Below are 66,238 nucleotides of genomic sequence, written 5' to 3' on the forward strand. Positions count from 1 at the left end.
TGAAGCTTGGCGTACACAACACCTTCAGGGAAATCAAGACTACGCTATTAGATGCCCAGAAAGAACGCCTCCTCAAAACCAGAACGGGCAGAGAAATTCTCAGAAGATCTGGACAGGAGGTTCATGCAGCCTTCATTAATAGGGAGCTGGGTGGGCTTCAAGGTTGCCCCGTCACGGTCCTTCCTGTAGTTTCCTTCCCCCATGCCGGTATGCCGGCCTGCCGCATAGGAAGTTGCCGTTTGACATATCTGGAGTATGTCGGGTGCTTCCTTTAAAAAATTCGTGTGGGAGCGTTTGGTTTGGTTCTTTTTATCGCCAGATAATCTGCTTCCGACGGTGTTTATATTTGTATAATATGCGCAGTTCGATGGGAGTTTTAAATTGCTCACTTCATTTCGGACAGCGCGAGCACGGAGAATCTCTTCGAGCTGGGAATAAATATTTCTAGGGACCATAACAACATGCTGGAGGAGATCACGGAGAACCAGCGGGTCGGCCAGATAGAGCGGCTCAAGGGTTCGAGAACGGGGAGGGCCATTCTCGCCCGGCTCGGAATGGAGACGGCGTCCGACCCTCGGAGCCTCGGAGCAGGAAGAGCGCGACGTCCCAGCGGCAGTCCGAAACGCCGTCCGAGTGTACCCCTTACCCAAGAACACGGATCCGACCCACAAGGCGGACAGGGCGAAGGCTGGGTCGGAACATCACCTGAACGTTCCGGCCACCAGATTCGTCGACGCCGCCGAGTACGGCGACCGCCGGTGCTTCGCGGCGGTGGCGTTAGACAAGAAGATGGGAGTCACGGTGAACGCAGCAAGCATCGTCACGAGAGACGCGCAGCGGGCGGAAGGGCTGGCCATCGCCCTGGCCATCACGGACGCAGAGAGGACAGACGGTGCTTGTGCGACTAAAAGAGTGAGGCGCGCAATTTCGCCAAGGGTTGGCTGTGCTGTGAAGCAGTGCGGGTTAGAGCACTGCACGGGCCGCAATTCCTAGGACCCGGCTCGATGGAGACTCGGCTCGGGGACAAATTTTAAATGTAGAGCATTTCAGTAACTAACGATGTCACCCGCGTTGACGTCCGTCGTAGTCCGCACCGTCGTTGTCCGCACCCCTTCCCCTACACTATATAAAAAAAATACTATCCGGCGCCTGGTTTCGATCCCTCGACCCTGCGGGTGGAATGCAATGTACATGGTGCTCTACCCACTGCGCTACAAAGTTGACACGGAATGGGAGGCTACGAACGCGCCTTATATCCTTGACTCATTCAAACTACGTCAAGAAGCTGCTGATACAACGCATTCACTACCACCAACTCCCCAAACACTAAACGTTAACGCAATACACCCACCGCCTATGCGACGCATTTACTCGAGTCCCCCTCGCGGGGAGATGGGACCGCCAAAAAACAACGCGTTGTGGACTGCGCCGTAAGGTGCCGGCACGTGCGAGAACCGCTCGCGCTGTTCGTTCCAGGCAGGCGGCGCGAGCACTGCGAAGGCGGGAAATTTGAACCTGCTTTGGACAAACCTCCGTTCAATTCATCAAGAGAGAAGTGAGACAGGGAGGCGAAGAGCGTGATGGGTAGTAGCAGTAAGCGGATAACGGTGCCACAGGCCGTTATGGCGAATCACTGCTCTGCATTTACGACAGCTTTCACGTTGAGTGGAACGGCTTTAATTTTTTTTAAATGTGAGCCCGAGCCTGCCCGGCCCGAGCCCGACGAATTTTTAAATTCTGAGCCCGAGCCCGGCAGAATTCAAAAAATAAGCCTGAGCACGCCAGGCTGTTGTTTAATATTATCCCTAGTCCGACAGGCTGTAAGCATGAACTCGAAGAAATTTTCTGTTACCTTAAAAAGTGCAAGCACAAAGCGAATACAACTACGTCAGATTTAATTTTCCTTTAAACTTGTACAGAACTTTGTAAAACCTAAATATCCTCACTTATAAGCTGTACTTTCGGTAGTCGTGGAGCTTTGATTGCCAGTCTTTGAAATCATGGCAGACCAGGGGTACCTTAAATTATACCTAGCAATTGGATAGTTTTTTTTTATTGCAAATCTTCATCAGATATTGCGCCTTTCGTTGTTGCATTCCTTGCTGAAATTTGAGCAGACGATGCGCCCGATTTCAGAACTTCATTTTTGTCTTTCCCTCTGTTATGTGTTGGCAGCATTATTTTATCTGCACTTCGGTTCTTTCTTACCTTTAATCATGGCTTTAAAATAATTCTTACCCGAAAAATTATGGCCCCTGCTTCGAAAATGGAACCTGTAAACTCTGCACACAGTGAAAGGTCACGTTTGGTCTGTTTGTTTTAGTTTAAAAAGCAAAAGGAAAACACAATCATGTTCTGCTCTGTGGCACAGAGTGCTGTCGTTTTCTGGCCCGCTCTCTCCCAGTATGCTGGTGGGGCCCAGAAGTTGATTGACGTGAAGGCTTTCGGAGCGCAATATCTTTGTTTTTTTTTCACATCTTTTAATCGCGCCGTAGTGAATTTGCTCTTCACTTTTTCTTTGTTTTTCACATAACCTGAGAGTTTGAAGAAAACTTTTTTTTTGTCAACAATTTAGAATTTGCGACATAGGATTGCCGGGCCTTAGGGTCTGTCCGGGCCGGTCGGAACAAATTTTGGTTCAAGCCCGAGATCGGCCCGGGCCCGAGAAGCTGCGTGCTAGCCGCCCCGAGCCCGGCCCGCGGTCAGGGCCGAGCTCGGGCTTTTCAGCCTGCCCGTGGCCGCGCAGTGCACTAGTGCGGGTGCTCGAGCGTGCGAACATCGGCGGACGCAAGGTGACAATCAAGTGTTTACTCGCCCACGCGGGGAACGAGGTATCGGAACTCGCCACCAACCACAACGAGACGGCGAGCGCAGTCGCGCGAAGATTAGCTGGCCGCGCGGCAGCAGTGGACCCGTCTGCAGAGTGGTGGACCGAGACGAAGGACAGGTACGCTACCTTTCAAGGTATCACCAAAAAATTAGCAGTTGCTTAGCTCGGCTGTGCCAGGATATACGTAGCTAAGGTTCAGCTGGTTATTCTTAGGTTTCCTGGTTGTCTAGGATTAGCTGATTGTCATGCTTACAGCTGCTAAAACGATTTCCAGTCTAATCTAGTTTAATACAATCCAATACAGTCCAGTCCAGTCATTGCTCCTCGCGCATGCGCAGCACGGCTCTCCAGGAGCCACGCGAAACGGCTATCAAGCGGCTCCGGCGCACCGTCAGACTTGGCTACTGCGCAACGGAGGCGCCCAGCTAAGCACGCCCCGGGGTCAGTGCGTCTGCCGCGGCTATGACGTCACTCCTCTGGAATGCGTAGAGCGGCGAATGTGCATACAATTCTCTACACACCCGTACTCCAATTGGATTGGATTTAATCCAATCCAATCCAAATCCAACCCAATCCAGTCCAATGCCCCTCGCGCTTGCGCAGCACGTCCCATCCGGGTCCATGCAAAACTGCTCAACCTCGGCCTGTAATAGCTTACTCTACGATATTACAGAAACAACAGGAGGGTGCTGCCACTGCCGTACTCCTAGCTATAACCAGGCAGGAAGCGTCCACGTTCAGACAGCTGCAGACGAATTCAGTGATGACCCCAGTCGTCATGGAACACGTACAGCCAGAACTCTATACAGACGACACGTGTGTGTTGTGTGACAATGCTAGGGCCACGACCGCCCACTTGCTGTGGGACTGTGAAGTGCGACCGAACGAGGCGGCAACCAGGGCCGATCTACCGCCGTGTATCCGAAAAGCAGTGCGCAGAATGACACCTAACTATCAGCCGTCCAGCAGGTCCTGGCGGCCCTGGAAAAGCAGCACCGGACCTAAAGTTGCAGGGCGACGCCTTCCCTTACGGGGCAGCGGCGCCCAACCCCGTAGCGAGTAGCCAGGGGTGGTCCGAGTAGGGGTGACGTCGGGAACGACGATTGGCTACTTCCGGGCGCAGTGAACACACTGTGTTTGTTGCAGGCATTCAATAAAGTCTTTATGTCATTCCATTTGCTCAGGATTATCCGACACTATATTTTATTTAAGAAAAATCAAATGTAACGTTAATGTAGCGACAAGCTTCAGTGTTGGAAATGTAACGGTAACGCGTTCGTTTCGCAACGAACTTGCAACGGGAACTCGTTTCAAACTTTGTAAGAAACGAGGAACGAGCTTTCGTTCCTGTTTGAGAGGGCGGTGTACGACCTTCCTGTCTCGGAGGTAACGGTACGACACTGCCGCCCGGCCCTTCCTTTTTATCGGGCGCCGACTGCCAGGTGCGGCATCCTCTGCTCCTTTGGGATATCCCGGTTCGCCCACGTAGTGTTCCGTACGGCCGACGTGCTCGTTTTATTTTCGTATTTTGCACTCTAGTTTTTTTTTTACTGTGAATTCCAGGCCGGACGTAACTCAAAGCATTCGGTTGAAGTTATGTCGAACGTGACTTTTACTGGAAATTTTGGGTTCCGTCGGACGTAACTGTAGACACTGGCTAAAATTCCGTAGGAAAAAAAACTTTTGTTTTCAATTTCGGGATCCCTCGGAGGTAACTCTAGACACTGCGTAGAAAAAAATACTGAAAGAAGAAATGGAGCTTGCTGGTCAGCTGTTGTGGCCTCGCATGACACGAATGAGGCGACGCGCATAAATTATGTACAAACACACAGAAGAAAACGACCAAGTACGCATGTACACAGTTGTCATCATGTTTTGCTGCCTTACCGTTAAGCGGATTGCTCAGAATATTTAAGGCATACTTCAAATCTGCATACTGTGCCCACATTTTGTTATCGAGGCTAATGATGCATTCAAAAACTCCTTCCTCCAATCACTGTTGTCTCCTGGTAGCATATCATTGCCTCTTGTGATGGCAGGGCTGATATTCATCGTGAACAAGTTGCCGAGAAACGCATTCTTTGAGTTTGAAACGCTTTAATTAGATCAGTTGGATATTAATAACACAAATATGAAAAATACTATACACTACAGCGCTCCCTAAAAACTAGAGCAGCACTTTTCTTGCTTTCGATAAAGAAAACTATTCTATATTGTCATGAAAGTTTGTTTTTACAGTTTCTTCTTTTTTCCACACTCAGCAGAGCAACATAAAAAAGTCTGTCGTGGGTCCTTGTGGCCCACAAATAGGAAAGTATTAATTTTAGCTTGCTGAAGGATTTTTCACAGCCAGCGATATGGAAACGGAAATGGCTAACTTTATCTTAATCGCGACGCGAAACCTGGAAAATACGTTGTCATCCCGGCCATACTGTGTGATAAATTTCAGAAGTTCTTCAGGTTTTGATAATCTCCGGTCAACGCGCCGTGAAAACAGAATCTAAAGTCTCTTCACAGAGGTCCTGCGCGCTACCGTCGGGACGATAAAACTCGCCAAATGTGTAACAATTTGTTTTAGTTCGTTCTTGTCGTCACTGTAGCAGAACTTGTTTATGTCCAGGAGAAAGCCAAACCTGGCATCGGTGTCCTGCAGGCGAGTAAATCTCTCGTCGATTTCAGGATGAAGACGGTCGAGTGTGGATTTGATGACCCTCTGTATTTTTTGCTTAGCCGCTCACGCTTCTCCTTTCGAATTTTCACCAGCTATCTGTTTTTTTTTCTTTTTTTCGTCTCGCGAACGCTTTTCAACATTGACATCCCACGGCTCACAGAGACCAAGCGCTTCATAGAGTGACTTACTCGCCAGCGTTTCCCTTTCGTCATAAAACTGTTCTCTAAAAGCGTTCATGTCTAAAGCAGCCTCGTAAAAGTTCATTTTTGAGTCTTGCGGCCTTTAAACACGATTTATTCGAACCAGTATCTTGTTCCAAAAGCCCAGCAAAATAAAAAAAAAATCATCCGCTGGTGCAATAGCTAGTGTGCGATCACTTCCCGTTTCACCCGTTTCTTTGTCGTTATTTGCCATAACTTGGAAAACTTCAAATATGTCTTCAAGGTACCTGGTGACTGGCTTTACCACTTTGACCCTCCGTGCACTCCGCCTCCGACTCGTACTTGACAACAATCTCTACAATTCCCCGCACGTTGTACACTTCCCCTTGTAAGAATACCTGCAAAGGGCTAATCCAAATATAAGAGCGCAAATGTTAACCCCCCCCCCCCCCCTCTCGCCGCTGCTGGTATACAAACGAGAACACATGCGAACAGCACGCACGCAGGCAAACTGGACATCATCTCTTGCTGCATCCCGAACTCCTTCATCCGGGCGAACCTAAGTATTCAAACACGTGCACGGCACTCCCGACAAGGAGCACAGTTTAGCTGCTTGAACGGCGGCATTGTAACACAAGGATAGCTGTGCGGAAGGCGAGAACGAAGAGGGGGGGACACTTCCGGGGCACTTTGGCGGGGGATGCGGGGGGGCGGCGGCACCTCGTGTGTGTCCCCTCTCTTCGTCCTCGCCTTCCGCACAGCTATCCTTGTGTTACAATGCCGTACCAATAAACTTTAACTAGAACTATCTGCAACAGTGACTTCTGCAGCTGCGTCGCCCTGCTACTGAAAGATAGCCCCGCTGCCACTTTTCCCCCTAGGGAACAAGTTGGGCAGACTCGGTCGGCGCGCGACCGGGGCATTTGTACTCCCCTGCCCCCTCCCCCCTTAGCTACGCCGCTGCTTAAATGTATACCGATACGTGATTTATGAGACAAAGGTATACTGTTTTCTTCTCTAGAACCGTTCGCTTTTCCCGATTTTCAAGTAACCGTTTTGACACAGAAGAAGACCGGTTTCACGCACGCGCCGTGCGTCCAGGGCTTTTCGCTCGGCCAACCGGTGACGAATTCCTGGATTTAACAACGTTTTTCAAATCCCCATTGACAACCCCACTGAAAACGATGCGTTTTCGACCTGATCTTTATATAACGAAGGCATGGCAACGGTTACTACTTGTTGTAACGAATTTATACGCTGACGAGCCATTGTTTTTTGCACTTTTTCTGAAGAATTGGCTGGAGATATGCACTAATTTAGAGAACATTGCCCGCACTGCAAACTACCGTACGTTTCCAATGTGAGTGTGGTGTCGGTTAGGTGCTAGGCCCAGCAGTCGGTGTGTATAGTCGCGCGTCTCCACTGCTTTCTGAGGTGTAGGTTCGTTGGTGATGAGTTCTGCTACTAGAAAGCGAAAAGCTTTGTCTTTTCAAGACAAGCTAGCAATTTCAGGTGCCGTCTCCGCCGGCAAGTAGGATCAACGTTGTCGTCCGGTACAGTAGCCCAGCTAGCACCTTCTCAAATAGTTTGAGTGGACCAATTAAATAACATCAAGTTCGCGAAAAGGCGCCCTTTCAGCATACGTTTGCTCCTTGAAACTGGTTAAGGCAGCGAAGAATGTCAAAAGGCAAAATTGATACTTAAGTTACGCTAGCGAATACAGGGGTAAATGACCTTGATTCTTTGGACTGCCGTGTACTGAACTTCGTGGGAAAGCAGACGCCGCAAATAGCGTATTTTTTCACTGTGAAATAAATTCCTGAAGGGAGAGTTCATGATCCCTGATGTCAAGTATTTTGATTTAGCTTCTGCTTCATTTACGCGTGCCCTAAATCGAAACTTGCATATGATGAAGACCTGCATGTAAGGAAAAATTAAGTTTTATCATCTTCGCTACATCCAGGTTTAACTTTACGGGTAACTCTGTATTTCTACGTGGTGCGCGCTTTTACATGGCGCATAAACCTAGACTTGCATCAAAATTGACGAATTGATTACGTCTGCCGCAAAGGAAAGTTTTCAAAGTTTCAATTTCGTCTAATAAATATTTTTATGAAGTTTCATCAAAGGTAATGCAGTTGTCAAACATTATAGCTTTTGCAGTAAATTGCCAAGACCGCAGCCGCAGTCATCAAAATATTTAGGCAGCCATTGTGCCCGCCAGCGCAGCGCTATGTGGAGGAATTGGAGCGACAGCGGAGTGCAGTTTATATACGTATACGTTAAAAGTTGAAATCCACTTTAGAAATACAGCTATGCGGCTACAAAGAAAGGCTGTACAGCTTGGTTGATACTTCGCAAGGGAATAAAAATACCTCGCAAGGGTTCCGGCGCTTGCTCGACTTCACCTTGGATCCTGCGCCCGTCGACATCATGCAGTCTATTTCCCGACTAAACTTATAACCAGGAGGCTAGCCGTTTGTAGCGCGAGCGTGAGCGTAGGGTATCATCATTTGTGAGAACTTACGCGCTCGTATAGGCTCGAGGGCGGAGCACGGATGTATGGTTAGCAACCGCCACCAACATGTTACGGGGAGGAAGACTTGAAACGAAGATGTATTTACAAGGCGTATTCACACCCGCTGTGTTGGCTCAGTGGCTAAGGTGTTGTGCTGCTGGGCATGAGGATGCTGGTTCGATTCCCGGCCTCTGCGGCCGCTTTTCTGATGGAGGCGAAAAGCAAAAACGCCCGTCCGTACGAGATTTTGGCGCACGTTAAAGATCTCTAGGTGGTCAAAATTAATCCGGAGCCCTCCACTACTGCGCAACTCCATCGCCTGCGTTGCATCGGCGCGTTAATCCCTACAATCCATCAACCAACAAGGCGTATATACAGAACAGAAGGCCCCGCACAGACCAAGAACGCCAGAGCTTCGTCTACTTCCTTTTCAATACATGTACACCTCAGAGCCGACCTGAGCGTGCCCAGCGTCTTGTTTTGGCTACATTTTAGCACATGTCCGAGCAGGCTATGCACTGGCGTTCGTGTATCCTTCCTCTGTGGCTGACGCACCATAACAATACTGTTGTACTTTATATGGCTAATACGGAACAAAATAACGCAAAACTGCGGTGTCGCAATTTCGCGTTGCATGCGCAGGGCATCTCTGGCTTTCACTGTACGTGTGAGTTCGTTGCAAATTTACCAGATCATCCAATGGGTGTTAATTCGATCGCCGCATTGATAAGAAGTAGGTCTCACATTTTTGTTTTTTGCTTCAATAGCGCAGAATTTGCGGTGCAAACGTGACAGGGATGTAAAACTTACACATAAAACTATCAATTCCTATTTATTTATTACTGTTTTTAAAAATAAATTTAACTTTATGATGCTTACTGAAAATAGTCAAAAGTGTGTTTTCGTGTATATTTGAAAAAGCCTGCGTTTTACTTGCAAATCGTTTTTTCCCGGCAACAAGTGTGTTTCTCGATGACGCAAAGCCCCTTCTGCTGCTCTGTGTTGTCGCTCTTTCTTGCGCTCGATGCAGATGACAGAAAAGAAAAATACCAGGCAGCCTAAGCCCTCACCCATCGCGCGCACCCGCATGAAACACGCCTTGCAAAACGAGGTGATGGGCAGTGGGCAACAATAGGACTGGTGACCGTTTGTTGACGGAGCTATTCCTTCAACTAAACCAGGGTCCTTCAATGATTCTGATTGAACTGAGGGAACAAAGGCAACTGAGGGGAAAGTCGCCTTGCCTGGGAAATGTTTAGCGCGGACTCGCAGCGGCCAAAAACCACAAGTGGTGCCCGATTGGGGCTTTAATTATCCTCCTCAACATGCTCTCGGCTGGGCTCATAACACAAAATAAACCCGCGCGCATACACACTTACAACCGTTGTCTCAGCACATCTCCGGCGTCAAACTGCAGTCAAGCACTGAAATAATGTGGCTGCGATTTTTAAAAGCATTGGCATAGCCAGGATTTTATACCGGGAGGGGGGGAGAGGTGTTTGTTAGCCTCCCTTACCGCCCTCACCAGTAAAGCGTACCCACTAAACTGCCTTTCTGTCTCTACGTCACGATGTCTGCTAAGAACAGACAGTTGGTTTCATTCGCCTAGAGCATCCTTTTTCTTTATTTCAAGCCTAATTCGAGATAGCTAGGTGATTGTGTATACTCTTCAAACAATTTAACAATGTAACAAGCGGGGATCTTATTTCAGGTCATAACATATAAGTTACGCCAGGGCTCGCGAGTTGAAGAAGTGGATGGGAGTTCGGACAGCAGAGGCGCGGCACATTTACGCATTCGGAACAATTTCAAACAGCTGCCTCTCCCTGCACATTGACTAGAGCTCTGATCTTTCTAATGTCAGGGGCCCAAACATACATCTGTCCTCCTTAATTGTCTCTCCAGTCATCGACCAAGGCTTGTGATACTTCATCGAACCTAGTTTCCGTGGCGCAACGCATGCTTTAGGAGCTGTGACGGGAGGTAACGGAGGTTGCGTGAAGGCTGCGGGAAAGATTAAAACAAAAAGCTGAGAGAGGCACGCGTCGATCGCGGAAAAGAAGATAAAAAGGTGGCCTCTTTGGTGCAAAAAATTATATACGTGACTGGCTGAACGAGCATGTGGCTTCCAGTGGTCTGTCAGCTTAAGACTGGTAATATGTTATTAGGAATTGTTGGCCCAAGCTGCCAGAGCTGCTCAAACGAGCCGGAAGTTAGCCGCGGAAGACACGCCAGAGATAGCAGAATCGGTTGCGACACGCCGACGGCACGAGATGCAAAGTTCCATATATGTGAAATAAGGAAATACGCCAGAGATAGCAGAATCGGTTGCGACACGCCGACGGCACGAGATGCAAAATTCCATATATGTGAAATAAGGAAATAACCCGAAATATCCTCATCCTTTTAGTATGTCAAAATGGTGAAGAGGGAGCCAGAAGAACCGAGCGGTACGCCCTGGAGCCTGGAAGCGTTATCTGGCGCGTGCGATTCACGTCTACACGAAATACCCGTCCTAGATGACCCCCCTCCCTCCTTCGTCCCACCTTCCTCACCAGAAATTTCGGGGGGGAGGGCGTGTTTTGACCCCCTGTACCCCTGAGGACTTTGGTAAAAGCCAGTTGCCGTATTGTGCAATTAGTTTGAACATTTCGCTAATGCTTCAAGCATAAAATTACCCTGCCATTGTAACTTAAATGTTATGCTTACGTTCAGATTTATTATGTTACCTGACAGTATTACCTCAAGCATTTTAATAACGTTAAATTTCCACAGTTACTTCAGCGTTATGCCTTGAACATTGTAATAATGTTGCAATAAAGGTGTTACCTAAAAGGTTGCTGTGCGGTTGCTTCCTAACATTATAATAATGTTTACATTTTTACATCCCATTAATGTTCTGCCGTGAACATGCTCTGAACGTTATTATAATGTTTAAATTTTTACATTACTTTAATGTTGAGTCCTGAGCATTGTAATAACGTTACCAATTCTAACATTGGTCATAAGTTGTTTTCCGAACATACCCTGAACGCAGTGGCGGATCCAGAGGGGGGGGCCCTGGGGGCCGGGCCCCCCCCCCCCAAGCCACCTGTCCCCCCCCCCCTTGCTTTCCCCTTTCAAACCCATCTCCACCCATCCGTTCCATCCGCCAACAACGTAATGTTCCTCCATGTGTGCATGGCTTTGGGCTCATAGCAGGCCCATGTCGACTTCGCGCCGCCTCACATTTCACCCCCCCCCCCCCCTTCTTCCCACCCCGGCCTTGGCAGCCCCACAGCAGCCGCCAAGGTCATGAGCAAGGGAGCTCGGCTCGGTAGCGCCCATGCCGACGACAAATATTGATAAAAAAAAAGAAAAGGAAAGCTCCAGAAGAAAAAAAGAACGGAAAGGCCGGGAGGTCAACCAGGTGTAGAGCCCGGTTTGCTACCCTGCACTGGGGGAATGGGGTTCAGGCAATAAAAAGGGGGGGAGAAGAGGAAGATATAGGAGTGGGAAAGCGCGCACTCTAGTCCCGTTTCGGGCACTATAGTCTTTCAAGCAAGTTCGTTTCACTCAGGAAACGTAAAAGGGCTTTCGTCGCCTTCTGCGAGGTCGATGGTGAAGACCGATGACTTAAAATAGTTTCCACCGTAAATGGTCGATTGTCCAATCGGCTCAGCGCGGTGGCAAGCACGCTCCTCTCCGACGAGTATTCGGGGCAGCGACACAGCACATGTTCTATAGTCTCTTCCGCACCGCAGGCGTCACAGTGTGCGCTGCTGGCCATCCCGATGAGGAAGGAGTAGGCTTTCGTGAAGGTCACTCCCAACCACAGTCTACAAAGTAAAGTTGTCTGGGGTCGAGACAGCCCATACGGAATACGGCGCCGAAGAAGGGGATCCTGAATATACAGTCGGGAGCATAGCGGAAAAGCTCCAGAGATTTGTGCAACACCTTCGGTCTGTTTGCCTGTCCAGAACAGTTTTTAACAGCTCCTGGGCAGTCCAGAACTGCCCCCGCATAAGGCAAATGAAATATGTGCAAATGGGCAAATGAAGTACGGAGCTGGTTTGGGCAGTTCTGCGCAGTCCAAAATGACAAAGAAAAGAGACCTCTTGTTTCTCGGGCGGACGCGGCGGCGCGGTATTCTGCGTATCACTGCGCATGCGCATCTGCAGCTGTAGGCAACAGCGCCTGCGCCGTTTCGGAGCCGGTTGAAGAGACAGACCTGCGCGCGGGTCGTGGCCAGTCCGAGGTGACTTTTTGCTAGTTCCTCTTTGATTTTGGCGCTCCAAGTCGCAGCGGCGCGGGGCAAGCAAAACACTCCTCTTTTTCTCACTGTTTTTCCCACTCTACCTCTTCCCGGCGCGACTTTAGGCGCGCATGCGCGAAAGCGGGGTAACGGTCGCTGCAGCTGCCGGAGGAACAGCGGCGCCGGTGCGCGAGAGAAGCCGCGGGGCTCGCGTGCGAGTCGTAGCATAGCGGAAATATCGTGACAGCGTTCTGAAGACCACCGAAGAGCGGTTATATGCCCCATGCACAGGGAAGTAGCGCAGCAAGAAGTGATTTTGCTTCGTGTTAGCAAAACGTGAGACACTCGTTCGTAAAGCGTGTATTTAATCTGAACGATAGCACGGTGTCGTGAGCTGTACAACTACGTGTACCGTGTTCGATGTCAACTTGTGCTATGCCGTGTCGAACATCAGTGCTTATCACGGCACGTTGCGTTTGTGCTCGGTCGTATTTTCGTAACATGAATAAAGTGTTGAAGTGCGATTTCTGCTGCCGTCTTACTGTCCCAGCTGCGTACGTACGCCTGCATGGAGGCGCGCCGGTCTCGGCGAGGCCTAGCGGGCGGCGCGGGGCTAGCGGGGCCGGCAGCGGAGCGGCGGGAAGAAGCGGGGGGAGGAAAGCATCAGCCCCCCCCCCCCTCCCCCCCATTTTGCGCCTCCTCGCTGTGTTGCCATGGGGTGAGCCTCATTTCACACACGATCTCTATGACACCCCCTCGCGCTCCTGTCACGTGATCAAAAAGGTCGTGACGTCAAGACTAAAAGTCACGTGACAAAGATCGTTTCGTCACGTTCTTGCTTTGCCCAAAGCAAATCGTGCCGGGCGGGTTTTCTCTACGTTGGCGTCGGCGTTTGTTTGACGCCCCATTTTCTTCCTCTAAACGTCAGTGCTATCCGCGTGTTACGTTGTCAAGGCCGGTTATTTAAACCAAGTGCAGCGTCGATCTGCAAACGCTAGACTTCGCGTTGTGTGCTGTGCAGTGCGCCTTTCATCCAGCGGCCGTGGCTGTGCTGGGAGCTCACGGGTGTAGCCGGCGTGCTGAGCCCTCGTCGACGAAACGGTGACCATGACGACACCGATCCATCTCGTGGAAAATCGAGGACGAAGTTTGCCACCACTAGTTATGCAGTATACCTATCCTACAAGTCACGTTGCCACCAGCAATGACATGCAACAACGTGCCAGAGATCACCACACAAACAAACGCCGTGCTGTGATGTGGCGAATACAGTGAGGTTCGATTGTGTGCATCGGAGCGTAGAGCTCGACGTACTTACCACATTCGGATTTTGCGGTAAATGCGCAAATGAGATGTGGAGGAGTGGAGGGTGTGTTGTGTCCTATGTACCGATTACTTTGTGCTGTCGCTCTTCATGTCGGCGCACTCGGCGGTGAAGTGCGATGCTTGCATGGGCAGCGATTGTTGCAGGCAGCCGCTGCAAGCATCGCGCGGTTGTGCTGGTCAGTTACGATCGCTTTGGCGTTCGGTTAGCGCCCGAGGTTGTTTCGCCCAACGGAACTGCTACCCGCGTAACATGCTGCGCGTTGCGGGGACGAAAGATGGCAGCGGCAGTGGTGAAAGAAAGGGTACGGAGACCATGGTGACAGCAGGACGCTTGTTTTCATTATCCCTCGTCCATGCACTTATTCTATTCCAGCATGAAAGCTAGACTTCTGCCAATTTACTAGGACGTCGTAACTTAGCTTTAGGAACGACAAAAAGTAGGTTCTGTATCTAATAACAGGTTCGAACTTCACATTTACAAAAAGCCAGCAATTATACTGCACTATAAAAGGCCACTTTACAAGTGCCCTTTTAGGGATGCTGTAAATCAGGCATGTTCTCTGAACAACCTCCGCTTAAACCCTTTCGCACTTACCCCCACCTTTTAATATATGTCCTCCTGTGGGCATTGAAGTGTCCACCAAATGTGCATTCCGCTCTTTGTTCTCTTGAATTTTATTTCAAGCTACATAAAAACCACTTTTGGCCTGAATGTCCAACGAGACGAAGGGTCCAACAATACTAAGGCCCACTGTTTTATTCAAGACATGCATTTGTTGTGAAGATTAAGCCGATAGCGGTAGGTTCAAGCGTGTTGTGCCAAATGTTACGCTACGTTAATAAAATGAGCGTTGCCACTGTGCAGGTCGGGCCTCACCTTTGCGTCATGGCGGGCCTCACCTTTGCGTCAATATAAAGCGTTGCACATGAATGTGCCGTACCGGATGGCTTTCGTCAACCTCCTAAAAATAGTTCCACCACAAAACAAACAAAAAAGTGTGATTGTGATTATGGAAATCTATAAGACTAATCTGTTTCTTTGCGGCACAGGGTACCATCATATGATTAATGGCGTGTGAAGACTGGACAGGAAATCACAAAATTTCGCCAATTACTCTTAGGCCAGAAAAACGAACTTCTGCTCAATTGATTCTTTTAGCAACGTATGGGCTATCTTCTCGATTTAGCTGGAGCACTCCTTAATGATTCAAAAAATGCAGCGTGACTTGGACAACGACGGTAAAGAAGGACGACGGGTCAAGCGCTCATGGTTTACTAGAATTAACGTGCACAGAAAATCATCTGACCCGCTATGAAAATAAATAATTGCATTCGAGCACCATCTCTTGGCGCTCTCTCTTGTTCATTCCTTTGTTTGAAGTATAGTTGTCCATCCCTGGGAAGTATGGCAACTGAACAGCCCGGTGGCAGATTAACCGTTTGTCCGCTCACATTTAGTTCCTGAAGGGTGTAATGATTGGGGCAAAGTCAAGTAGTCCCCCAGAAGACCAACTTTTAGTCCTTTTTTGCCTATGCATGCATGCAGTCTTTTTAGGCCGACTATGCGGAAATAACATTTTCAGGGGGTTGAAATCTTGAGTGCAATTGGCCTTTGAGCCTACTCGTGCTCACCATCCCACAGGACGGATCAGGCTCCAACTTCAACGCACAATGACTCAGCTTCATCCACCGCACCAAGCACAAACGGGCAGGAGTGAAGGAACCAGACATCATTCGACTTAAGCGTTTTCTCATAAGGCACATTATGTACGGCACACCTTACCTGTCTCTCAAGCCAGCCGAACGGCGAACATTCTGTACTTGTGACATGACGCCATAATATCGATCACTGCAGGTGAACAGGATATGCCTTTTCGTATGCTGTGAATGATCTCATGGCGCCTTGTCACACGCATAGACACTTACGCACAGAATAGTAATAGAAGTAAAACGAGAACAAAGCAACAAACGTGAACAAAGAATTGTAAGCCTTATTTCGGAAAGTAGGGTAACCTGGCACAGAAGACGACAGCTTATCTGAAACCAGGTAACCGGTATCGACAACAATGAACTGCAGGAGTACAGTATAATGATTTGTACTAGCTGCTATGTAATTATTTGTGGCCATCCTAAGCTATCGACAAAAGAGGTTTTTTGATCCTCTGCTACCTCGTTCGGCTCCTTCCCACCGTGAATTGTCATCGCTCATTTCATTTTGCATATCCCAGGTGGCACCACCGATCCAAGATCAGCTTGCCCGTCCATAATGGCCGCCATTTTGCCATAGTCAAAGATCGATATTACGTATTCGCAGAATAAACAGGTATCTACTGTTGTTGTTCCCAGTGCCAAACAAAATAGACCACAAAATGCGACCTCCGTGTGAAGTTTGAGAGCGAACAAAGCAGCGATACGCTCAGGAAATTTTCATTTCCTGAGCGTATTTTCATTTCATACGCTCAGGAAGTGTTCCATTTATCGATGTAACACATGTCCTGGTGCTGAGTCTATGCTGCTTAGGGCATCGTCAAATTTCTACTGCTGCGGACAGATGAGGAAAGGGAATTGATGAAAAGAAGACGGTTTTTGAAAAGTGAATACTATGATAATTCCAAGGCTTGAAGTTAGTATTTGGGCTTGCTCTTGTGACAGCGTGAAGCACAATAACGTCGTTTTTATAAGTGGGAACGAAATTTAGACGAAATATCGGAAGGGAAGATATTGAAGTAGGATGTTTTATCTCAATAACTGATTAATATGTGAAATCCTGGATGACAAATATGACACATCAAACCGACGCCTTGATGAGACCGAACTGAGAATATACAACCCTCATCCGCATCGACCGCTTCTTACGGGCTGCCAGCAGTTGACGGACACTCACGCACGTACACGGTGAGTGTCAGGCGAACATGTGACTGTTTGCTTAGCGCTCGTGTGCCTGCCATGGCATGAAGGTCGGGAAAATTATTTTTTTCACTGATACTAGTGCACTCCAACAAAACGACGAGAAAAACCCTGATGGTTTGCCCGAATGATAAAACAGGTCCGAATGAAAAAACTGGAGTCATATTTCGGCACCCTCATTAACGTAAGCTTGCTTTCATCAATAGCGTTGCAGGCGCACTCAAATTTTATGACGTAAATCAGAGGCGCCAGGCATACATTTCACTTCAAATTATCGTGTAAAAAGTATTGCATGTGAAAATGCAGAAGGTCCCACAACTATATTGCGGTAGAGGGCATTCAAGGTAACTTCAGAGTGCTCGAGACATTCATTTAATAGTAAGAGCCTCAATGTCTAACGAGACGAAAGATCCTCTGAGACGGAAAGTCCAATCGAGCCTGAATGACCACCGAGACGGAATATCCACTATTGGACCTTTCGTCTCGTTGGACCTTTAGATGCTGAATCCACTGAAACAAAGTTAACGTAATGACTTGCATAGTTTCAGTGTTGGAATACTGAGTTCGCAACCAATTTTACAAATTAATTGTGAAACTGCCACACTTCTACTGCACTATTGTTAGTCACAACAGTTACCAAGGCCTGAAAGGAACTTTACATTTTTTTGTGTGTCAGCAGCAGCTGAAAATGCCTTGCTGTAAACAAACTTTGTACCAAACATACTTGCATTATGGCGCATACAGTTGGGATGTTTCGTTGCCGCTGCTGTACATCACAACTTCACATTAATCAGGCAGAGTTAGAATGACAGCAAGCATACCCCACATTTTTTTTATTGCGATAGTATGCCCATTGGCATAAATACTATGTCACAGGTTATGTAAAACAAAATATATAATATAAAATCAGCAAATGTACAAAAAGGCCATTAACTGCGAAAGTAAAATTAGAATTCAATAAGTACACTTGAAACAAAAGAAAAAAAACAATATTTTTATGAACAAAAGTGCAATAAAAGCAATATCTTGCAGGTAGGTAGTTTATTGTTTATTTGACCGACTTCTTGTTTGTACCTGTAATTCTGCCTTAACAGTGTGAAGCATTCATTATGTCTTTCTAAGGTGTAGCTTATAAGCCACTTAATTGCTCTCAGCAATGCTACAGATCTGTGAGACAGGATAGTTAAGTAGACACCAATTTATTTGAGAGCAGGCCTCAGGTACGTGTCGGTGTACAAACATTCAAATTCAAATAACATACTGAAAGACAAACTAATATATACACAGGTAAACAATTCAATGTGGACTAATATGGAAATCAAAGAACACAAGACCACTCGCACTTTGTTGTACAGATACCAGGACACTGCACCTCTGTGCAATTAAAACTCGCGGGCTTAGCACAAAGTCTCCACAAAAATTGTTACAGGCGTTAACGATTGCGCGCCGCAATCGCCAGCGGATACGCCTCGTTACACGACAGTTACCGTGCCCACTAACGCAATGGGCGCGCTAAAGTGGTGCTTTCCGCTGTACTAAAACTCTCTACTGTCTGTACAGTGACGACTGCCTCATCGTCGACTCATGGAACCTTTTCTCGTTGTCCGAAAGGTAGCCACGAACAACGGCTGCGATCCGAGACGTCAGTGACAGCTTTCCACGCGCACTTTTGACATAGTGGGCCTTGAGCACCCTGTTTTGGGCTTCAATGCCGTTATTTGTCGTTAGAACAACGTCAAATTCAAGCCTGTGAAACATTACCTACAGCTACTTCACACTTAGCCACCGCTTCAAAGTAGCTGCGAAATTTCTCGTTGTTCTAGTACTCTGAGCTAGAAGCAGGAACAGGTAAGGTAAGGTTAATAACTACTACATGTGGGCGTCAGCTTCCCGGCGCGCAAGGCTAGCCGCGCACTCGGAACGATCGACCGCCAGGCACGAACGCAACGCCCGAAACCACGAAACGACGGAAACAAGGGGAAAATAGCTCTCCCTCACTCTCGCTCGCTTATTTTGCAGATCGACGCTGCACTTGTTTTAAATAACCGCCCTTGACACCAAACGCGGATAGCACCGAACCGACAAACGCCGACGCCAACGTAGAGAAAACGCGCACGGCAAAGTGACGAAACCAACGAAACGATCTTTGTCACGTGACGTTTGGTCTTGACGTCACGACCTTTATGATCACGTGACAGGAGCGCGAGGGGGTGTCATAGAAATCGTGTGTGAAATGAGGCTCACCCCACTCTAGCGCCGGAGAGCTCGAAGCGCCATCTAGCAACGCTGGTGGAGATCAGTGGTGGCGGCGGCTTCGTCTTTTCGCATCAGTCCGCTGCGTTTGTAGGGCGCTTGGGTCGGCAGCGATGGATGCACCAGCCTCTGGGCGTCTGCTACGGCGCAACATCGGAAAATTTGCGCGAAATTGTCGACTCTCATGAATCTCACGAGAGAATTTGGGTTAGTTTCATCCCCCATGTCTTTTTCGTAATTTTTCGCTGAACTATATATCCTTGTATGCGTGCAGAGTTACTCAATATCCAATCAGAGTTACTCAATATATATCCAGTAATTCTGATATCCGATAACTCTGCATGCGACACGAACATGAAAAGCATATCCGGAGAAAGCTAAATTTCAGCTAAAATTTCAAAATGCGTCGATGCTGATTACCAAAGAAAAACGGGGGCTAATAAATCGATTCAACAGCTTGCATTTGAACTACTAGACCCAGCTACAATATTGTCATTGCTAAAACATCTTGCTCCGATATAATTATTTATGTCTTCAGTCATTAATCGATAAACTCATCCCCACATTTGCTCCTCGCCTTCGCGTGGAAAAAGTTTGCGCTTGTTTCTTTATTGAAAATAAAAGCAAGCCGATCGGACAGCCTCTGCTGCTTATATGTTTGAAAGCAGTGGAATTGAGCCAATTTAACCACAGATAAGCGAAGGTCGGTTGACTCATTATGCGGCAGTGAATGTTAACCGTACCCGAGAAAGATGATCACAAGGTTATACAAAAAAGCCTACAAAGTCGGCGCCCTCACAGCAAAGAACTTATGAATGTGGCAGCCATAATTGAGTGAACAATAATTTAGGCACCACGTCCGCATGGGTGGGTCCGAAAGACTTCCGTTTTTCTCCGCAGCAGGCGCCAGTGAGTCCCAAAACTCATTCAGTTACCTGCAGCTATGAGCCAGCCTATATTTTCCGACTATTTATACAGCATTGTAGATTACTACACTTGCGATTACTATTTTTCTTTCGCTTCTGCGAGGCCGAACGGATGCCGCCTGCCGCCTCCGCCGGAGGGGCAGATCCGCCGATCACCGTCTCCCGGCTTCGGACAAATTCCGCGTGGCGTCACTAGCGTCGCTGGAAAGAGCGAATATAGAGGAACTCTAATCAGCGGCGCGAACACGCCTCCCCATAGAGAAGGCGCGCGGACGGCAGACTAGCTCATATTTCTCGGGACCATAGTGCTCGTATTCATGGTCGACATTGGTCGTATTTCTGTTTCTGTAGCTGCAACGGCAGATTTGAGACCTTTCTTGCGAACCACCTTTGTGGTTGTTGGTGCCGTTTTTACGTTTTCCGTCACACCGTCACTGCAGAGTGCAGTAATGTTCTGTTGTGAAAGTGAACGACGGTAGGGGAGATAACCGAGATAAGGCATCGTACTTTTACATATGGTGGCGAAAATGACGCTTGGATCCGAAGAAGGTAAGTCATTAAACGTGCTTCGTTGAAATGTGAATCGTCTCGCCGACGGTGACGTGCAGCATTGCGCTTCTTTCTGACAGTACAAATTCCGAAGGCTCCGTCGACATGGGCACTGGGCAGACCTCTTATGTCAGGTACCCAGGTTTTGTTATCCCGAAGAAACTATGCAGTGTGCTGTTTTGGCCGTTCACATTCCCCAACTCAGTGGTTCTCAGCCATGGGTGCACCGGGGACCCCTTTTGGGCTTGCGAAAGTGATGGGGGACGCCACGATGAAATGTATGTTGACCGGTGTCATAATGTCAAACAGTTTTCTCGTGCAACTTACGTGGCCCACACACTTATTCGATGGCCGCCTTTTGTGTCTGAATTTTATGACGATGCGTGTCATAATGTTAAACAATTTGCTCTTGAATAGCCTTCCGGACATCCATATGCTGCCTTTTCTCTGCCTTTTTGTGTTCTCGTTCATAACTGGCGTGTTGCGCAATAAGCAGATGTTTTAATACGTGCTACGCGGAAAAACCAAACGTACAGGCCACTCGGCGAAGCCAACTTTTTGCATTGCCAGTAAGCTCTGGCAAAATGAAGAAAAGAATGGCGGGCGGAAACGTTTTGGAGGAGTCTTCGCGGACCGCAGACCCTCTGTAGTCCGGGGGCCCCCATTTGAGAACCACTGCCCTAACTTACCGTACAGCAAACGTTTGAGGGCCGTGTTTACGTTACCGTGTTTCCGGGAGTCGACTCCGCATGCAGGAGAGCTACCGCGAACGGTCCTCACATCTGGAGCACAACAAAAACAGTGCGCTCCATATGCTTGCTGCTTGGCACAGCCGATAAAAATACTCTTGGTTGATGTTATCTATTACGTTTTTTCTGATAAATAATGAACAGGAGCACGACAAACGACTATTTTTCTCGAATGGGCGTGCAAAATGGCCATCCCAACTTGTGCTAAGCCTCGCCCGCCTCAGATAGTTCAGATAAGTTTCTGAACTCGGAAAGTGCTTTTACGCTTACGAAATTGTGCTAGGCAAGGCATTGTAGGTTATTCAGTAATTACTACTACGAATTTTACTTATTTCTGGCCGAAATATTTACCGCGAGCGTAAATTGAAGTTCACTTGATTCCCTCTCTACTCAGTGAATGGCGCCACCATGTTTTCTTTTTTATAGCTCTTCAGGTCATGGCTACAGTAATGTCATAACAACTGAAGTTGTTGTGAATGTTTCATCGGAAAAATGAAACATTCAAGCTATTTTAGGTGAAAGCAAATAAATGTGAGCAACAAAATTATGCGGGATTTGCTTTGAGACTAATTCATCAGATGACCTTACCTGTGCCAGGGTGGTTGGAATACGCAAACCACTAACGGTGGGCCAAAACGTGTCCTACCGTTTTCAGTGGTAAAATGGAAAATCCGGCCTGCGGTAACGCTAACATTGAAACAATAATAATTTACTAAAACTCTGGTGTTTCCACTTCTGGTGCAGATTTTTAGTGAGTGCACGCTTTTGGGAAGCCGCACTTTTGTTTCTCTATGGTGAAAAACAGCTGCCGTGAAGCGGAAGGCGATATTTTATCCGCAGAGAGATCTGAATGGCCTTGGAAGGGTGTGGCCGCTAACAATTGAGAGGCGAAATTCTGAACGTGCCAGAAATGCACATATAGTTATTTTTTACTTGTTTCTTCACTGCAGACTCTGGGAGCTCCTCAGGAGACTCACTGACCACTCAGGAGTTGCCGGGCGAAGATTGGGAATGTGCACGAGCCAATTCCCCAGCCAACCTGGAGAGCCCAGATGGATGGTTTACCAGTCCAAGCCTTAGTTACCAGCTTCCCTGCTCGGCATCCGAGGGCACCACCTGTCAGATCGTGGCACACCTGTCGGCCTGGAACAGGTTTCTCTGGCCCCTCTCCTGGCGGCTTCGAGAGATGCCAGGAACAGCTGGAAAACTCATTGTGTCACTTTACGATCCACGTGAGAGGCATAGCTCGCCGCAACTGCAGTGCCAGGCTACGCAGCATGTGTGGTGGCTTCTCAAGACCCACTGCTGTGTGACGCATGTCAAATTGCGTGGCTTCGGTTCAGTCCATTCCCTTGGTGAGCTCCTGGTAGATGCCATTCGAGCAAGTGAGTCTATCACAAGTGTGAAGCTTGCGGATTTGTCTGACCGCCTTGATAAAGATCTAGTTTCTGCCGTTCTCTCTCTGCCACATCTGTTGGAGCTCGAGTGTGGATTCGGCACAGAGGCCATGATTGCCGAGCTTGTCACTTTGCTGCGAGGTTCGACGTCTCTGACAGCCCTTAGGCTTCCGCGTGCATGGATCGATTTTTCGATCTTGGACGACTTTTTCATGGCAGTTGGGCAAAGCTTGTCCTTGAAGGAACTTGTGCTTTGGGGTTCTGTCATTGCCTGTGTCCCACCCACGGCAAAGGCAGCGCTCACGGAATGTCTGAAGAACAGTACCTCGTTGACAAGCTTGACTGTGACACTGGCTGACGGGGTAAGACACTTCCCGCTCGGGTGCATTCTGGAAGGCCTCATTGAGAGCCGGAGTGTTCTTTCTGTGGACGTAACATGTCCTAAAATTGGCCATGCTGATGTCCAGCTCATCTCTCAGATCTTTGAGCACAACAGCGTTCTGCAGACCTTTAGAATAAAAAGGGATTGGGGGTTCTATTTAGAGGGAGCTTTTGCTAAGCTTGATTCTGGCCGCTGCCTCAAGGCGCTCGTTGGAAATCGCACCCTTGAGCAGGTCACCCTGCCCATTGAAGTTTGGGATGAGGGCCAGTGGAAGGAGTTGTTTGAGGCACTGCCACGCAAGAGGAACCTCCGGAAGGTGACCATCGGAGTTCTCGACATAGGATATTTTGACGGAGAATATCCTCCTCTCGTGGGTAGACTCTGTGTTGCCCTCAAAGGGACGGCTGCAGAGGAGAAGGTTTCCTTTGACCACCCCTTTGATATCGAAAGATTTCATGAGAGCTTTATGTGCAAGGCATTTTCAAGTGTCACACTGTCTGCCACTGGTGAAAACAGGGAAGCAGCTTGTGGGCTTTTGGATCGCATGTCGTCGCTTGGCCACATAACATCGATGCACCTGCGCCTTCGCGGGGATGATGACCCGAATCCAGTTCTGTTCTCAGCTCTCACCACATTTTTGGGAGCAACTCGCAGCCTTAAGACCCTCACGCTAAGCATATGGGGAGACGACTCGCTGCATTACTGGCAGGACACCGTGCTTCAGGGCTTGGCTGTAAATACAAGCCTGAGGAAATTGGGAATCGAAGTATGGCGAGTTTCGGAGGACTTCTCAGTGTTTGCCAATCCTCTAGCAGCCACCATCAACACAAGCAAGAACATCTGCAGGGTTGACTTGGATACCGGAAACTCACGTGACGCAGAAACCACCTTCTTGCAGATACTGTCCACAGGAATTGCAGACAATTACAACCTCCTCAGCGTCACCGCGCCAGATCAGGATTTATTGAAAAAGGCAAAGCAGTTGTTCCGGTTCAAAGTTTGGGACACAACAAGGCGCAACCGTGGCTTGTTGACCGCTGCTGCCGACTTCGCCAGGGGAACACGACGTGACAGGTACGTACCCCCTGGCCCAGATAGGCTCAGGACTGCGGTTGAGTTAAACCAGATTTTAAGGCAAGAGCCTTCAGTGAAAAACTGTCGTTTTCCGGTCAAGAATAAGGCCGCCACTGCAACAAGCAAGGGTCTCCACTGGAGAAGACTGACCACAGTGTTATACCCGCACGTTGCGAGCAGCAGAACAAGTTGGCGCTGTTGTTCCTTTCTTCAAGGCACATATCCACTATTTTTTTACCAGGAATTGGGAACTTTAAGGAGATAATAAAATTGACAAAACTGTGAATTGGAAATGTAAAGTTGTAGGATAATGCATGCGGCCTGACACCTGAAAATGATGTCACGTGAGTAGAACAGGTGCATACTGGCGACGCAGAACCCCGATACTAGAGAAACGTTTGTGTGTGCCAGTCTATTTGCTAATGCGATTCACGCCACAAGACGAAGAAACGGAAGCGAAAAAATTCAGGGAAGCTTGCACGCACGCGCAAGATTTGAACGGCGAAGCTGTTGTAGGGGATCATTGACGGACACAAAGTTGCGTTTTAGTATCGTTGCGGTATCGTGGTTGACGTTGGTGGCGTAGCATTTCAATAACTCTATAATATTTTGAGCGGGGCCTGAATGAGCTCGTCGTTTTGGCCAATGTTTTCGTGCACCATTTTCGCAATTGTGACAGACCGTCTCTAGCGGATTCTCGAAGCGCGGCCTCTTCCTTGGCCGTGCGAACAATATTCGGCCGGGTCGTGTGGAATCAGTGATCACCTACAGCAGCCTTGACAGTCAAGTCTGCGGTACACAGCGCATGCGCACAGCCGCACGAGGAAGAGCGAACGAGGGGCGTACGCTGCAGTGATGTGCCTCTCGTTCTGAGCCAGTGTTGCCATGATACGGCGAACACTGGAGCTTTGTTGTCGCCGATGTCGGCCAATGTGCTTAAAGGGGCCGCGAAGACAAAATGCAAGTTTGGTTCATTCAAAAGATTGCCTCGTTAGAATTGTGCTGACACCACTTTTCATGTAAACTTCGCTCAAATAAGCTACATAATTAGGAAATAAGGGAATGGTGTTGCGGCCCACTAGCTCATTTCCCGCAACAGAACCTATGATGTCATACCATCTTGCTCTGTGATTGGCGGAGGTCGGCAAAAGGAAACGCAAATTAGGCAGAGCTTATGAGCCTTCCGAGGGAGCTATCTGTGCTTAAATTTATGGCACATTCTTTTAAAAGCTGTAAGAATGGGGGACAAACTGGAAGTTACGAAAGCACACATAAAGATAGAACTACCGATGCGTACTGCTGTTGGTACTGCGTGCGCTATGCTTCGTTTAGACGCACAGCACTGCGGGGCTTCGGGGTTGTCTCAGACGACACTGGCCGATTGACGCAAGCGACAGTGTCTTGTGGGACCATATTTGTCGAGCGAGCAGCATGTTTCATGGAACGATTAATTTCTCCATGAACAAAAAGAAGCCAGGTTTAAATACATTCACAAACAAACTAAATGCAGAAAACGGCTTGCCGTGCTGTGGTGGGGCCATCTATGTTGACTAACAGTAAAACAGTCTCCGCTTCACACCAAGTTTAGCAAAAAGACTTGTTCTTATGATGTCATTGCAAACGTCGTTCAAACACTAGTTTTGGCACGAGAATCAAAATTTTAGCTTAAATTGGTTAATTTCGCAGTGAATAAAGCATCGTTTGCTTCCATACAAGCACTGGTGAAATCTTTCGATTTCATGAAATCTTTCGAATAAGACAAACTTGTATTTTTTTCATGGCCCTTGACAAATGTACACTCTTGACAAATGTGCACTCGAGGCACGCGGTGAATGCTGGAGCTTTTATTTTGGCCCATATCGGCCAATCTCTCCACGTTTAGCTTGACAAACCTGCGCTCGAGGTGCGCGTGCACAAGTGCTCAGCGTTTTCTTGGTACATTAACTCCGGACTCCATACACTATTTGCTCGACAGCTTCGCTGTTAAAAAGAAAAAACGGACACATGGCAGGGCAGAAAAAAAGCCGTTGAAATCGTTCATGCGGAAACGAAGAAACGAAATTGAAGAAAGAGACGCAAATACGATGTAGCGGTAAATACTTTGTTTATAAGTATTGCCAGGCTTTCACAATCAAAGCAAGCAAGCAGACCTAGGTGCCCCCAAGAAATTTTTGTTTTTGGAGACTTGCAATAACAGAACATAATAGTGTGGCAGCATCAAGTCTTGTTGAAAATAGCTAGTTTTCATCGAAAGTCAGCTTTTCTCATGTTTTGCAATCGTTTCTTGTCTTATTTGCGGGCATTTTTCTATGAGCAAAGTTTGTTCGAGAGTACCGATCCCCTCGCTCTGTCCTCCCTGCTGATTTGCTGGCATCTGCTGTAATGGCAGAATAGCGAATCTGCGGGATAAATTTAGCGGATTGCTAGTATGTTCAACCTGTCAAATTAGCGCATAAACAGTGTGTGTGTTAAAGGGACAGACAACCGATTTTTGTCGAGTATACATTCTCTATCCCAAATGAAAGGGCATCACTTAAAGCACCTTGACGAGATACGGTTTTGCTGATAACGCTCTAGAACTTTTTAAATCGTATTTTCTGATCTACGAGCCGTATGTGTCCCTCCCAAAACTAATGCTGGCAACCATGATATAGAGTAGCTCAGCAACATACTTTTGTCTGTATGCGAAATAAAAAACGATATTTAAAAACTTCTTCCCCACTAAAAAAGTGTGAATCGCAGGCTTTCTTGTTCCTTTAGGTGTTTTTTTAATGCAAGGGTCTATTTTGCACGAATGCGCCATCTATTGGGGTAGACGATAGGTAGAATCTGGCTTCACGTTGTGGAGACGGGAAGTACGATTCTCCTTGGGCGCGGCTTTTTTTTTAAGCTGCCGTTGGCGCATTTGGAGACTGAAATCAAATATTTTGGCAGAACAAACGGCCCTGACTCAGACAAAATCGTCAAAGCTTCTTCGCTGGGTCTGTTTACTGAACGCTCCCGTTGATTCTGGGCATGGTGGCTCAGTTAGCCACAGTGAGAGCAACCCAGCGGCGGCGGGCGGCGTGTCTTTAGAATTTTCAAAGTAATGTTTAGAAATACATATACTATTTAAGCTTGTACAAATACTTGTGTTAAAAGGTTTTCAATACGTAAATAAACGTTTCAGCGGTTACAGTAGCTGCTAGGTTTGCAGGTCACGTGACAGGGACACATATTGTAGTGTCAAGTTTCGACACTACGAACCGCCACCCTTCCGATTTCAGGAAGTTTGCTGCCAAATTAAAATTATTTCCGCCAGTTTGTTTAAAAATTGCTTGTTGTTACCGGGCTATATAAAACGCTGGCTTTCATATGAGCTAGAGAACATATACGCGACAAAAATCGGTTGTCTGTCCCTTTCAGCGTCATATTGGCTGACATAGATAAAAAATGTGTTGAACACCTGTGTGATGTTATTGCTGTAGTTAATACCTGGTGTTTGTATTCTGCTGCACATTGCAGTTAAGAAATGATCTAAATATGCGCTGAAAAACCACATTGGATTACACGAGTTAAACTGCGCAATGCTGCCACAAGTAAGTCTTGAAGAAATTGTCAACTTCACTTCCTTAAGCCGAAGTTAAGACTCCAAAGTATCCAAATGCCCAAGACAGCTGTAGCAAGCGGAGCTGCCTTGCACGAGTTTCTTATACTTATTAAAGGTGAGGAGACGCAAAACAGCTATTGTTGTTGACAAGATTAAAGCCCCTTTGTTAATAGATAGATAGATAGATAGATAGATAGATAGATAGATAGATAGATAGATAGATAGATAGATAGATAGATAGATAGATAGATAGATAGATAGATAGATAGATAGATAGATAGATAGATAGAGTTAAAACATGAAGCTTTCTTTCATGCAACCTGAGATAAAGTTGAACATCCAGACCGCTTCAACCGTGCCGGAACAGCGCAATGGGATAGACATGAGCTCCGTAACGCAATGCACCCAGGTATGATTGCGATCACGGGAAGCGTTTATTTCTTGAGGTGTTCGTTAGGTTATTTTTGTGTTTGTTTGTATCATCATCATCATCATCATCATTTTGTGAAACCCGTTGTGCCAAGTTGACTTTCCTACAGTGCGTTTTGGCACGACATTGAGCACCATCAGGGAGGTGTAGAAAGCTTCGCTTCAAAATGAAGGTTTGTCCGTGATGTCATGGTCATCCGTGCGACACAGACAGCATCGAAACTTGACTTGCGGTGAGACGGACGACGACGCAGCCAGTGCCTCTGATGCCGAAGAAGCCGGTGGTTCCGAGGCCGTTGTCAGTGGTGGTTCTGTGACAGGGAATGGGCACGACTTGCTCATGTGTCCCTGACGGAAGCATTGATAGCAATGAACCACTCCGGCCTTGTAGGGACGTGGGCGAAGAACGCAGCCATTGTAGAAAAGACGCTCCGGTGGCTCTAACGGGCCGCGAAGGGTTACGAGACACGTGCGACCAGCTCCCATGTAGCGGACAAGAACCTGGCGCGTGGGGCACCGGATACTGGCTTGCAGGTCTACAGGATTCTCTCCGGGGTCTACTCCCGATACAACATAGCGTCGGATGTCAGTACCGGACAGCAGGTACGCTTGTATGGGTAGTTGTTTTTCAGCCGACAGAAGAATATGGTCCAGTGCGCACAGTTGCTGGACAGCCTCAAGAGACGACACCCAGACAGACACTGTGTTGGTTCGGTTATGGTATGCGTAGCCAGCAAATCCGGATGTTCCTAGGCATCCGTCGAGCGCCTGCTTCAGTGTCTTTGTCGGATCAGAGAGGACGTTGAATCGCTCTCGAGGTTTGATGGCAACTTTGTACACCGAGGGACTCTGCCCATTGGTTGTAGGGCCCTGGGAAGTGGTTGGCGGCTGTACAGGATGAAGTAGCTGTCGTTGGTGTCTTCCGTCCATCGGTCCCTTGCAGGGACGTGTTTGCGACAGATGTACACGCCCGTTTGGCCGAAAGGCCGACTGCTGGGGCAGTGATCACCATCCCATCAGGCTTGGCATTGTCCCAACGTCGACGCATCGCTTACGACGGCGCTTCACGGTAACCAACTGGGATATGTTCCGGGATAACATCAACACAATGCTCACGGAGCCAAGTCCGGACCCCATCACTGTCGTTGAGGAAGCCCTGCGAAGCGCCTGTGAGGACACATGGGTAGAGGAATCCCGGCCGAAGCCTGACCTTCGACTCTTACAGCTATGGGCCCAGCGCAAACAAGCGGAAGTGGCTGCCTCCCGAGATCCCTCGTCTGTGGAGGCCCGAATACGCTTGCAACGTCTGACTGCGGCTGCCAGGCGTCATGAGAAGCGTCTTTCAAGGCAGCGATGGCTGAGCTGGTGTGATTCGCTCGGCCCATCGGTGACTACGTCATCTATCTGGCGCACCTTTCGTGCGATGGAAAGTGGAGGTCGCACTCCGGGTGCGGCGGCCAGTTGAGTCCTGTCAAACGTGCTTCTACGAAACACGCCGCACCCTGCCATCTATGCTGGCCGAGCTTCCGGCCATCCGGGACGGCTTGCAAGCACTAACTGCTGCACTTCATCAAGCCCCTGGAGGTACTACTTTACAAATTTACACAGACTCCACGGCGGCCATACGTGATTTACGTCAAGTAAATAACAACTCAGCTGTCTCGAGGGACATTCACGACATACTGGACACGTACCCCTGCCCTTTGCGGCTCTCGTGGGTCCGGCGAAATACTCTCCCCGCTCACATTGCCGCGGATGGTGCCTGCCACACTGCATTTATTCCACGACCATTGCCTTTACTGCCACTACACACACCAGAACAGTTTCTCCAAAGGAAAGAAGATCTTCGTCGCGCCACACGAGCTCTTATTCCACCGTCTGGAACGAACCTCCCTAGCAGACCCGCTCGCTGGGAGGAGGTCTTGCTGCGAAGACTTCGTGTTGGTGTAGCCCTCTCTCCCTCCGTTACCCAGGAGTGGCCACCACGTTACCATGCCCCGTTCGCACAGAACTGCCCCTTTTGCACGGCTCCTGCCGAAGAGGCGGACACTGAACATGTGCTGTGGACTTGCCCTTCATTGGAAGCGGCGAGAACAAGACACCTCCGAGGCACAGGCCTCCACCCTGGCAGACCACCTGACCTTCATCGGTGGATTTGGGGACCGCATCATCGCTCCCTGCTTGAGTTTCTTTGCGAAACGGGGGTTAATCTATACCTGTGACGCAGTATTTTATGCCAACGGGCATACTATCACAATAAAAAAATGAAGCTTTTCTCACGAGCGATTTTTTGTTTGGAGAGTGACACACCGATATGGTCACTACAGTAAAGAACCCAAATGGTGGAATCCTGTGCCTTGCTGTTGTCTTGCACTTCACTTTCTGTGTCGGACACGTGACGACAGATGATCAAGTTCTTTCCGCGATTGCGATAGAGATGGCATAATGGTTTTTTAATCTGTCAATATCCCAGCAGCCTCCATTGCTTTCGTGTTTGATGTTTATGGTGGCACATTTTAACACAACGCAGTATGGCATGCGGGATTCAATTATAAAATGGGAAAACCTGTATCTAGAATGCCGGGAAAATATTTATATAGTTAAGCAAGCAAGCGAGCACCTGAAATTGCTGGTTCAAAAATGCGTGCATTGTCTTGTGGGTCCTCGTGTAGTTGTGGGTGCTTTTTTATCCACCTAATTCGATTTGCACAATTTGCTCAAACTTACTGAGTTCAGTCAAGTTTTATTTCCTTTTGAATCTATTATGGTAGGAACATCCGTTTGGATCATGTAACCATTTCCACATGTAACATTACAATAACTTTTCTCACACACTGGCAGCGACATCCTCGTCAAAAATATGTGCTGTTCGTTTAGCTGTCCGGGCTCACCAACTAGCGCAAAACACTGCTTCACTGGATTCCCCGATCCCGGAGGTCATTGTCAGCCAGTATACCCCCCGCCGCTGTGCCAAAGAACGAAGAGCTAGTTGGTAACCCTTGGCAGCTAAACGAACAGCGTATATTTTTTCACAAGGATGGTCCATCAGTGATATTCTGCCTTTTCTCATTGGGAGAGAAAAATTTTCAGGACACCTAGCGTTCCTTATGTTGTACTGACTGTAAAACCTTGAGTGTCCAACAGCCGAACGTGTCCTCTTGTAATTGGCCGCCGCGGCCGCTTTTCTGATGGAGGTGACAAGCAAAAACACCAGTGTGTACGAGGTTTCGGCGCAGGTTAAAGATCCCCTGCAGTTGGTCAAAATTAATCCGGAGCCCTCCACTACGGCACGCCTCATCACCTGCTGGCGTCGGCGCGGTAAACCCTACAATCAATCTGTCAATGAATCCTCTTGTAATTATCACGATCCTCATTTTGCGTCTTTCTCTCTTGCCTTATATGACTCAACGCATACTCGTGTTGGCATCGCCAAGCAGGGGGGAAATCTAGGCGAAACGTAACCTTGTCGCTTGCCCTACTGTGCTCCTCTAACTGGCATGCTCAAACCACTCACACATGCCTCAGTCCCATCTTTCCAAGACGTGTTGGTATTGTCAAAGGCCAAGCCGCAATTGTTAATAGTACTGAACTGAACAGCCACCTGAATTTCTTAGTTCAGCGCTACTGTGTTTGGTGCTTCTTCCTTGGGCCCTAACCAAGCCAACACCTGCGTCCCAGCCGGGCGTCTCGATGACTGCGGCGTCGCGGAGATTTCATTGCCCCATGGGTACAAGCCTTACCGCTTCCTGTAAACGTGCAGTGCCACCTACTCGTTCGCTTGGAACACTCCTTTCATTGTTTTGAGAAACTGCAACAAGAGCCCTGCTGTTGGCCTCACTAGTCAAATGGATAGAACCACACGTTTTGGTGTGAATTGCGTGGGTTTGAATTCAAACCCCAGCAGCGCAAAAAATTATGCAAAAGCCGTGATTTTTTTTACTCTAACATATTCTTTTGGCTCAATTATATTCACTGTATTCGTAAATAATAGCAGTTCGGTGTTACTTAGGTTGGCTTAGTGGCAGGGAGCGGCAATCATCACATTTAATTAAAGCTCTACATGGCACTGAATGTGCCCGGCATGTGCCTATCTTGACTGTGCGCGCTTTACTACACTAAGAGTGGCTCTCGCATTTTCCATGGCCGGCCGCTCTCCGCACAACTAGAACTGAGGGACGTATTAGGTCCTTGGAATTCTTCCAAACGTGCCTCTCCTGCAATGAAAGCCTTATTGTTAACCTAGAAGACACAAGTCTTGTTCAGACTTTGTAACAAGTTAAAATCATATGTATTCCCCTTCAACATTATAATCATCATCGTCATCACATCCATCTGGCGTAGCAAGCCAGGCATCTTAGCTCGGCTGACATCGCCAGTTTTCATTAAAGGTCGTTCTCTCTCTCTCTCTCTCTCTCTCTCTCTCTCTCTCTCTCTCTCTCTCTCTCTCTCTGCCTATCTTGAAACAGAATACGCTGTCCCATTTGCAGGCACTGCGCGCTGGCACTGGATCGAATGCGCGACCACCCGGAGCTGGTGGAAGAGGTGGCCAGGCTGGAGAAGGTGGACGAGGCACGGGCGGCCTCCATGATCCGTGACGGCCTCCGGAGCATTGAGGGAATGGATGACTTCATGCGATTCGCCGGAGTTGTCAAGGAATGCGTCTCCTGTCATCCGCGCGAGGACGGCCGCGCGCAGTTGGACGCGTTGAACGAGTACTGCTGGAGCGCGGTGCGGCACTACCTGAAGCTCTATGACATCGGGGACACCACCGGAACTGCCCCACCTCACTGAGGCATCCTGCACGGCTCCTTTAAGCGTTCCTGCCTTCTTTTTTAATGAGTGTTATAATAGTTGTTTGATATAAATCTTCAATGCCTTTTGCAAAATAAACTCAGTTAAGTAGTAGTAGTAGTAGTAAGTATTGTTGAATAGGGCGGACTTAGCCTTGCATAGCTGCCGGCAATTGCTCCGCCTAATCGTCCCCAATACCATATCAAATCTCTCAGTCATAACACATCACTTAGTCCTAAAATAACAGACACCCAATGTCACCACACCTCACTTAGTCCTGTGGACTGCAAGAATCCGAGTAGGAGATGAGACACATCTCTTCGCACAATCCAGTGGTCCCTAGGAAAAATAATGTCCTCCGATGTGGCATGGGGCACTCCTAACTTCTGGAGATCACGAAAAAAGTTCGTCCGCTCAAGGGTTGGGTTTGGAGCAGTTCATAATGAAGTGATCAATGTCACCAGTCACACTGCACGAGGGGCACAAAGGGGATGAAACAATGTTGATTTTATGTAGCCAAGCTGGTGTACGGGCTGAGTCTGTTCTTACGCGGTGGAGCAGACAGCGCTAGTCCTGTCTGTGGAAAATATAGAGTTTCGTTCTTTAGTATATGTTAGAGATGAATTTGGCAGTATAGAGTATAGTGCCTAAGTAAGCCATGTTGTATCGGGCGTTCCATCATGTACTGTGTAGGAACGTACCAGTTGTCTCTTAGCGCAAAAAACCAAAAGTGGAACACAAGAAAGGAGACGGGACAAGTTCTAACTTTCAACTGAACCTTAATCACCGCTGGAGTCGGTAAATATCGAAACATCTGCAGCACGCGCAGCACGCGCCACAGTAAGAGTATCAAAAGTACGCATAGGTGTCAAACACTAAAACGCTCGAAAAAGGATTTCTCAGAATTAAACAGGACCACCGGCTCTCAGTGATGCAGTTATCGCCTTTTTGCTTGATATAAAAAGCTTCGAAGAGTTCCCGTGCTGTCGCATCTCTGCTCCTACCAAGAATCTTAATCTCACCCAGAAGTGGCTCACACTTGCAGGCACCTCAATGCGTGCGCAAATGCACATTTTCTTTATTCTTTACCGACAATTCACGTTCCCGTGCTAAGTTGTTAATACATCGGCCAGTCTGGCCAACATAGACTTTCCCACATTTAACTGGAATCTGAAGGACGCCTACAGCACAGTCCGCAAAGGGCCTAGCGTGCTTCTTGTCGCATCCTTGCTTTTTGCGCCCAATGGAAGAAGTGAGCGCGCAAAGTCGGGCCACCTTACGCGGCGCCGAGAACAGGATCGGAATGCAATGCCTGTTGGCCACTTTCTTGAGGTGATGGGCGACTTTGTGGATGTACGGCACCACTTCGGGTTTTGCCGTGCTTTGCTCTGGCTCAGGCGTTCTTCTAGAGGCGCCTCCTTTAACCTTCTTGAGGAGCGCCTCAGTGACCGAGTTCAAAACCGTGCACGGGAAGCCGGCTGAAAGCAGCCTTTCAATTTGCTTATCAAAGCTAGCCTGCATAGAGTGGGGACAAGACTTGGAGAGAACCGATTACCGGCCCGAGTGAGCGATTGCTCTTTTCACAGTCTTGGAGTGCGCAGAGTCAAAAGGGAGGAGCCCTTTCTGTGCCCTGGGAAATAATGCCAGCAGACATGCTTGGTACCTAAATGGATGTTAATATCTAAAAACTGCAACGAGTTCTGTAAGGGAATCTCGTGCGTAAAAACTAAACTCTTCCCATGGCGTTGAAAAGCGGCTAAAATAAAGTCAACAGATTCTGTGTGCGTCAGAGTGTTATGTAGAAGTGAGAACTGGGCTAGTTGATAATGCATTTGGGACATCTTGAAGGTAGCGCACTTAGACACGGACACTAGGACATGTCTCTTCAGAGTGTTATGTTTGTTTAAAGCCACAAAAAAATCGTCCACATATCTAAAAACTTTTAAGACCAGCTTGTCAAATACTTTGTGCAAGGCACGGTCAACTGCGGCTAAAAAGATTTACACAGTACGGGGGCCACACAGGAACCAATACAAATCCCTTGTCTTTGCCGAAACAGACCATTGTCAAAGGAGATAAAGTAGACTTAAAAAGAAACTCAAGCAACGAAATGAAATGGTCCACTGACACACGAGCCTAGATCTGAAAACCAGCGGCACCACTTTCATCAATGCACTTTGGATGGCCTGCCAAAAAGCTCAAAGGTTGTGTGGCAGCAAAAAAAAATTGTAAAGCGTTGTTTAAATTTGTTTTATTGACAGAAAAATTTATCTCCAAATATTATACTGCCGGTGATTTTTTTTAATTGTGTACAACGTGAACAAGAAAAAGTTTTACCTTTTATTTTTTGGCTTCAATAGCAAAAACGAGTGTATGTGGTTGGCCAAGTCAAGTAGGTATGTAATGTTGCTTGGTGCTATGGCAGCGCCCACTACAGCCCGCGATAGCAGTGACAGATCTCATTCTCTCTCTCCCTCTAGTATGTATGAGTGGGAAACTGATATATGAATCGACCACTTGGCTAGCTGGCAGTGGTTCTTGAACAGTGGGGTCTGTCTACATTCTCTTGTCCCAGTCTAGTTAGCACCGTTTCATGATGTTCCAGTCCCGTTTGTCTGTCTTGGGCACAATTTAGAGCCATCTTCGAGGAAACAAATCGAAGAAACAAACATAAGGTGCGTATATTTACTCCGAGCTCAGTGCAACAGTTTCTGCACCTTGCGTCCGTACATTGAATGTCGCATCTGATACAAAACCATTTTAACTATGGTCTCTGGCAATTCATGTCTTGAAAAGGAAAAAACTGTGTTGAAAAAGTCTCAATCTGTAGTTTATTTATCAAAGTTTTGTTTTTGTTTGCACTCCAGAGACTGGCTCAAATTAACACACTTTTATCGTTTATCCAGTCGATAAAGCTATTTAATTTATATAGGCTGAAAGAAGAAAAAAATACCATACGACATTTGCCGGAGTTGCAACAACTGGATGTGATTGCACAATGTCCAAGATTGGAATTCAAACCAATTTCGGTTATGTGAAGCAACATGCTTGGCATCAGATGTCATCTTTGGCTGAGCCTCCTCGGCAGGCGACAGATACGCAGTACCCAAGGCTGCAACAGTGATTGTCTTCGGGTGTTGTACTCAGACCACTGAATATATCAACCTGGCTGCCCCAGAGGGAAATAGTATCACGTTTTCATTGATGTCTTATCAATGACTTTTGGGGAAATGTTCTTGCACCTTCCCAATTGGCCTGGAAATTCAGTTTTATTTTTCTTTTCAATCTCGTTTTGCACTTCTCCACCAATTCCCTTCTGTGTTTCGGCTCGGTTGTAGGCTCATATGATGATATGCAGGTAGGGTTTAATTAACAAGACGTGCACACAAGAGAGGCAAAAAACAAGAGGCGACACGTTTCACAAGGAAAGCGGGAGACATTTAAGTTGAGAGGCTAGACACTTGGTATGGTTGGGACAAAAGGAAACAATAATTAACAGAACGAACGACTTCACTCTAAAGAATAAATGACAAGTTCGTAGTAGTGAACGGGTAAAAAGTATGGTAAATGTCACTAGTGAGAATAAGCAGCTCACAGCTCTTCTACAGGGGCGTGGGCACGATATTCTCCAATAACATCGACGTGCGGGCAAACGCGTTCACAAGAATCCCACCTTAACAGAAGTGGCTGCACAGAACTTGCAGCAGTGGCTACAAAACCGAGAAATAGACGAAGGGCACGGAGATGTCGTGGGATCCTGCCCCGCGACTGCCATCCCGTCGGCTCTGAGGCTCACGTTGCAGGAGCTTCGGGAAGGAGTCGTCTCATCCGTGCTGATCCGCTGCGGTCCTCTTGTTCTTGAGTAGGGCAGACAGACAGACATTGAAACTATTAAGTCCGGACAGTCTAACCTAGTGGCCCAGAGAACCGCCCAAGTAGACGCGGGCCGCACATGCGTGGGTGGCCGGAGGTTTAGGACCTTCGCTCTAAAGCAGGCCTTCTGGACAGCCCGGAGTTGAGTGTAGTAGTCTTCGCTTTGGAGCGCCATGGCCCATTCTTCCTCTCTAGTGAGTTAGGCATACTCTAGTGACACCGGGCACTGCCATAGCATATGATCTAAGTTACAGTTAACTGCGTCGCAGAGGGGACAGTGAGGGTCTATGTCCGGGTGAATTAAGCTAAACCGGCTCCTGGTTGGGAAGGAAGCGGTCTGAAGCATTTGAAAGGCTTCCGACTGTGGGTGTGTGAGGGCAGGGTGCGCCAGCGCAAGAGTGTTCTCCGTGTAAGTTGGTAGTGTGTGACTTCCTCGTAGAAAGTAGGTAACGCGTCTCTGAACTCTCTCGCGGCCTCGTGAGCTCGGTAGGTTTGATCTCCGCAGCTGACGGTCTCTCGGGCGTGTTCGTGAGCGAACTCGTTGGCGTTGGGGAGAGTGTCGTGGACTCCTTGGCCCATGTGGGCCGGGAACCATGTGATGTTATGGAACGTCTTTCCTTTTCTTACCTGTAGAATCCTGGACGCTTTTTTGGCAATATTTCCTTTGAGGAGGGCTCTTGCCGCCGAGTGGGAGTCAGTGTAGATTTGTTTGAACCGGGTTTCTGTCATGGCTAAGGCGATTTTCTCGGCCGTAGTGGCCTAATTGGTGCATAGAAGGACGCCGAGGTGACGAGGTTTCCTTTGACATCCATCGCTGCCATGCCAAACCTGCGAGCGGCCATAGGCTGGGCGACGTCCGCGAACAGGGCCATGGCCGATTCTTTATTTGCGGCCTGTGAGATGGTTGGGGCCCTGGCTCGCCTTCTCCCCTCGCTATATTTGGAATGTATGTTTTTCGGTAGCAGGTCTACCTGGAACGTTTCCCTCACCGTTGCGGGGACCTGTGCAGTGTGATCCACAAAATCTTCAGGCATGTAGCCGATGTCTCTAAGAGTTTTTCTGCCAGCCCGGGTGGAGAGAAAGCCTCTGTTCTTGCGCGGTTCTTTGTGCTTGTGTGACTTCGACCGATGAATTCGGATGTGTTCCAACTTCTCCGTGCTTGCAGATATGGGAATACCGAGCACCCTCTTTATGCTCTTCCTCATGAGTGTATTGACTTTGTCCTCTTTTGCGCGGGAACAGTCGAGGGAGGAAGGTGTTGTACCGTCGCAGGGGGTTGCGCTCGGAGAGGCCGCCCCTGCTGTTGAAGACGTGCATCATGAGTCGGATCGTCACTTCCGGGTTACCAGTTAGGGTCGGATGGTCTTAATGTTGTTCCCTTGACTTCGAATGAACATACCGAGTTACCCGATTACGTCAACCTTCGGTATGGCAGAACCGTCTCTCGTGCACAGCTCGATGACCGCTTGATTCGGGTGCGGTTGCCCCCCTCTGCCCTTACGGTTGGACGGGTATAGGAGGAGTTCCAACTTGCCCGGCGAGAGTTTTAGTCCCGATCTTGAATATGTGCTCTCCAGCGCCGTTTGCAGAGCTTCTCCCATCTGAACTTCCGGACCAACGCAGCGCCAGACCGTAATGTACGTCGTCCGCATACAGAGCGTGACTGATTCCGGGGTACGTCTCAGCCCGAGGGACAGATCCCACATAACGAGACTGAAGAGCAGCGGTGACAGTACTGCTCCCTGAGGGGTGCCCCTCGGACCGAGTCCGCACTCCTTCAACCGCACCTGGCTGAGTTTTAAGAAGGCCATCTGGTCTCTGAGGAATGATGTTATGTATGAATGAAAGTTTCTTCAAAGGTTGAGTTGCGATATCATCTTCAGCACTTGTACTGGTGACGAATCGTGTCGAAGACTTTCGTAAGGTTGAGGGCGAGGATTCCCCTGTCGTCTCTCGAATACACTTCCAGGACTTGGTGTTTGAGGAGCAACACGACGTCTTGCGTGAAAAGTACGGTAGCTGACCATGTTGTGCGAGAAGATATCTTGCTCAATGTGACGTGAGATCCTTGTATTGAGGACGTGTTCGATGTCTTTGCCGATGACAAGACGTCAGCGAGAGTGGTCTCACGTTCTCGGGCTCTCGGGATTACCCGGTTTGGGAATCATGATGACCGTTGCTTCCTTCCAGCTCTTGCCATGGGAACTTGGCCAGTTATCCAGGTCTTCTTTGCTTCTTCCGTGACGGTCATGACCGATTTGGCGTCGAGGTTGCAGGCTCCGGGAAAAAACGGCTGTTCAGCTCCTGCAGAGCTGCCCAGAATTCCTGCCCCGTGATTGGGCCGTAAGCACCTCGTTCTCTTCCTCTCGGTAATTCGGGTAGTCTTGTTCTGAGCCCTGATTCACTTAGAGGTAGATGCTGGCTAATTTGTTGAAAATATCCTCGTCCGTCATGCCCGTCGTTCGGAGGTTGTGCATTATTTTGTCGAGTGCAAGTGTTTGCCTTTCGACTGTTTGTCGTCAATGAGCTTCTTGATCAGATTCCACTTTACACCCATATGCATGAGACCGTCTGTGAGGGCGCAGATCTCTTCCATTTCTGAGTGTTGAGTGTGAGTGCGTGTTGTTCTATCTTGCGGTTGAGTTCCGCAATCTTCATCCTCAGTCGTCTATTGAGTCGTTGCTTGCGTCATCTTGCTTGGATTGCATTTCTCGCCTCACGCAGGTTCGCGAGTTTGGCGTCCATCTGCGTGACATTTAGTGGGGCCTCGACGGTGTTGGTGGCGGCCGCAATATCCATCCTGCAGAGTCTCGTATTCGGATTGTTCTTCCTTACGGATCCTTGCGAAACGCGTCCCAGTGTCCCTCGCTAGCATTGCAGCCTTGGAAATTAAAGTGTAGAAAAGTTGTTTATAGTCAGATGGGGAGTCGTAAAGGTTGAGAATGAAAAACCGAGCACTCCGCTTGATGTTGGGGACAATTTCGATCATGGTGTGTTCGTGATTGGCCGAATTGATCTTGAGCACGTCCTCTTGGAATGAAACTTGCGTTAATATGAGCGCGGCGCGCCCACTCTTTCCTTGCTCTCTAGCCACGACGACTCGATATCCTTGAATTTTGAGGGTTTCGCAGGACGCTTCTTGTTGGAGGATTACCTGGGGTGTCTCGGGTTGTGATTCTAAATATTGCTGTAATGTGACTGTCCTTTGCTTGAAGCTAGCGCAGTTCCAGTGTCACATTTGAAGGTCCTTTGTTTTACTGGTCATTGCGGGGTCCGCTTCAGTTTGGACATATCACCGAGTGAGGTAATTCTGTCGCTCCGTTAGGTTGCGCAGCGTATATTTGGGATATATGACGCCACCGTACTACTCTCCATCGTGGCCATACGTTGGAACATGGAATTGAAGTCTTCAGATTGCCTTCTCAAGGCTTGCTAGACGGCCTCAAGTTTGTCTCTGTGCTGTTGGAGGGGCCCTGCTGTCCTCAGCCATGATAGGGTTTCTGGTTTTGCTGCAGTTGTCTTTTCTCCCATTTCCGCTCCTTCAACGCTGGCGGCACTTTTTATCTCCTGTAGGATGGTCGCAGCCACACAGCGTACACTTGGGTTCACAATGGTGTTAGTCCGCCAGGCGATCGGTGCCGCAAATCTTGCACACTTTGTTGTCAGGAGCTGAAAAAACGTCGGCGGGGTGCCCCAGACGGCCACAGCTGCCCCATAGTTCATGCCTCTTCTCGTGAATGAAGCAACGTTATTCCGCACCGCTGTATAGTACACATAGAGCGGTTAGCGGTAACTTACGTCCTTCGAAGACGATGAGGACCGATGAGCCCATGCGTCTCACCTGGGGAATCGTAGGATTCTTCTTTTAGACCCCGTGAAAATGGGAGCTGAAATTCTACCAATAAATATAGATTTCTAGCTTCATTTCCAGCTGGACTGTCCAATTCTAGGTAGAAATTACAGTTTCTAACTAGAATAAGTCTAGATCTAGTTGGTAAGAGTAATGCCCAGCTAGAAACACATGTTTTTCTGGCTAGATTGGCAAATTCTATAGTAAGAAATGAGCACTCTAAGCTGAAACAATATCTCGATCTAACTGGAAATAATAGACTGCGATGGAAATAGTGTTTCTAGTTATAAATGATGGCTCTATAGAGGCGAATGACTAGTTGGAATGCATCTTTGTCGGAGTTTCCGGCTGCGAAAGTACAACATTCGTAGTGCAAGCTGGAAATAAGGTGCCAAGGGCTACTCTAATCAATTTGGTTACTTCGTAAAGTGCATCGTCTGAAACAATGGCATGTCTGAAACAGTGGTTCCGTTCGGAGGCATCTGATTCACGTAGTACGGTATTTGGCATCAAGTGTATGCTGGCAAAAATCTCAGAAGTAATGTTGCTATTGCAGTGATTAATAACTTTATCAAAGGTATGTTGGCTGTGTTGAGCTATAACCCCCCCCCCCCCCCGTACGGGATATTGTTTTTGAACCATGCACTCCATGGTTCAAACACTACACTGCATGCGCATATCGTCACTTTATATGCAGATGTCAGTAAAATGATGGCCATTGAAGTATAAAGCTGAAATGTTGTCTTGAAGGAAATGGTTCGCATGCATTTTTTGTCCGGGAATTAAGAACATCCCAAGCTTTATTCTTTGGGCTCATGGAGTTCCATACTGAAATACGTATATTAGTACCAAACTATATATTGGCGTACTAGCTCTACAGAAAATACATAGTTTGGCACGCGGTAAATGGTAAAGCACAAAATAAACTTAGAGTTATGTGGTTTTGTTTCTTTACTTGTCGGCAAGCCTGATGCGCATTTCTCGAGGAAGCTGCTACAAGGCTGTCTGCCCCAGCTGGTACTCACATGCTGCGACGGGTGACAAAGAAAAGTCGGGGGCGCTGCCGCCCCTCACTGTTACGGAGCCGCGTTCCTGGAACTTGGGCAGAACGGCGGAACGCTACCGTTCCACTAAGGGCCGGTGGGACAGTAATGGTAACTCGTTAGCCTTACGAAGCAACAGCGAGGAAACAACGGCATTTCTTCAGTAAATGTGCCATCACTATAGGATTTGGCTGCTTTTGACGCCAAGGCCAAAAAGCCATGGACCGCTGATGTGTTTCTCTTCTAGGCTGCCAAATTTTCCCGCCCTTCCGCGGAATGCGCTTCATCGAAGATCAAAGCCAGAAGAATAACCCCGCCGCGGGCCGCACCTGTCGGCAGCCTGCACCTGGTGCTCACGGCCTTGTCGCCACGGCGGGTTCAGACGCCAATGGGACACGAGCATTGGTACCCCTTTAAATCGCGCCATAGGAATATAGTATGTGAAAAACGAATGCCGGATTGCGGCTGGGACAGACTGCGGTATTGGCAATCGAAGGATCGTTACCTAAAAGATGACCTGGGCAGAAACAGTTAAAAAAGGTCGCTATTGGGTCCAGTGCACAGCGCAACCGATGCAAGTATGGTGTGCTTCGTGAAATCAAATCAAATCAATATGGAAGGCCCGGATGTCCTTCTCTGTCGTTATTTACTTTAGAACGCGTCGGCACGCGACACTTTACGGCCAAGGCGCGGTGCGAAAGTATTGGACAGGTGCGCACGACCACTTCGTCGGCATCTTCATCTGCGCGTCTCGGATTTACAAGCCGCGCAGCGCGCGCCGCACACGGCATTTAAGTGGCACGCACGTACGCGGCGAGTAATATACAGTTAGGATTGGCGACCGCTTGAGGCGCAAAAAACTACTACTGCTTGCCTGTCACTTGACTATAGTACTTTTTTTTCGTGAGTTCTCTGTTATATTTGTTATGACTATGCCACACAACAGGGAGTGGGGTAGGCTTCAGGCTTTCCCCGTGACGGTTCCTCCTGCAGTTTCCTTCCCCCATCTGGCATGCCGCATAAGAAGTTGCAGTTAAAAGAGCCATGAAGACAAAATGCAAGTTTGTGTTATTCGAAAGATTTCGTGTTTTTTAGTGCCCCCAGCGCTTGTCCGAATGCAAACGATGCTTTATTCACTGAGAAATTAATCAATTTAGGTAAAAATTTTTATTTTCCCGCTCAATCGTGCGTTTTCGTGGTCCCAAATGACATCACAGGAACCGACCGCTCTGCAGCCTAGGGTCCCTTGATTCACGCATCCCCCGTACAGGGGGGAGCCACGTATGCGCTGGCGCCGCCATTTTGGGCCACCCGCACGCTGCCGAAACAAGTGATTGTATCAAAACCGCGCTAAAATTATCGCCGCAACGGGGTTAACTGGTGAAGTTTGAATCATCTTATCTGTTTCGCGTTGCTGGGTCTCGTGGGAAACGAAGAGAACAACGCGTTGTGCACGTTGACCCAACTGCAGCGGCACGGGACCGTTCAAAGGGTGTCTCCACCCTGCACGTTGGCGCTGGCACTGAGGTACTCGCGCGTTTGTTTACGTTACTGAACCTGGTTGGCGCCACCATACCGTGGCGTGTCGTCTTCTGCCTTTTTTTCGTTCTGGGAGAAAATGGTTTCGTGAAACATACTGCTCGCTCGACAAATATCTTCACGTAAGACACCGTCGCGTCAATCAATCGGCCAGTGTCGTCTGAGACAACCCCAAAGCCCCGCAGTTCTGTGCAGCTAAACAAGCATAGTTCGCGCAGTACTAACAGCAGCATTACGAAGCGGTACTTCTATGTTTATATGTGCTTTCGTAACTTACACTTACCACCATTCTTAAGGCATTAAAAAGAATATGCCCTAGATTTAAGCGCAAATAGCTCGTTTGGCAAGCTTGTAGGCTATGCCTAAAGTGCGTTTCCTTTCGCCGGCCTCCGCCAATCGCAGAGCTAGCTCGAATGACATCATAGGTTCTGTTGCGGGAAATGAGCTAGTGGGTCGCATGGCCATTCCCTTTTTTCCTAATTATGTAGCTTATAGCAAAGTTTGCGTTAAAAGTGGTGTCCGTATGATTCTAACTAGGCAATCTTTAGAATGAACAAACTTGTGTTTTCTCTTCATGGCTCCTTTTAACATGTCTGTAGTATGTTGGGTGCTCCCACAAAAAAATTCCCCCAATTCCAACTCAAGCACCGCCGACCATGCCACGGAACTTCCCGCCCTGGAATCTGACGCCTCTCCGGATAAAATCATTCATACCCGGAATTGATTAAAAAAACATATACCTCAAATTGGCCTGCTGCAGATGATGCTTGCACACATTAACAGATCTTACTCGGCAACTACTCACATTTATACCGATGGATCGGCAACACCTGAGTGCAGCTCCTCGGGAATTTTAATTCCATCAAGTGAAAAAGCATTTTCATATCGGCTGGAGCGACCGACTTCGCCTGCGTCGGCGGAGCTCCACGGGATTAAAGAAGCACTTCGATATATTCTACGCCAGCCGCCGACATGTTGGACCGTTTTCTCTGATTCGAGGGCAGCACTTCAAAGCTTACAACGCGCTAGCTGTTTCAGCTTTCACGAACATGTCCAGCGCGACGTAAAGTATTTGCACCATCTGGCATACGTCGCTGGACATCGCGTTACCTTCCAATGGCTCCCAGGCCACAGCGGCATCATGGGAAATGAGAAAGTGGACGAGGCTGCCCGCAGGGGCCTACAAATGAGAAAAAGAAAGAAGATTTTCTTCACGAAGCATGATGCCGCAACAATGACGAAGGCACTAGCTTTGTCGGAAAGGAACCGTTTATGGTCCTTGCAGCAGCATCATTACGGCTTTTTATATTCCATAGACCCATATGTCAGAATGCGGCTGCCAGAGCGTCTACCCCGCCACTTGGAGACGTTGCTGCATAGACTTCGTCTTAATGCAGCACTAACAAATTCCTATCTACATCAGATCGGCCAGACATCAAGCCCATATTGCGACAATTGTGGTTCACTTGAAACTGTTGAACACATATTACTGGAATGCTGTGCCTATGCCGACTCAAGGTGCCGTTTACAAAATAAAATTGATTGCCTCCACCCTGGACCATTGACATTAAGATTGGTACTTGGACCATGGCCCTCTCCCTCCGTTCAGCGCAAAATCTTGTCCGCGCTATTCAAATTCCTCAAAGACATTGGTGTGTCCACGAAATTGTAGTCGTTCCTCCATCTCAAGAGCCTTTGAACTCAATACCCTGAAGAAGGATCATATTTTATTTCTTTTCACTACTACTACTCTCCTTTTCTTCACTACACCTACTACCTTTTTCCCTCTCCTCCTTTACCCGCAGAGTAGCATGCCGGCGAACTGATGTCGGCAAACCTCTCTGCACTTTCCTCTTTAATAAAGAGTTTCTCTCTCTCTCTCTCTCTCTCTCTCTCTCTCTCTCTCTCTCTCTAATATACGTAGTTTTATGTGAGTTTTGAATTGCTCACTTTATTTCGCCTCAGGGTTATCCGGCAGTATATTTTAATCAAGAAAAATCTAATGTAACGTAATTGTAGCGACAATTTTCAATTAAGGTTGGAAATATAACTGGAACCCATTCCTTTCGCAATGAACTTGCAACGGGAACTCGTTTTAAACTTTGGAAGGAACGAGGAACAAGCATTCGTTCCTGTTTGAGAGGAACGTGTACGACCATTACTGTCTGGGAGGTAACGGTACGACACTGCCGCCCCTCGCTTTTTATCGGGCGCCGACTGCCAGGTGCGGCGTCCTCTGCTCCTATGTGATATTCCGGGTCGCCTATGTACTGTTCCGTACGGCCGATGCGCTCGTTTTAATTTGTATTGCGCACTCTAATTTTTTACTGTGAAATACCTGGCTAGGCCGGACGTAACTCAAATCATTCGGTTGAAGTTACGTCGAATGTGACTTTAATTGGCAATTTTGGGTTCCGTCGAACGTAACTGTAGACACTGGGTAAAAGTTCCGCAGAAAAAAACATTCTGTTTTCAATTTCGGGATCCCTCGGAGGTAATTCTAGACACTGCGTAGAAAAAAAGTGAAAGAAGAAATGGAGCTTGCTGGTCATCTGTTGTGGCCTCGCATGACACGAATAAGGCGACGCTCATAAATTATGTACAAACACACGGAAGAAAACGACCAAGAACGCATGTACGCAGTGGTTATCATTTTTCGCTGCCTTACCGTTAAACGGATTGCTCAGAGTATTTAATCATAGTTCAAATCTGCATAGTACGCCCACATTTTGTTATCATTTCTGATGCATTCAAAAACTCGTTCCTGCAATCACTGTTGTCTGCTGGTAGCATATCATTGCCTCTAGTGACGCCAGTGCTGATGTTCATCGTGAACAAGTTGTCGAGAAACGCATTCTCTGAGTTTGACACGCTTTAATTAGATCAGTTGGTTATTACCGTATTTACTCGCATAATTATCGCACTCGCGTAATGATCCCACCCCTGAAGTTTGTCGTGAAAATACGACTTTTTTTACTTCCCGCGCAATGATCGCACCCTGAACTTGCCGCAGGAAAGAAGGAAGGAAGGAAGAAAGACTTTGTTGAATGCCTGCAACAGACACAGTGTGTACACTGCGCCCGGACGTAGCCACTCGTAGATCCCAACGTCACCCCTATTCAGACTACCCCATCGCTACTCTCTACGGGGTTGGACTCCGCTGCCCCGTAATCCATATGTCGTTGTGTGCCAAGTCTAGACGACTATGGTCCTGCTTACGTTAGTTTCCTCCTCTTTCAAAGCGGGCATGGCTACGTTATTGCCGCGGACTTCATGATATTAAATGCAGAGCATTTCTTTAACTCACATGTAGCGTCCGCCGTCCGTCCGCAACAGCTCACCGCGCAGGTGCGCCCTCTCCCCCACTCCTCCTCTCCCGCATCACGCTACCCTCCTTGCTCTCAACAACAGGTCCGCACCCCTCCCCCTACACTATATAAAAAAATAATATTCGATCCCACGACCCTGTGGGCGGAACGCGAGGTACATGGTGCTCTTCCCACTGCGCCACAAAAGCGACACAGAATCAAAGGTTACGAACGCGCCTTATATCCTTGACTCATTCAAACTACGTCAAGAAGCTGCTGATACACGGCAGCAGTTGCATCGATCTCGTCTTCACCAGCTGCTGCAACGCACGACCACTGCTTAAAGACCCCTTAACAGTACACTTTAGTGACCACGAAGCCGTCGTTCTCACCGTCCAATACAACGACAACAGCAACACATAAATAAATAACGACTTACAACAACCTACTACTTGCCTTCACTTCTTGCGTCCCAAAAAAAATAAAAACCCATCTCTCCACGAGGGGGGACTCGAGTCGCAAAATCAAGAAAGTAATAATTAATGTATGAAAGAAGTAATAAGAATTATTAGTAATAAGCAATAATAGTTAACACATTCACTACCACCCCACCACCACCACCCAAACACTAACGTTAACGCAATACACCCACCCCCTACGCGACGCATTTACTCGAGTCCCCCCTCGTGGGGAGATGGGCCCAATTTTTTAGCGATATCGGCAAGCATGCATGAGTTCATTATTGGTGCCGAAGAAACTCTCACTAAATGCACTTAATGTACTCACAAAACATAAAAAACGCGCTTGGCTTGCTGCGTCGGCAGTCGTGTCTTGATACGTCGCACACTCTGACAGCAGCAGCCACTTATTGGTCGACCTGTTCTCACCTCACAGCAAACTCGTTCCGGCGCGTTCCGTAATTCCGGCGCGTTCCGTAATGAGAACACTGCATTTTGCATCTCTCGGTGGTCATTCGGTGGTCAGTGGAGTTTATATTATGTTTTTATTTGTTATGTTTATTATGTTCATGAGAGAGAGAGAAATAATTATTTATTAGAGAGTTTAGCTCCAACCCAAACAGGAGCTGGCTACTCCAGGCATTGGAGCATACAAAAGGTACAATATTTGCCCTAAGGAACCACAAGGGGTAAGATTATGTACATTGAGACAGCAGCGGTCCTTACAGCAGTAGAATAAAGTTAAAAAACAAGAGAACTATACACATCTATATACAGACGACATCCACGACGCGACACAGATAGTTTCGCCAATATACATAACACCCTCGTGTGTTTCCACACCCATTTCAGAGTGTTTCAGGGGAAAGTGCACTTATTTAATAGTGTTCACACATCTTCGTCATTTGAAAAAAATCCCTTAAGGCAAGGAAGGCTTTCGTTTGGTTGCGTACATTGTCCCACAGACCCAACAGTTTCGGCAAGGATAGGGGTGTCCGAGATAGCAGGTTAAGCTTATAACTTAGTTTTTTCCGATCGGTCGCATATAGAGGGCACTCAAGCAGGACATGATGTACATCTTCAGTTTGGTGTCCACAAGCACAGCAGGTGTCATCAGCGAATCGAATACGGTAAAGACATTTCTTGGTGTAGGCCACGTCAAGGCGAAGGCGATGTATTAACGTGTCGACGGAACGACCCAGGTGAGACGCACACGGGTATGTAAGGTACGGGTCCACTTGGTATAACAGCGATGAACGATATTTATCGGTCAACCTGCTTTCCAAAGTAATGTGTGTCCTTAGTTTTTTCAAATAATTTTTAACATCACCTCTGGTAAAAGGCACGGCGCTACACGTGGAATTTGAATGAGTGGTTGCTGCTAATCGGTCAGAAACTTATCGTAAACATTCTGACCTGCAACTTGCATTTTCTGCACTGAAACTTTTTCCCTAAAAATTTACCTCGCGTAATGATCGTACCCCTACCTTTGTATCATATTTTTGGGAAAAAAAGTGCGATCATACGCGAGTAAATGCGGTAATAACACAAATATTAAAATAATAAACACTACGGCCCTCCGTAACAACTACGTAGACCAGCACTTTTCCTGCTTTCGATAAAGAAAACTGTTCTATAATGCCATCAAAGTTTGTTTTTACAGTTACTTCTGTTTCCACACTCAGCAGAGCAACATAAGAAAGTCTGTCGTGGGCCCTCGTGGCCCGCAAATAGGAAAGTATTACGAAATCACTTTGCGCTGTCCCACACGTGTCAGTCATTACCACGACCAATTCTTTTTTAAGAACGCCGCCTCCTTATCTGACAGGGCTACCAATGTTGTACTGACACATTGGAAATCGTCTGGTTGCATTTCAGCTGCCTCCACTATCTCACGCGTGCACTGATCAGAGTCATGAAACAATATCACAGAGTTTTGAAAGTACGGCTCGCACTGAGGGCATTCACCGCAGGGAGTTGACACGTTCCCATCCTTTCATTTCTGTTCGTTATTCTGTAAGGAGGCAGCGGTCTTAAAAAAGAACTGATCATGGTAATGACTGACACGTGTGGGGCATTTCGGTAGTATAATGTCTGTATAATCGTAACCTTTTCTGTATCTCTTGTCTTTTTGCTGGTATATATTTCACCGCGATTCAAGGAAAGTATTAGTTTTAGCTTGTTCAAGGATTTTTCACAGCCAGCGATATGGAAACGGCTAGGGCTAACTCTATCTGAATCGCGACGCGAAGGCTGGGAAATACGTTGCCTTCCCCATACTGTATGATAAATTTTAGAAATTCAGGTTTTGATAATATCCAGTGAACACGCCGTGAAAACAGCAGTGCACGGGCAATCTAAAGTCTCTTCATAGAGGTCCTTGGCGCTACCGCCGGAACGATAAAACTCGTCAAAGGTGTAACAATTTGTTTTTAGTTCGTTCTCGTCGTCACCGTAGCACAGCTTGTTTATGTCCTGGAGAAAGCCAAACTTGGCATTGGTATCCTGCAGGCGAGCAAACCTCTCGTCCATTTCAGAATGAAGACAGTCGAATGCGGATTTCATGACCCTTTTTATTTTCTGCTTAGCCGTTCACGCCTCTCCGTTCCACTTGTCACCAGCCATGTGTTTTTTTTTTCGTCTCGAACGCCTTTCAACATTGACATCGCACGACTCACAGACACCAAGCCGTTCATCGAGTGACTCACTCACCAGCGTTTCCCTTTCGTCATGAAACTGTTCTCTAAAAGCGTTCATGTCAAAAGCAGCCTCGTTAAAGTTGATTGTTGAGTCTTGCAGCCTTTAAACACGATCTATTCGAACCAGCATCTCGTTCCAAAAGCCGAGCAAAATAATAACATCATATCTTAACATCCGCTGCTGCAATCCCAATAGAAAATATTTGAACTGGTTTCATCAGGCCTCTGCTGGTTTCTGCTGGTCCCAGCTGGGCCGCCGCTGGTCCCAGCTAGGCCACTGTTGGTCCCAACAGGGCTTTAGTTGGGACCAGCAAAGCTGCAGTTGGGACAAGCTTGGCTGCTGTTGGGACCAACAAGGCTGCAGTTGGGACCAACAGTTGCTCCAAGGATTTCTTGGTACCAAGATGGTCTCTGCTATAAGGACCAACTGGAACCAGCAAATCATTAGCAGAAGCCAGCTAGGACAACTACAGCTCAACTTTCTGCACCAAAAACGAATAAATATAAGCCTGGTACCGAAACAATTGGAGCACTGCAGTGTATGTGCCCACTTCCTTCCTTGAGTCTTGGTTTTTTAGCTATTTCTAGGCGTAATATACTCACCGAATATTCCATTCTAACCCAAAAGAAAGAGAAAGAAAAATCTGGCCGCGCATCTGCTCCTTTCGTTGCAAATGTCGTCAAAAGGCGATAGTCTTTGTAGACATTTGCCCTGAACGACTTTAAATTCCCTGAACGTTGTTCGTGCACCTCGTCTCCTAAGTATACCTGCAAAGGGCTAATCAAAATAAAAGGGCGCAAATTTCAAGTGCGCCCCTTACCCCCCCCCCCCTCCCTCTCGCCGCTGCTGGAATTCAAACAAGGACACATGAAAATACACGCGAACAGCACGCACGCAAGCACACTGGATATCATCCCGTGTTGCCTCCCGAACTCCCTCATCCCGGCGTACATATAGTTCATACCACAAGTTAGCTGCAGCAGTGTGGAGGATACATTGTTGTCAACCGCCCGCCCCCTCAGGGCGCCAAACTCACCGCGACGGAAGCGACAAAAGTTGCCGGGGCCTTGCAGTTCCCCCTGCCGAGAGGGGAGAATGGAATGTCCTTTCAGGACCCCCTTCACGGCGAGCTAGGCGCCCTTAGTGGGCGTACTGCTGACAACAATGTGGCCTCCACAGTGCTGCAGCTAGCTTGTGGTATGAACTATAACCGAGGGCGCTATAACTATGAACCGAGGGCGCCTAACTCGCCGTGAAGGGGGTCCTGAAAGGACATTCCCTTCTCCCCTCTCGGCAAGTGGAACAGCAAGGCCCCGGCGCCTTTTGCCGCTTCCTTCGCGGTGAGTTAGGCGCCCTGAGAGGGCGGGCGGTTGACAACAATGTAGCCTCCACAGTGCTGCAGCTAGCTTGTGGTATGAACTATAAGTATTCATACATGTGTTCGGCGCTTCCCGACAAGGAGAACAGTTTAACTGTTTCAACAGCGGCATTGTAACACAAGGATAGCTCTGCGGAAGGCGAGGATGAAGAGAGGGGGATGCGGGGGGCGCCGGCGCCTCGTGCGTGTTCCTTCAATTCGCCCTTGTCTTCTGCAGCGCTATCCTTGTGCTACAATGCCGTACCAATAACTCTGTGCCACAGTGACTTCTGCAGTTTCGTCGCCCTGCTATTGAAAGACAGCCCCGCTGCCATTTTTCCCCCTCGGCCACAAGTTGGACAGACTCGGCTCGGCGCCCCCTCCCATGTGGCGCCCGGGGTACTTGTACCCTCCTGCCCCCCCCCCCCCCCCCCCTTAGTACACCACTGCCGCCGGTGCTTCCCGGCGGTGGTGATAAACGGGAAGACGGCAGTCACGGTGAACACCGCGAGCATCGTCACGAGAGACGCGCAGCGAGCGGAAGAGCTGGCCATCGCCCTGGCCATCGTGGACAAAGAGACGACTAAAAGAGTGCGGTGAGCAATTTCGCCAAGGGTAGGCTGTGCTGTGGAGCAGGGCGGGCACTGCGGGTGCTCGAGCGGGCGAGCATCGGTGGACTCAAGGTGACAATCAAGTGGTTCCTCGCCCACGCGGGGAACGAGGTATCGGAACTCGCCACCAACCACAACGAGACGGCGAACGCAGTCGCGCGATGGTTAACTGGCCGCGCGGCTGCAGTGGACCCGTCAGCAGAGTGGTTGACCGAGACGAAGGACAGGTACGATACCTTTCAGGGTATCACCAAAACGTTAGCAGTGCCTTAGCTCGGCTATGCCAGGATATACGTAGCTAAGGTTTAGCTGGTTATTGTTACGTTTCCTGGTTGTCTAGGAATAGCTGATTGTCTTGCTTACTGCTGCTAAAACGATTTACAGTCCAATCCAGTCCTATACAATCCAATCCAGTCCAGTTATTGCTCCTGGCGCATGCGCAGCACGGCTCTCCAGGAGCCACGCGAAACGGCTATCAAGCGGCTTTGGCGCACCGTCAGACTTGGCTACTGCGCAATGGAGGCGCACAGCTGGACACGCGCCGGCGCCAGTGCATCTGCCGCGGTTACGACGTCACTCCTCTGGAATGCGCAGACCGGCGGATGTGCATACCCATTTCTCTACACACCCGTACACCAATTGGATTGGATTTAATCCAATCCAATATAATCAAATTAATTTAATACAACCCTAATCCAATCCAATCCAATGCTCCTCGCGCTTGTGCAGCACTACCCTTTAGGGTCCACGCGAAACTGCTCAACCTCGGCCTGTAATATTACATAAAAAACAGGAGGGTGCTGGCACCGCCGCACTCCGAGCTAACCAGGGAGGAAGCGTGCACGTTCAGACAGATGCAGACGAATTCACTGATGACCGCGGTCGTCATGAAACACGTACAGCCAGAACCTTGTCACACAACACGTGCGTGTTGTGTGACAATGCTAGGGCCTCGACCGCCCACTGTGCAGTGCGACCGAACGAGGCGGCAACCAGGACAGATCTACCGCCGTGGACCCGAAAAGCAGTGCGCAGTTATGACAAGGGCACCCAACTATCAGCCGTCCAGCAGGTCCTGGCGGCCCTCGAAAAACAGCACCGGAGCGAAAGCTGCGGGGCGGCGCCCTCCCTTACTGGGCAGCGGCGCCCAACCCCGTAGCGAGTAGCAAGGGGTGGTGGAGGTGGTCCGAGTAGGGGTGACGTCGATATAGACGAGTGGCTACGTCCGGGCGCAGTGTACACACTGTGTCTGTTGCGGGCATTAAATGAAGTCTTTATGCCATTCCATTTGCTCAGGATTATTCGAAATTATATTTTATTAAAGAAAAAAGCAAATGTAACGTTAATGTAGCGACAAGTTTCGGTGTTGGAAATGTAACGGTAATTCGTTCGTTTCGCAACGAACTTGCAACGGGAACTCGTTTCAAACTTTGTAAGAAACGAGGAACGAGCTTTCGTTCCTGTTTGAAAGGAAGGTGTACGACCTTCCTGTCTGGGAGGTAACGGTACGACACTGCCGCCCAGCCCTTCCTTTTTTATCGGGCGCCGACTGCCAGGTGCGGCATCCTCTGCTCCTTTGGGATATTCCGGATCGCCTACGTGGTGTTCCGTACGGCCGACGTGCTCGTTTTATTTTTGTATTTTGCACTCTAGTTTTTTTTTTTTTTTTTTTACGGTGAAATGCCTGGCTACGCCGGACGTAACTCAAACCATTCGGTTGAAGTTACGTCGAATGTGACTTTAATCAAAAATTTTGGGTTCCGTCGGGCGTAACTGCAGACACTGGCTAAAATTCCGTAAGAAAAAAACTTTTGTTTTCAATTTCGGAATCCCTCGGAGGTAACTCTAGACACTGCGTAGAAAACAAAATAGTGAAAGAAGAAACGGAGCTTGCTTGTCAGCTGTTGTGGCCTCCCATGACACGAATAAGGCGACGCGCATAAATTATGTACAAACACACAGAAGAAAACGACCAAGTACGCATGTACGCAGTGGTTATCGTTTTTCGCTGCCTTACCGTTAAGCGGATTGCTCAGAATATTTAATACATACTTCACATCTGCATACTCTGCCCACATTTTGTTATCGAGGCTAATGATGCATTCAAAAACTCCTTCCTGCAATCACTGTTGTCTCCTGGTAGCATATCATTCCCTCTTGTGACGGCAGGGCTGATATTCATCATGAACAAGTGGTCGAGAAACGCATTCTTTGAGTTTGAAACGCTTAAATTAGATCAGTTGGTTATTAATAACACAAATATGAAAAATACTATTCACGACGGCATTCCCAAACAACTAGAGCAGCACTTTTCTTGCTTTCAATAAAGAAAACTATTGTATATTGTCATGAAAGTTTGTTTTTACAGTTTCTTCTTTTTTCACCCGTGACTGAGCAGAGTAACATAAAAAAGTCTGTCGTGGGTCCTTGTGGGCCACAAATAGGAAAGTATTAATTTTAGCTTGCTGAAGGATTTTTCACAGCCAGGGATATGGAAACGGAAATGGCTAACTTTATCTTAATCGCGACGCGAAAGTTGGAAAATACGTTGTCAAACCCATACTGTATGATAAATTTCAGAAGTTCTTCGGGTTTTGATAATCTCCGGTCAACGCGCCGTGAAAACAGAATCTGAAGTCTCTTCACAGAGGTCCTGCGCGCTACCGTCGGGACGATAAAACTCGCCAAAGGTGTAACAATTTGTTTTAGTTCGTTCTTGTCGTCACTGTTGCAGAACTTGTTTATGTCCAGGAGAAAGCCAAACTTGGCATCGGTATCCTGCAGGCGAGTAAATCTCTCGTCGATTTCAGAATGAAGACGGTCGAGTGTGGACTTCATGACCCTCTGTATTTTTTGCTTAGCTGCTCACGCTTCTCCTTTCGAATTTTCACATGCTATCTGTTTTTTTTTCGTCTCGCGAACGCCTTTCAACATTGACATCAAGCAGCCTCGTAAAAGTTCATTTTTGAGTCTTGCGGCCTTTAAACACGATCTATTCGAACCAGTATTTTGTTCCAAAAGCCGAGCAAAATAAAAAAAAAATCATCCGCTGGTGCAATAGCTAGTGTGCGATCACTTCCCGTTTCACCCGTTTCTTTGTCGTTATTTGCCATAACTTGGAAAACTTCAAATATGTCTTCAAGGTGCCTCCTGACTGGCTTTGCCGCTTTGACCCTCCGTGCACTCCGCCTCCGACTCGTACTTGACAACAATCTCTACAATTCCCTGCACGTTGTACACTTCCCCTTGTAAGAATACCTGCAAAGGGCTAATCCAAATATAAGAGCGCAAATGTTAACCCCCCCCCCCCCCCCCTCCTCTCGCCGCTGCTGGTATACAAACGAGAACACATGCGAACAGCACTCACGCAGGCACACTGGACATCATCTCTTGTTGCATCCCGAACTCCTTCATCCGGGCGTACCTAAGTATTCAAACACGTGCACGGCGCTCCCGACAAGGAGCACAGTTTAGCTGCTTGAACGGCGGCATTGTAACACAAGGATAGCTGTGCGGAAGGCGAGAACGAAGAGGGGGGGACACTTCCGAGGCACTTTGGCGGGGGATGCGGGGGGGCGGCGGCACCTCGTGTGTGTCCCCTCTCTTCGTCCTCGCCTTCCGCACAGCTATCCTTGTGTTACAATGCCGTACCAATAAACTTTAACTAGAACTATCTGCAACAGTGACTTCTGCAGCTGCGCCGCCCTGCTACTGAAAGATAGCCCCGCTGCTACTTTTCCCCCTAGGGAACAAGTTGGGCAGACTCGGTCGGCCCCCTCCCAAGTGGCGCCCGGGGCACTTGTACTTCCCTGCCCCCCCTTAGCTACGCCGCTGCTTAAAGGAGCCATGGAGAAAAAATACAACTTCGTTTAATTTAAATAACTAGGATTCAGTATCTCACTCAGCTCCATTACAGCCACAAAAGATGTTACTTAACGAAAAAAAGCAAGAAGTATTTAAAAACTTTCAAATTTCGCGCCACAGTGACGTGTTATGAGCAAGAATGACGTCATACGTGCCAACAATGGGCCTCCTCGATTTACCAGTCCTGGACGGTCCGCGGGCAGTCCGAGGACTGCGCTCGCACCGGAAGTCCCATAGGAATACTTGGAAAAATCGAGCGCCGGATCGCGTCTCAGGCAGTCTGCGGACGATCCGGGACTGATAATCGAGGAAGCCCAATAAAACATAGGACCTCCTCGATTATCAGACCCGGATCGTCCGCGGACTGCCCGAGACGCGATCCGGCGCTCGATTTTCCCTTGTATTCCTATGGGGCTCCCGGTCCGAACGCAGTCCTCGGTCTGCCCGCGGACCGTCCAGGACTGGTAAATCGAGGAGGCCCATAATTTTCCGTGCGTTAACTGCGCGTTAGCATTCAAGTGGTGCGGTCAGATGGAACTAGAGGCCCCATTACAGACGTTCAGTCATGTGTCGTCGCGACAGGTCGGTTATGCGGCCGCCAATCGCGCAAACAAGGTTCCGTGACGTCATAGAAAAGTTGCGGGAAATTGGCTAGGGGGTCGCGACTGCTTCACACGTTTTCTTTTTTATCTCGGTTATTTGTTCGAAGATTGCCATGATATTGGTATCATCGTTATTGGGACTAAGCAGTCTTTCTAATAAACCTAACTTGTATTTTGTCTTCATGGCTTCTTTAAATGTATACCGATACGTGGTTTATGAGACAAAGGTGTACTGTTTATGACCGGTGCGTGCACTGTCTTCTCTAGAACCGTTCGCATTTCCCGATTTTCAAGTAACCGCTTTTGACACAGGGGATCGAAGCCCGGTTTCACGCAAGCGCCGTGGGTCCAGGGCTTTTCGCTCGGCCAACCGGTAACTTCATCACTGCGTGACCGGTCGGCCAACCGCTCACGCAGCACTGCGTTCCGAAGGGCTGCGTGAACTGAGACACGACGTGACGCGAATTTTAAAGATTTGAGCCGCCTCTACTTCCGCACGGAGGAATTACCGGAGGTCGTTACTTGATGGTAGGTATAGTCAGTGGCGTCGTCGCCCCCTTTCAGGTGAGGCCTCGGTTCCCGCAAGCGTACTCCAGTGTTTAAACTGGTGTGCTGCTACGGGTCATGATTTTAAGATGGTCATAATTTTTGCAGCGATGCTCTAAATGGCTCGGAGTCCGGTTTTCTTATAATACTATAGCGCAAAGAGCGGGAAACGAAGACAAGACGACGGGACGAGCGCTAACTTCCAACTGAAATTTTAGTCCGGGAAACTTGCACCTTTTATATGCACCACCACAAAAACCAAAAAACATTCACCTCAGACAAAAAAAAAATAAATACGTTACAACACTCTGCCACCTCACACACATAACGCACGTGTCCCAATCTATAGGGACCGGGCAGCTGGACGGGTGGCGCCACCACTCGGCACTCCCCTCGTCAGTGGAATGAGCCGGTGCATTGGACTACACAGCCTCCCGTTGTTTTTGTCGTGTTTCCTTCGGTGCTTTGAATGTTTTTGGTGGTGTTGTGAGCGTATATGTGCGGTGAAACAAAGTCTAGACAGATGTGTTGGGTTCTTAGATGCAGTAATGACTACGTCAACTTGTCGGACGCTTCTAAAGTTGGGTATCGGCTGCAATGGCATGAGCGCATTTAGCAGCGATCTGCGCTTGGCTACACCCGTTCTGAGTACGAATAAAACTACTATTAGTATTATTTTCTTCTCATATGCACTAACGGCTACGCAAACTTATTGGATGCTTGTAAGCTTGGGAATGGGCTACATTGACACGATCACTTTTTGCAGCGCTCTGCGCCTGTCTCCGCGCGATCTGAGTAGGAATAAAACTATTAGCAACATTATTATTCATTTATGCCACTTTAAATTACCTTCACTGGTTTCAATGACTATGGTTTCCACGCCAGCCTTAGCGCTGGGATACCTCGATACGTGTGCTTTAAATAGAAAGGCACCTGCATACGAGATGGATTACCGTGTAGCCGTAGAAATGTTGCGGTAGTTTACACTTTCTGTAACCGTGAGTTTTGTGCCTTCGGTTTCGGTGAGCGACACTGTGACAGCATGGGAGGCTGAAAGCCGAAGTGTAAATCCCACATTTGTGGGGGTCAATCAAGAGCCAAAGTTATTCACCAACTCAACAGCCCAAGCTTCAAACCATCCACCATCCCTCCTCCCCTTCCCGTTTTACCACCTGCGTAGAATAAATGCTGGCACCGATAGTTAAAAATATGCAGCGTTAACGTCAGCTGGTGTTTTTTAATGCTGAAGTATTCTTTACAGAGTACCTAAAAAAATCGTGTAATGCCTGGTGAAGACACCAAAAACGCGCGATTAGTTGCCTCAAATATGGGTGCATCAGCCCGAGTCCTCCAGCACAGACACATTTCCGACACGCTGGATAAAGTTTAGATTTGGAGAGGGGGGCATGGAAGTTCAAAATTAAACAGCAATATCATCTAGCCCTCCGTCTAATGATTATGATGGTTGAACGCAAAGCTTTCTTCCTGCGAAATCGAATGGGAAATGGTCAAAGTCAAAGACGCTGCGATCAGAAGACCAAACTGCGTGCTGGTCAAATTCGACGCTCAACTAGTCAAAGTTTAAATCCAGAAGACAACCAAGGAAACCCATCGATAGAACTTTGCGATAAACCCTCATCGTCGTTACACGAAGGTGTGCATGATTTTTCAAGCGTAGGTGGCAGCTTGTAAACCGACCGCGCATTCAGTTGTGAAGCTGAGTACAGGTTTCGGGCACCCTCCTGTCTTGCGTCCTTCAGCCACGCAGGAATTGGTTTTTGAAAAACCATTTACCAACTAGCCAGCAACCATTGCAATTCTTGTAAAGCAATGCTTCTCCACGACAAGCAATAGCGTTCTACTATCATGCGGTATGTATTCTATCAACGATTCCCGATTACTGTAGTAAGAGCATTTCTGTGAAATTAAACACGTTTCAGCCGTAGGTAATTAAGTTACGGAAGCGTCGTCCATCACAATTTCTGTTTTGAGGTAAATCTTTTAGAAGACACCCCCCAACTTTGTCTTTCGCTTGTGCACGACGTCGACCCCGTTTCGTCATCAACTGCCCAAGACCAGCGCCGCAGCATTCCTAGATCGGTTGCACACACGGGCTTTGTGGGAGCATTTAGCTGCAGTATACTCCTCGATACGCGAAACTGCATGCAGGCATCAAAAAATTGCATGAAGCAACGAACTTTCACTTCCAGCTTGACTTCCAGCTTGGCGCATTGAGCGTCGTCTGCTATTTGTAAATACTGAGTATGGGCGTAAATCACACACATGGCATGCCTCGTAAAGGTCACATCCCCGCTCAAGATTTACCGATCTGAAAAATGCCCGTGGGGTTACGTACGCTTTGCAAGCCGCACCGCAGAAAAACGACAGAAAGCCATGCACAGTTACGCTGCGCTGACCGCCACCGGCATTCCACTGACGAGCGGTTCGCCACGGGCGGCGCTGTTCGCTGAAGCGACGGTGGTGCCATACAACGGCCGCCCGGTCCCTATACAGATACTTCTTCATGTCATGCCCGAAGTACAACGCGTGTTGGAAAGGAATCTAATTTGTTTTTGTGACAACGTTATTGAAGTCTTGCTGACACATTTACTGCCCAATTTCAAGTGCTTCAATTATCTCCCGCGTAGTTACATTGCCACTTCTTCCTATCACTGTGCACTTGTCAAGCTGTGGTTTGCACTTACGTGTGCAATCCCTGCAATGAAGGGCCAGAAAACCCTCCTTGCCATTTCGAAAATTGTTATTGTGCTCCCTCAACCGGTCATTCAAACACCTGCCGGTTTGACCGACGTAGGATGACCCGCAGTTGGTGGTATATGATATACGACACGCTCAGTGCACGGAACTTACGGCACAAGCTGGTTCGTATGGCACCCCATACGAACCATACGCCTCTTCCAGAGGCGAGGGTTTACTCGGTACGGCCCTGTACTTCCTCCTCGCCACCGTGAATGCCACTTACACAGGTTCCATACGTTACCCTCTGCACTTGCGTCACTAAAAATAAGCTACGCTACCCCCACTTCGTGCACCCGGGAGCGTCTGGGGGCCATTTTGTTTCTGGCTTGCAGTGTTGCCATCTCTCCCAACGAAACCGCCGCCGTTTGTGACGGGCAGAGTGTGACCGGCCGCTCTAGCGTCCGCGCAGCAGGGAGAAAGAGAGGGGAGACGCGCCCAGAAACAAAATGGCTGCGCCCATATGTAAACAAATATCACGTGGTGCCGACCAACCAATGAAAGTCGATTGATGATTGATTGATTGATTGATTGATTGATTGTAGCATTTAACGCGCCGACGCAACGCAGGCGATAAGGCGCGCTGTAGTGGAGGGCTCCGGATTAATTTTGACCACCTGGGGATCTTTATCGTGCGCCGAAATCTCGTACACACGGGCGTTTTTGCTTTTCGCCTCCATCAGAAAAGCGGCCGCCGCGGCCGGGAATCGAACCCGCGACTTCGTGCTCAGCAGCGCAACGCCTTAGCCACTGAGCCACCGCGGCGGGTCAACCAATGAAAATCATGGCGGCACACAACAATGAGAGAATAGAGTGTCGATACTCTAAAAGCTTTTATTTAGTGACGCTACTCTGCACCACCGACGCTTCTTTCACAGGTCGCAATCGGCTGATAACGGCGCTAGCACCGTTATAAGTAGTTGCACTTGAAAGGGGCCCTAAATAGCCTTCCAAAGGTTGCCATTTCAATCGCGCAATCGCTAGAGTACCCCTTCACGACAACGAATACCAAATATCACACCTCTGCTAAAGCCGCTAGGGCCGCACAAACACGCAAAAAAGGTCGTTTCTTTCTTTCCTTGTTTACCTACCGCTTCCTCGCCACCATACTGCCTCGCTCTGACGTAATTGTGGCTCTGACGCAGCCCATAAATGACGCACGAAGCACTGAATCAACCTTACGGTGCCGCTATTGGTGCCGCCCTTTAAATGCTGCAGCCAATCAGCGTTCGCGGCCCTGGGAGAAACGTGGGTGCGGTCCGGGCTATACTCGGCTACAACTCAAGAAAAATGCGGCTTTTCCTCATCAAAGGACCCCCCTCCAGCCAATGGTGTCACCGTATCAACGTGACGTCATGGTAGACCGCCTCTACGCCGCGTTCACGGAAGAAATCACACAGCATGTTCTTCCGCGCTTACGGACTTCTACCAAAATGACCACCTCCGCTGTTCGCGTCAATCCACCAGCGGCGTCCGGCTCTGAGAATGATTTTTAGTGCCGTTCAGTCGTATTCATTGTTTGCGTGTTGTGTGCAGTGTTCGTAACATGCTCGGTAACGTCAATCGCTATGGTGTTGTTTCTTCTGTTTTGTGAGCGACCGGCGTTGCCGGGAAATAGCCGCCGCTGCAGGTACTGGATTCTGTGTACGCTGTGTGATACTAAGCGGTCGTCGTCATCCTGTGCTGGCGTTTCGTCTTGAGCGTGAAGTGCTTCTCGTTCTACCGTTTAGTCCCTCCTGTGTCTGTGCTACCCACGTTATCGCACCAGTGACTGCGACAGGGGGCGATAGCTCCTTGTTAATTTCTCGTCGATTACGCCAGTCGTAAATATTACTGTTGTGCATAGCGCACGACGTTAACGCCATGGAGAGCTATGCACGGGGCGAAACGCAAACAGCGCGACGTCGCGCCCTGCATTTCGTTAGAGCATATGTCGAGCCGTGTGTCCCAAGTCCATGCCGGGCGCAAGCGTATTCGCCCAAATTGTGATCAAATCGCCAAATACAAGAAGCTGAGTCATCGCGTTTTTTGAACGTGAACGTGTACGAGCTGTAGCTTAGCTGCGTGGTGTGATTTAATATGCCACCTTTTCTATTTTGATTCTCGGTTACGCTGAGATTCCATTGTTAAATGTGTTATTTCAAGCTGGTATGTTTTCTTCGCCTGTTTTATGTTGGAGCGATTTAAATTGTCGTTTTGGACAAAAACCTTTGTGAATTAAATACGAATAGAGATCTGCGTTGAGTTTGCATTGTCTATGATAATAAATATTATACATGAGTATTACCACTGTAAGTTCAATTTCATGGTCTTGCTTAGGCTTCGCAAATAAGCTGTGCTTCGCGATAGTGAAATTTAATGAGCTAGATTTCACCGGTATGATTAGCTGCAACAATGCATGTGAAGACGTGAAACACAGCACTGAAATCAAATAACCCACCTTTCAGCTTTTCCTACACATGCGCATGCATATTCTTCACCAAATCAAATTCTTGCATCAGAGATGTGCATTATTGAAGCTATATAGGCACTGCTCGCCTTGTGTTTATGTCACTTAAGTAAGAAGCTGCTGCGGTAATGGTCATCTGCATGCATGTGCTGTAAATTCGAGATAGAGCATTCAGGGTGGAAAAAGTGAGCATTTCACCCATTCTCCCTGTTGCATCACAAGTGGCTGCTTGAGCGAGAAGATCGCTGCTCCAGCAGTGCTCAACATCGGGGATGCCAAGTCGAACAGTAAGCTGCTGCTTGCTGCAGCGTTGTTCACAACGCAACACGTGCTATGTCTACGCATATATTAGGAGTGTAAATCACAATGACAGCACATCAATTGATGCCAAATTCATAACTCGGGCAATGAAGTATGTTTGAAGGGTTACTTAGTGATCTGTACCATAAAAAGCTATCTGCACTGGTTGATGTATGACATGTCGGTTGAGTGGACGCATGTAAACACACATATGGTACATATCGCTCCGCTGAAACTGGTCAATGGATATCATACTTTTCTTGTTACGCAAGAGCCAGAATCGGATCATATGCTCAGGAAGAAATTTATTATCTTGCCAAAAATGCACTACATGAAATTATTCCCATACATGGGAGGATCGATTGAAGCCAACGTAGTTTCCTCTTCCCAGAACTTTGTTAATTGTCTTCATTAACGTTGTGCTTCTGCACTTTATCCAGTGGCTTAGACCACAGATAATACCCATTTATCCTAATTCCTGCGTAAGACAGCAGACAGTAGCTAAACAGAATCAAAGTAGAAATAAAACACCAAAGCAACTTTTCTGGTCCTCACTGCTGTTATCATGTCAGATTTGGCTCAGACAGCTAAACAGACACTCTGCTGAATTATGCAGAGCAAATGAAATGAGCAATAAGAGACTGAAGCAGATTTATTAGTTCTTAACGCTCAATCAAAAGACAACTTGGCTCAGCCAGCTACAGAAGCAGACAATGTTCAGTTACATGCTTTCATGTAGGCGTTTTATTTGCAACTGTTTCTGCATCCCATACGTGCGTAAGTGTCCAAACAATGTAAAAAACTTGCAGTGAAAACTCAAACTAGTGTCTTGTCCTGTAGCTGAAACTTGCCTTTATCACAATTTACAGTGTCGCACAAGGAGCCCCAACACCACACACCGCAGAAGTGATTCTGCTTGAAGTGAATTTGTGAACTCGCTGGACTTGCCTTGCACACACCTCATGCTATACATGCGAATAGTCACCCTCCTCATCCAGCGAAAACTATCGCACAGTGTAAGCGTGGCTTTCCTTCCAGAAAATAGTTTGGAACAGTGCGGGTTTTCTCTAGCTCGAGATGTACGGTTTACTTTTATGAATACATCTGCCACACAGAATCCTGTCATGACTGAACTTATTCGGCTTAATTCCTACACCACACTTATAACAAATGAGATCAGAAACCAAGCACTGCAACAGCCTTTTCTTATTCTCATAGCTACATATCAAGGCAATCAACCATGAGCCAGCACCACACAAAACACCGCTCCGTTCACTACAGCAAATGAGATCATAACCCGATTGTTGAAATAGCTTCTGCCGCCCTCACTGTTATACTGGAAGATCACTGTTGAGTCTATGGCACATCAGACAACACTGAGTAATGGCAAATGAGATTACAAACCAAACATTGCAATGGTCTCTTTTGATTCTCATAGCTACATGTCAAAGGAATCAACCCTGAGCAAGTTACGCACCACACACAGGCTGCTCAGTTAACTCCAGAAATAAATAAAGCACACAAACAGCATATCTGGTCTTGTCTGCTGTCTGAAGGAGTTTCTTGCTTGTGCAGCTATGGAAAAACAGGTATTTAAGCCAAACACCGCACTCCCCACTAACTGAACGAGGCAAAGGCGGCACTGGCGAATAGGTCGCAGCCTTACACATCTTGAAAGGACTCGATAGCAGATAGGCCACTGTCAGAGTCCATGTCTTCACCCAGATGTATTATAATAGGTTGAACATGCGCACTTGCTCCACCGTCTCCTCTGAACTTTGTTTCAATGCTGATCACATGCTGAACAGTGTTTGCCCAGTGCTGAGCTGTTATCTCGGCAACTTCTTCCCTCAGGAGCACCTCTACATGTGGCAGCTTAAATGTGGCGTTTCTTGCTGCGACGCCTCGCTTCATCTGTGCCCATATGCGCTCAGTAGGACTGAGCTCACAATGGCAGTGCTCCCGAATACATCCTGTCCTTTCAGCTGCACCGTCAATACGCTGCCCACATTGAAACTCTGTGCACCTCCGCCAAGCCCACCACCGTCGGAGGACCGTGGAACACCCCCTTCCTCCGTGGACTGATAACTCCGCGGCTCGGACTTGAGCTGCCTAATAAAGTTTCATCTCTCTCTCTCTCTCTCAATACGTTACCTGATTTACCGTGTCTTAAACAGAGACCACAAGGCTGCGGAGCTCCTTTTTAAGCGTTTTTTCATCCCAAGCAAGTCCTTCGGAAGTCACCCAGTCCTGAACAACATTTTTGCGCGAAGCCGTCATGAGCACTACTTCTTCCAGCCACTAGTGGTACGAGGCATTGTCCATGACAATTACACTACCGAGTGGCAGTTGTAGCAAAACGGCCCCAAACCACCTTTCAAGGCGGATGTCGTCCGTCTCCTCGTGGTAGTCGCCTGCCTTCGTACTCCGAAAGATGTCCAGGCACCCACCGACGAAGCCGCCCTCGCTGTGTGTTACAATCAGGCGCTATCCTTTCCCTGACGGCTGCTTCAAACATGTCGTCAGACCACGCATGAAGGCGTCGTAGTGGGAAGCAACCATCGTGCCCGTCAAACAGTCGATATCGCGTGTCCCGCATTCACTCAGGTTTCATCAAAGTAGAATATTTTTTTATCTTCAATCCTGTACCTGGCGATGTCGTACAGGTACTTCTGCTGCCACGCGACAGTGTCGTGCCGCTCGATCAGCAGTGAGTTCCGGCCCTCTTCTCATACCTGAACCCGATGTCATTCAGCAGCCGGCGCACAGTCCATGGCTTGAGAGGAGTAACATCGCCGCTAGCGTTGACATCCGCAGCAATTGCCTTCACTGCCGGGATCCTATTGCGGCGAAGAAGGCGATGCACGGACGACCGCAATGCGCACTTCGTGAAGTCGTCGTACACTTCTGAGCATCGTCTCTTTCCACCGCTTCGCGGGCACTTTCAGGAGGGCGTCACAAGAGTGCCATCGTTATTTTTCATCTCCTTCTTCACGTCCATCACCAAACTCACGCTGATTCCAAGAAGATGGCTCATTGTTGCGACCGTTTCTTCAACGCTGCGCTCCGGGTGTAGATGCACCGCAAGCGAACGTACGCGTTCCGGATCATCTTCCGCCCGCAGCTGCAGATGACACGGAGCTTTTGTTTTTCTTGTACCATCGGTGTAGCGTGGATGGGAACGCACCACAATCCTACCGTTGTCAGATGGTGGAGGGATTGGCACCAAAGTGCCGCACCCCAGAGCAGCAAAACTCAACCAACCATCATTATTCAACTCCGAATCCTCAGTCGAGAACGATAACGCAGACTCACACGCGGCTTCTTCGGGCTCCAAACCGGAAAAGGGAACAGGCAATGCATAAAACCAGAAGCAAGCGGTTGAGGGAAAACCCGGAAGAGCAGAAATTTACCATCAGCAATAAAATTGAAACTATTCGGGCTGACGAATAAGTTTTTTAACGTGTTGCATTATATTGGCAGATAAATAATTTTTAGCTATGGTTCTTATCTCGCCTCAAAATATAGGCGTCCTGAAGAACTACGTTTCGGCGCGCACTCAGAAAAACTTGGCTCCGAGCTGCCTGCAGGTGCAAGGCGGTCGGCCGCGACGTCACGTTGCTAGAGCGGCACCATTGGCTGGAAGCGGGGTAGTGGAAGTGGGGGATTGAGCTACGCCCCTTTTTTCTTGACTTGTACTCGAGTATAGCGGCGCTCCGGCACCAACAGCATAGCGCATCCTTGTAGGGACGAATGTCGATCGTCGCTATCCGTCACACGAGCTTTTTTACAAGGTTTGCAACGTATGAATAACGCTGAAAAAAAACAGAGATTCTCTGCAGGCGGAAACGCCGCTACACGCGCAACCGCGGCAAGCATCTGCCTGCACGGCTGACAAGGAGCCCACTGCGCGGTGTATGCACGATGCCGCATACACCGCAGCAGCTAAAACTTGTCACCGCCCGGCAGAGCGATACTATTGCTGAAAAGCAGTTTGTAAATGCAAAATCAGTTTGTAAATGCGTGAGAGGAGGTGATAGTGGAGTAAAAGATTGCGCTGGTGATCGTCGTCGGCGCGGCTTCGTAAAGCGGTGACTGCATAACTGCGGCGATGCTAAGCCTTTTCCGAGCGTTGGGGCCTCCCTGTTCGCCGAGACAGTGCCGCATGAGGAAACGCTAGCATGCCGCTAGTCGT

The 66,238-nt window shown here is 48.3% G+C and overlaps 1 protein-coding gene across 1 annotated transcript; it reads left to right on the forward strand.

Annotated features, from left to right (window-relative positions):
* The first annotated feature begins 18,972 nt into the window (after positions 1-18,972).
* Positions 18,973-32,880, forward strand: LOC144162639 (uncharacterized). Its single transcript, XM_077693256.1, has 3 exons — positions 18,973-20,375; positions 22,075-23,977; positions 32,483-32,880. The coding sequence occupies exons 1-3, from the start codon at positions 20,342-20,344 to the stop codon at positions 32,784-32,786; spliced, it is 2,241 nt and encodes a 746-aa protein (XP_077549382.1). The 5' UTR covers positions 18,973-20,341; the 3' UTR covers positions 32,787-32,880.
* Positions 32,881-66,238: the final 33,358 nt, after the last annotated feature.

The sequence above is a fragment of the Haemaphysalis longicornis genome, unplaced genomic scaffold (genome assembly GCF_048455015.1).
Source record: "Haemaphysalis longicornis isolate Haplotype H1 unplaced genomic scaffold, Haemaphysalis longicornis Haplotype H1 scaffold_12, whole genome shotgun sequence".
Lineage (NCBI taxonomy): Eukaryota > Metazoa > Arthropoda > Arachnida > Ixodida > Ixodidae > Haemaphysalis > Haemaphysalis longicornis.

Excerpts from the sequence above, each read along its gene's own strand:
- LOC144162639 (XM_077693256.1), top strand. The coding sequence starts at position 20,342 with ATGGTGGCGAAAATGACGCTTGGATCCGAAGAAG. Across the intron at positions 20,376-22,074 it reads GACGCTTGGATCCGAAGAAG|ACTCTGGGAGCTCCTCAGGA; the intron begins GTAAGTCATTAA and ends TCTTCACTGCAG. Across the intron at positions 23,978-32,482 it reads AGGGGAACACGACGTGACAG|GCACTGCGCGCTGGCACTGG; the intron begins GTACGTACCCCC and ends TCCCATTTGCAG.